Source organism: Beta vulgaris, chromosome 9, assembly GCF_026745355.1.
Source record: "Beta vulgaris subsp. vulgaris cultivar EL10 chromosome 9, EL10.2, whole genome shotgun sequence".
In the NCBI taxonomy this organism is placed as follows: Eukaryota; Viridiplantae; Streptophyta; class Magnoliopsida; order Caryophyllales; family Amaranthaceae; genus Beta; species Beta vulgaris.
Genome location: NC_079210.1, coordinates 9,164,570 through 9,233,687, shown reverse-complemented (window position 1 = coordinate 9,233,687; position 69,118 = coordinate 9,164,570). Strand labels below are relative to the sequence as shown.

Below are 69,118 nucleotides of genomic sequence, written 5' to 3'. Positions count from 1 at the left end.
ACATTTGGTGAAATAAGAAAGGTAACATAGTTGCATGGGTAAGGTCGTAAGTCACCACTACACTCCATTGAAAATGTATTTTTAGTTGAAGGTCTAAAACATAATCTATTAAGCTTTCTCAATTCTGTGACAAAGGAAATACTGTAAAATTTGATAAAGAAAAATGCTTGATCATCAACATTAAAACTAAGAAGGTTATCTTGGAAGGAACAAGGAAAGGGAACACATACATTGTGGATCTAGACCTTGTTCCTCAAATCAATTTAACTTGTCTTAGTGTTATTGAAGATGATTCACTTCTTGGCACAAGCGTCTAGGACATGCTAGTTTTCATTACTTGAGAAACTTAGATCAAAAGATCTTGTTTTAGGATTACCATCCATAAAATTTCATATTGATCAAGTTTGTGATGCATGTGCACGAGGTAAGCAAGTAAGATCCTCTTTCAAATCTAAAACGATTGTAAGTACCACTAAACCATTAGAATTAATTCATATGGACTTATGTGGACCCATGAGAATTCAAAGCAGAAGTGGAAAGAGGTATGTACTTGTGATTGTAGATGACTACTCTAGGTACACTTGGGTTATTTTTCTCTCTAGTAAAGATGAAACTTATGATGAGTTCCTTGTCTTTGCTAAAAGAGTTCAACAACTAGGTCATAAAATAATGCACATTAGATCAGATCATGGCAAGAATTCGAAAATTATAAATTTGATGACTTAAGCAGAGATAATGGCCTAGATCATAATTTTTCTGCCCCTAGAACACCACAACAAAATGGTGTTGTAGAAAGGAAAAATAGAACTTTGGAGGAAATGTCTAGAACCATGTTAATTGCTAGTGAACTTCCAAGGAACTTTTGGGCTGAAGCTGTTAATACTGCTTGTCACATAATTAATCGTGCCATGATGAGACCTATCATTAATAAAACTCCTTATGAACTTTATTTGGAAAGAAACCAACAATCACCTATTTTAGAACATTTGGTGCAAATGTTATGTGCATAATAATGGAAAAGATAATCTTGGAAAATTTGATGCAAGGAGTGATGAAGCAACATTTTTAGGATACTCCTCACATAGTAAAGCTTATAGAGTATATAACAAGAAACTATGTGTGTTGAAGAAAGCATTCATGTAATCTTTGATGAATCTGACAAATACAATCCAAGCATACAGGTTGATGACTATGAGATGGGTTGTACAACCAAGTAGAAAGAACCAGATTCACAAGAAGAAGAAGAAGTGAAAGAGGAAAGGAACGAGGAATTGAAAAATAACATCGATGAGTTCCTGTTCCTCAAGGAGGAGAAGATGTTCCTGTTCCTCAAATGAAGGAACTGAGTCCACCGAGGCTAACAGAGGAACAACTGACAGAGTTCCTCATCTACTCAAGGAACTCATGAGGAACAACATGTTCCTATAAGAGAGTTTCAACCAAAACCTTGGAGAATACAAAAGTCACATCCATGGAACTCATAATCAGCGACATATCCAAAGGTACGCAAACTAGATCTCAGTTAAGGAACTTTTGTGCATTTCATGCGTTCCTATCAATGATGGAACCAAGAAATCATGAAGAAGCCTTAACTGACTCTGATTGGATTACTGCAATGCAAGCTGAATTAAATGAGTTTGAAAGAAACAAGGTATGGCATCTAGTTCCTCATCTAAACAACAAAAAGTAATTGGCTTAAAATGGGTGTTTAGAAACAAACTAGATGAATATGGAACCATTGTAAGAAACAAAGCTAGACTTGTAGTAAAAGGTTATAATCAACAAGAAGGAATAGATTATGAAGAAACCTTTGCTCCTGTAGCTAGATTAGAAGCCATTAGAATTTTAATTGCATTTGCTGCTTACATGGGATTTAAATATATCAAATGGATGTTAAGTGTGCATTTTTAAATGGCTATCTAAACGAAGATGTATATGTTGAACAACCCCCTGGTTTGAAAATAATAATCTCCCAAATCATGTCTACAAGCTTGATAAAGCTCTTTATGGGTTAAAACAAGCACCTAGATCATGGTATGAGAGATTATCAAAGTTCCTTTTAGAAAACAATTTTAAAAGAGGAAAGGTTGATAAAACCTTGTTCCTAAAATCTAAAGGAACTGATATTTTGCTTGTTCAAATATATGTTGATGACATCATATTCGGAGCTACTAATGAAACATTGTGCAAAGAATTCTCAAGTCTCATGAGCAATGAATTTGAAATGAGTATGATGGGTGAGTTAAATTTCTTTCTTGGACTACAAATCAAACAAACTGAAAAGGAATAATTGTTCACCAACAAAAATACATAAAGGAACTATTAAAGAAATATGGCCTCGAAAATTCAAAGATAAATCACACTCCTATGGGAACTTCAACTAGATTAGATGAAGACTCCATAGGAACAAGTGTTGATCAAACAAAATATAGAGGAATGATTGGTTCACTTTTGTATCTAACTGCTAGTCGTCCAGACATAGCTTTCAGTGTTGGTTTGTGTGCTAGATTTCAAGCAAATCCAAAGGAGTCTCACCTCACTCTGTGAAGAGAATTCTTAGATATCTTAAAGGAACAGATGATCTTGGACTCTACTATCCAAGAAGTGATACATTCGAACTAAAAGGATATGCAGATGCAGATTATGCTGGAGATCTTGTAAATAGGAAAAGCACCTCAGGTATGGCACAATTCCTTGGTCATAGTTTAGTTTCTTGGAGTACCAAGAAACAAAACACAGTTGCTTTATCCACTGCTGAAGCAGAATATGTAGTTCTGCTGCATGTTGCTCTCAAATGCTTTGGATAAAACAACAACTTAGTGACTATGGAATAAACTTTGAATGTGTTCCTATTTATTGTGACAATACAAGTGCTATAGTATTCTAAAGATCCAGTGCATCATTCTAGAGTAAAGCATATACATATCAGACATCACTTTTTAAGAGAAAATGTTGAAAAAGGTTTGATTAAACTTGAGTTTTGTCAAACTGAATCAGATTGCTGATATCTAACTAAGCCTTTGCAAAGAGATAGATATGAAAAATTAAGGCTTGAGTTAGGTTAATAAAAATTAAGTGATTGTTCCTATGTCATTCCCCCATGTTTGAATCAATTTGAGTGACTTTGTGTGCTAAAAATAATTGTGTTTAATTGCCTAAGACCATTGCAAATTGGAATGTTGCAAAACATAAACATGAATTCAAAGAAATTAAACAACTCACAAATGTCACATAATACTCCCCTTACTGTTCCTAAGGTAAGAAACATGCATGATATGAAGGACATTGATATGTAGCATTAGTTGTTCCTATAGCACAAGTTCCTTAGCATTTATTTTCTTTCAAAAATTAAAATCATAAAAATCCGAAAAATCCGAAAAATCCCAAAATAAGGGAATCAGTTTAATTAAATCTTGTTCTTATTTATCTCTTTTCGTTTCTTTTTCTTTTTATTTGTTTTATTTTTTCCCGCGTGTCAAAACACTATTACATGCAAAACTTCCTCTTAATTCATCATTAAGAAACCGTGTTCCTCAACCTTTCATCTTCCCATGCCGAAACTCTCACACTCTTACATCCATAAAAACCTCAACTCTTCTCAAATCATGGCAAAAACCTCACGCAACTCTCCTTTTCCAACATCCAAAAATTCCAACTCCTCAAAAATGGAAAATTCTCCTTTCCTACAAAACCCTTGAAATCGACCAATTCAAGAAACCCCCATAAATGAACAACAATTAGAATCTCCAAGAAGGAGCATGCGTAGAAGAAAATTAATTGGGGAAGATGATGAACACTAGTGGAAAAATGAAGAAGGGCTGCGCTAAAAAAGGCATGTAGGGCTGCGCTTTTTGACAGCAGCCCTTTCAGTAGCAGCCCTTCACTTTTTAAGTAGGGCTGCGCTAGAAAAGCGCAGCCCTTAAGCTAGAAGGGTTGCGCTAGTTAGGAAAAAGCGCAGCCCTTTTAGCCCAGAAGGGCTGCGCTAGTTAAGAAAAAGCGCAGCCCTTCTGGGCTAAAGGGCTGCGCTTTTTCCTAACTAGCGCAGCCCTTCCTACCAAAAAAAAAAAAAAAAAATAAAAAAAAATTTTTTGTCATTTTTTTACTCATAATCTCACATTTTCTGAAATTAAACAGAAGAGAAGAGAAACGAAACGAAAATACTAAACCCAAAACAATAAAAGAATGAAACGAAAATGAAAAAAGGAACAAAAACTAATATACAAAGAGAAGTATACAATAAGTATACAAGAACATTAATCAAAACAAAGATGAAAATACAAGAAATTATATAGAAAGAGAAGTATACAAGAACATTAATCAAAATAAACAAAGAGAAGCATACAAGAAAAACATTAATCAAAATAAACAAAGAGAAGTATACAAGAACATTAATCAAAACAAAGAGAAGTATACAAGAACATTAATCAAAACATATAAACAAAGAGAAGTATACAAGAACATTAATCAAAACATATAAACAAAGAGAAGTATACAAGAACATTATAGATCTGAAAATACAAGAACTACAACCTAATAATGTTTAAATACATAAAACAAAACCCAAATACATAATTTAAGGAAAAAAAAAAATTTCGGAAAAACTTAAAATGGCTATTTGGAGGCTTAAACGAACTCGGATGGCTTAAAAAGCCTAAACGTCACAGCATAGCGGTGTGTTTGACTCGTTGGCTCGTTCCGCTTCCGAAAAGGTATCACAATAGGCAATCGGACTCCATCGCCATGTTTAGTGCAAATCATTTCAAGGTTTTTGTCGCAAATGTTTATGGGAGATTTTGAGAGAGAATAGAGGATAAGAGAGAAGAGAGGATGAGAGAGAAGGAGGAAAGGAATAATGAGGGACGTGAGAGAGGAGAGAGATAATATATTTGACGAATCCCCGCTCAATATTTCAAAGCCCGCGATTCCGAAATTTCAAATTTTTTCAGGAAGGGCTGCGCTTTTTTAAAAAAGCGCAGCCCTTCTGTAGGTAAGAAGGGCTGCGCTTTTAAAAAAGCGCAGCCCTACTAAGTGAAGGGCTGCGCTTTTTAAAAAAGCGCAGCCCTTCACTTAGTAGGGCTGCGCTTTTTTAAAAGCGCAGCCCTTCTTACCTACAGAAGGGCTGCGCTTTTTTAAAAAAGCGCAGCCCTACTAGTGAAGGGCTGCGCTTTTTTAAATAAGCGCAGCCCTTCTGCTTAGTAGGGCTGCGCTTTTTTAAATAAGCGCAGCCCTTCACTAGTAGGGCTGCGCTTTTACGAAAAGCGCAGCCCTTCCTGCGCAGCCCTTTATGTTTTTTCCCCTAGTGGAAGAAGAAACCCCGGAACAAACTCAAGGGGAAGAAGATGTTACGCCTGTTCCTTCCAAAGGAACTGTTCCTTCTTCTTCCAAGAAACGGGTTGAAAGAAGCGAATCTAGGTATGTATTGGATTTTTGTGTAGATCTAGAATGGGCAAATAAAGTAGAATTTCATGAATTAACAACTATTCTAAAGGAACAGGGTATGGAATTCTTATTTGAATTCGCATTTAATAATGCACTTGTTCCTTTAGCAATGGATGAATTTTGTGCGAATTTTACTAATGTTGATGGACTTTGCACAACTGAGGTTAGGGGAAAGAAAATTAAGTTTAATCAAGCCACATTGGGAAAAGTTTGGGAAGTTCCTTGCAAAGAACCGATTTTATATTTTAAACGGAACGGAACTGTTTTTTTTCCGAATTTTCCTCAGGACAAAATTGTGGAATTCTTTGGAGGAACTGCTGGTGAAAACAAGATAAATCATAACCTACTCTCTCCTCTTCACAAAATTTTGTTCAACCTAGTATGGAGAGCACTCATTCCTCGCACTGAAAAGAGGAATGAAGTGGGTCTCTTAGACATGTATTACATGTTTTGTTTAGACCACCACATTCAAATCAACTTCCCTTCTCTCTTTATCCAACATCTTACCCACTGTATTGAGAATCATTGTGTCATTGGGTATGGAGCCTTGATAACCTCTCTCCTTCATCACTTTGAAGTGAGACTCACCGGATGGCCTATGTAACACCCCCAAATTTCTCTCTTTGGAAAAGATATTTTAATATAAAACTCCTTGAGAAACTTGAGAGTATTACCGCCACGTGATAACGTTAAAGGCTTTAATACTAACTACTAACTGAACTTAAACTAATGCAGCGGAAATAACTTAAATAACTTCTCTTTATTAATATAAACTTTATTGTACAACTATATAACAATACAAATAAATAAAATAAAATAACAACTCCTTGACTAATTATGATTCCTCACTAGCTCCCCCATATGAAGTATGCATCAATCAACCTGTAAATTCTGCTCACCAAAAGGGTTCATCACAGGACAAAGCATGAAACAAAACAAAACGCGTGTCAGTAAAAATACTGAGTACATGTATATGCGGAGTATTAAACACTTTATTTAATTAAACTTTTGAAATATTTAATTTCAAAAAACCTTTCTGGATACTTGATAATACTTGTATAATATAAAGTATATAACTTCAATAAAAACTCCTTTTTCCTTGCCTAGGTACCTTGCCTAAAGTGTGCACACCCCCCAAGTTTAGTATTCCTTACTGAGTCTATTACGAGGGGAACTACCTTGTCCACATGACTTATACAAAAAGTACATGGGTAAATAATATAATAGCTACCGTTCTTGCTAATAAATAACAAGCCGTGGCCTCTTTATAAATGTGATCATAAAAGATCATATAACTAAGAAAAATCTTTCGGAAATAATCCTCCTTTATAAGAATAGTAATTCTTTTAAAACGTTAGCCATATAAAGGCATAATAAATAACTTGCTCATAAAATAATTCCGAAAACACTTGATAATAAACCTGAAACCATAAAAAGTTGGTTTTGCCAATCAGGTTGCTCAGGAGTATTCTTCTGCTATTGTATGATATGAAAGTGTGAAACTTTAAACATAGTATTTGATAACGTTTCTCAAAACAATCCTACAACTAATAACATCGTCTATGCTAATATTATTTTCGAACATATTATGAAACATAGATTTTCGCTTATGGTCAACTAAAAAAACATGTTCTTTTTAACCAAAAAAACGCATTTCAATCTTAAAATATTTTCTTAAAAACATCATACTACGTTTACCAAAATAAATATTAAAGATCTATAAATACACGCACCTTGAATAATAATAATTACTAGGGAGAAAGAGAAAGGTAGGCTAAGAGGGAGAGAAAGTTTAAACTTGAGGAAAGAGATTTATTTCTCAAATTTGGTGTGAAGAATATGATGGGTGGAGACCCCTAGTTATACTAGTTGGGTAAATAGGATAAGAATAGGAATTGGAACTAAAAGATAGATTTTTGAGAAAAGATAATTATTTTAGCTAGGATAAACTATCTTTTATGATAATATAGCTAGAATAAAGGAATATTCCATAAGATAAATAATCTAGATGCTAATTAACCAAAAAATAAAACCAACAATTAACCAAAAGATAAAGGAAAACAAGGTAACCATCTTTTGGTCAAGAAAAGATTAGCTCCCTGCGTGAGCTGCGTTGCTTTTAATTTTTTTTTTTTTTCTTTTTTTTTTTTCTCTGTTTATAAAATCCTTTTTTCTTTAAACCTTTTTTTTTCTTTTCTTTTTGCAAACCTTTTTGGAATAGTTTTTTAAAATATTTTTAATTTATTTTGAACAACCTACATGAATATAAAACTCAGGAAAGTTAGGTTCAAAATTCATTTGGGCTAAAATTTATTTTAAATACCCAAAATCTTTCTTATAAAAGCCTTTTTAATAAATAATAAGCCTTTTTAGTAAATTAAACTTTTTTTAAAAAAAAACTAAAACTTTTATAAAAATATAAATAATAACTTACTAAAAATACGGAGTATTACAGACTACTTTAGGAGTTAAGCAAGGGAACATCTTGAATGAGAAGACTCTTAATGGACTTGATCTTTCTGTCCAAGAAGGAGTACTCATTCAAGGGAGAATAGCTCCTAGTTCCTCAAGCAAGAGGAAAATGTCTAAGGTTGGAATTGAGGAACAAGATGATGATGTCATTTTGGAGGAACAAGTTCCTAAGCCAGAGGAACCTAAACCAAAGAGGCGCAAACACATAGCCAAAAAAACCTACCCCTCCTGTTCCTAAGAAAGTGAGGAAGAGCAATCGTTTGAAAATTGCTCATTCTGTCTCTGTTCCTTCCAACAAGGACTCCCCTTTAGTCATTTCTGATGCGGAGGAACATGAACACTCTACTCTCAAGGAACCCACTCCACCAACATCACCAAAGCTCTCTGTTCCTTTCACAAAACTAACCTCTATTTCTCCCTCATCCTTTTCTGTTCCTTCCAGTTTTGAGCAGATTAAGGATGAAATAACAGGACCTAACCCTTTTGCTTCCACCTCCACAAATCTTCCACCAACACCACCATTTCTTCATCCTATCTACAACCCTTCTCCATCTGTTTCCACTCCCGGAACTGATGAGCCTTCCATTCAACCTCCTCCAGTTCCTCCACCAAACCCTACTTCTGCCTCTGGTTCCAAGGGTAAGGAACAAGTTGCTTCGGATGACTGTAGCTAGGTTAATGATGTTTGTCTTCCTGCACAACATATGATAAAATTCTATAACCTACACTGGACTTTGGATGCTAAAACTGACAACATGCTAAGTCTTATGAAGATTCTAAGTGATACGATGATTGCGCAACAAAAGAAGATGGATACTATGGCCCTAGCTTTGGAGGAGTTGAAGGAACGAGTTGGACACTATCATGGGGAGGTAATGAAGAAGCTGGAGGATGTGGTTGAAGAAGAGATTGTAGAGGAATACCATTGCCCTTCCCTTTCTTAGTTTTTAGTTCCTGTTTCCTTTTCAAGGAACAAGACTTTTGTTTAGTCCTTTTCTTTTCCTTTCTTTGTTTTTATTTTGGAACAAGTGCTATATATAAACAATGACTTTTGCTATTATGTCTGGGTTTGTGAATACTTATGCATAATTTCTTCCTTGGAATGGCTAGTATTATGTGATTGATGTTTGAGCAAGTTTACTCTTTGAAATTCTAACTTAACCACCAATGGTGCTTGCATATGGTCTTAAGGTGTTAAACCAATACATCAATACACGCAGAGTCTATTCTTTTTGAGGATGACAAAGGGGGAAAGGATTTAAGGAACAAACTGTACATAATCTACATAAAAAATCTGAAAAATTAAAAATTAGGATAAGGTAAATGAAAAATCAAAAATAGGTTAAAGTAAATGAAAAATCAAAATTCAAACATTAAGTAACTTACTTAATTGTGTTTTATTTTTCATTTTCTTCTTTATTGTTTTATCGTCTTCATTCACTTATATTATTTGTTATTGCCTTAGTTTGTACCTTTGTTGTCATCATCAAAAAGGGAAAAATTGTTGAACCCTAGTTTTGATGATGACAAAGAAACAAAGATGCAAACTAAGTAGTGAACTAATGAGTTATTTAAGTGTATGATTTTTAAGGTATCAATGAAAGGAACTAGGAGAATACGAAGTCAAGGAAGAAGTCAAGAGAGGATTTCAAAGGCTAAGTAAAGAAGTTTCTATAAGTTGATACTGGAGCAAGCATTGGATCAAGAAGAATAAAAGCAAGGCGTTTTATTTTCTAGTTCCATTGTAAAGAACAAAGTAAGGATGGTAAGGAACATTGGCAGTTTTATTTGAGAATGCGAGTTTGTTCCTTTCTAAGGAACAAACTAAGTGGCACTAAACGAATCTGTTAAAGGAACTTGGTTTATAAAAGGAACTAGACTTAGGCGTGCAGTAATATAACGGTACAATTATGTAATTGAGTAAGTCATGCCTAAGTAATAGGAAATCAGTTTTTCCTAAGTGAAAATCAGTTTTAATAGAAAATCTTTTTAAAGAAAAGATTTTGTTTTTCGAAAAAGTTAAGAAAATATTTATCCGGTTTTATAAAGAGTTTGTTTAAAAGATAATATTTTCTTAAAGATTAAAAATTCAGTTTTAATAATAAATCTGTTTTTATGTTTAACTGATTTTCGGATAAAACTCAAGAAATCCTAATCTTTAGGAGTTGTGGCTAAAATATATCCACGTTCAAAATGAGATCATGGTCATGGGACATTATGAGGAACGTGTTCCTTAGGGGAAGGAACATCATGGGTTAATGGACTTAACATGAACTCGATTTTAACTCCCATGTTCTTTGTGTTTGTCACTATAATATTGAAGTCTAAATAAGTTCCAAAGTGTGTCTGACTAAGTAATTAAGTGAGTTTAACTAATTAAGTGTCAGTGCCTTCATTCTCTCATAATAGTCATTTGTTCTTTGCTTTCTTCCTCTAATTCCACAAAGCTTATTTCGATCAATTGTATTTTGGTTTTTGGGGTAAGGGAACTTTGAGTGAAGTTCTGTAAGAGAGAAGCTTTGAGTAAAGCTTGTAAGAGTGAGAAAACTTCGAGAGAAGTTGAGAGGAACTACTGTTAAGGGAACAGTGGCTCAGGAACTTGAGTTTAGGAACTCAAGGTGTGGCTCGAGTTAGAATTAGGTTGTAACAAAGTTGTTTGGCCTAATTAGTGAAAGAGTTGAGTTTAAAATCCCTAGTGGTCGAGGTTGTTTCTTCTTGTTGGGCCAAGAAGTTTTTCCTCGTAAAAATCCCTTGTGTTCCTCTAGCTTGTTTATTCGTTTAAGTTTAAATTTTCGCAAAAAGTTACGTTTATTTCTACACCTACAATTCAACCCCCCCCCTCTTGTAGTGTTCCTAGGAAAATAACAGAACCCGACCTTATTTAACCAAACTTGACTCAAAAATCATAGACCCAACAATATAATAATGTACCCATCCTAATTAAGGCCTCGTTTGGTTCACATGGGAGGTAATTTCCCATGGGAATTTACATTTCATGTTCTTTCTCTTGTTAATTTCCTAGGAATTAAACAAAATTGTTTGGTTGACACCATAGAAAATTGAATTTCCTAGGAAATTACTCACCAAGGGGGGGCTTGGTGAGTGATTTCCCATGTTTCATGGGAAATTCTATTTTCCTTGGAATTTGTATTTCCTATGCTTCTACCGTTTCCCTCCAACCAAACACAACACCCATAATGTATTTCCTAGGAATTTGTATTTTCAAGGGAAATAGCTTCCAACCAAACAACACCTAAAAGTTAGGTAAATTGAAGACATAGCTCGGTTGCCACCACTACTTGGTTCATTATTTCTCTCTCATATTCCCTTGCTCCATCATACATTAAACATGATTAGTTAGATAAATAAAAGAAATAATTTAATTTGCATTAATATTGATCCTTATTATTGACCATTGTACACGTTTTCAGATCAAACTAGTTATTAGGCCCGGACTATGCCCCAGGTAAGAAAAAATTTCATTTATTAATATTGTACTTTGATATGATAACACTAAACACAACTTGGTCTAGTGGTTAAAACTTTAGTACATGAACTTGAGGTCACAGGATCAAAACCTATATTATGCAATTTTTTTTTTTTTTTTATTGTACATGGATTACATGAACTAAAACTCCTTAGGGAGAGCGCCACGTGGCACCGTTCTTGGTTTATGCACGCCTTTTAATATATTAGTATAGATAATATTCTTTAATGATAAATAAAGCTTCTTCTTAGTTTTGTTAATTAATATTGGTTTATTTTAGATTAAAAACGATTTTTTTATCAAAAAATTACAAAAAATAAAAGTATAAACTTCTTTTTTGTACTTTTGCAACTCTACTTAATTATTCTGAACTTTTTTGTGGTACTTTCTTAAGTTTAATTAACTATATTAGACTTTCTTGGACTTTTTCCAATTTTTCCAATATTTCTTAATAAAAGTCTGAATAAGCTAAAATTAAGTTTAATCAAAATAATCGACGAATATGTAAATTTGGCTTCACTTTAACTAATCCAATGACCTTTTCTAGAGGTGCCTAAGAATTATACGTAATTAATAACTTGAATATATTCATACTATTGAAATGATAAATTGGTTTCTAGACATAATTGCATAATTTAAATCAAGAGCACCACTCTCTTTTTCTTTTAAGATATCTTTTAAGATTATATTATTTACTTTTGTAGAATGTATTCATAATATACAAGCTAAAAACCAAGTTCATTTAATTATGAATCAATTGAGTGCTAAAAAAATAGAAAAAAAAATCATTTTTATTTATTTATATTTAAAATAATTATTACTAAAATCGCCTTCAAGTGAGATACTTATTTTCTAAATCACCAAGAATCAAAATCCTTCAAAAAAGGACCAACAAAAACAATCAATTGTTTTCCTACAATCGTTGAACAACCACTTCGAGCATATAACATGTGCAATAGCTTTTGTTGGTATTTGTATTTTCTTTCCATTCCTTCTACTTTGTCTTTTCCTCCTTCTACACATCACATCCCACTAACTCTTCACCAACTCATTTTTTTTCCAAAATGGGTGGGCTAGTCTTAGAGCACCTCCAATGGGAAAAAAGACCCTCCCCATATGGAGTCTCTCTCCTCAAATGGGGCTCCACATGAGTGGGGTTGGTTCCCCATTTAATGAGCATGCTGAAGTTTTAGGGGAGGTGCCCAAATGAAACGCTTACACGTGGCGGCAGAGAGAGAAAAAAAAAACTGAACAGCTGCCCCTGCCAGCCTGACGCGCGCGCCCAGCACCACAATGGCTGCCAAATGTCAACTTTCCCTTTAAAAGCAACGGTTATTTTTTAAAATAGCCGTTGCATAATTTTGCCATTTTAAAAAAAATCTGCTAATTAAAAAAAAAAAATTATACCAACGTTCATATTTTTAATTGTCTATAAATAGAGACCAATTATGCCATATTTTAGATACATTCAAATTTCTCTACCTTTTCCAATCTTTAATTTCTCTAATTTTTCTCATCTTAATTATATATTTTATTCCTATACTCTTTAAATACTTCCAAACAAATTATCCATAATTATGAATCCTAATAATTCTAATTATGGAAATAGGCCTCAAAGAACCCCAAATTATCAATTTAATCTCAACCACCACAAAATCCAAATTTCCCACAAAATTCTAACTCCCCACAAAATTCTAATTTCCAACGTAATCCAAATTTCCAACAAAATTCAAATTCCCCACAAAATCCAAATTTCCATCAAAATTTCGAACAAAACCCAAATCGTCAAAATACTAATATTGCTTTTGATCCAAATATGCTCAATAACCCTCAAATCCAAGCCTTATTCCAAGCATTTGTACTCCAAAGTCAACAACCTTCTAATTTCGAAACCTCGCCCCATACTCCGGTGAATCTCTCATCTCCAATGTCTCAATATATGGATCAAAATCCTACAACTCCAGGGGGAGACGGGAGCAATAACCGAATACCGATTGGAGATTATTACCAAACTCAACAACTCGGAGACGATGATGATGCTTATGATGATGATGATGATGAAGATGAAGCGAACCAAGGTGGAAAAGGTAAAGATAAGATACTAAAAGAAAGGTGGGGACATGATGAGGATATAGCATTGGTCTCCGGATACCTTAATTGTGGTGGTGATCCATTAGTGGGAACATACCAGTCAAAGGCAAAGCTTTGGAAAGAAATCAAGCGCATCTACGATGTTGAAGTGGTAAAAAAACCATCACTCATCCACCCAAGGACCATGAAGTCAATTAAAGCGCATTGGAGAACCATCAACCGACTCGTGACTTTGTGGGTATCGCAACTCGGTGAAGCCGAGCGAATGAAATCAAGTGGAATGGCTATTACGGATGTAGAGGCTAAAGCTCATGAACTATACCAACAAAAACAAAATAATAAAGCTTTCAAATTGTACCATTGTTGGATGGGAATGAGACACCTTTCAAGATGGCAACCCGGATACGATTCAACTGTTGTGAGTCAATCAAGTTCAAAAAGGTCAAGTGATGAAGTTGTATCAGTCCGCCCGGATGGTGCGAAGAAGGCTAAGGCACAAAGAAAAATGAAAGGAGTAGCTACAAGTTTAGATGATTTCAACAACACTTTAAGTGAAATGCAAGGTGAGCGAATTACAATAAGGAAAAATATAGAAGAAATGATGGATTACCAAAAACAGCGAGATGAAAAGAAAATGAGGTTCAAGATGTATCAATTGTTGATGACCAAACCATCTCTTGATGCGGTTGAGTTCGAATACTATGAGAAGCTAAGAGAAGAGTTTATGAAGTAGTTTAGTGATAAGGTTGTTTTATTTAGTATCCTTCATTCTTTCGTAATTCTAGTATTTACTATCCTAGTTTGTATTGTTTTAATATTTTTATCTATTGAGAATCTTATCTTCTGAAAAGTGGATTACAATCTTATCTTTTGAAAATCTTTTTTTTTTGGGATTGTGTAGTCCTTTCTTATCTTCAGAGATTGCACTCTTATCATCAAATGTCTATAAAAGATGAATTGGTTGAATGATAACATCACACCATAACACCATCCTTCTTTCTACAAAAAATATCATTCTTCTTCCTTCAAACCACTTCATTCTTCTTCTCTTCTTGCAACAAAAGGAAACATGAACTTGGATTACAATTCTTCAAGTTCAAGTGATGACCAGTTTGATGATATGGTCAATAACATGATTTTATACAACGCGTATCTTGAAGAACAAGAAGACTACGTAATTCAACAAGTTGTTCAAACAATTGTTGCTCCAATCATAGAAGCCACTCAAAGAAGATCTCCCAAAAAAAAAATATTATTCCAAGAGATCGTGCTGATGCAAATCAAAGGTTAATGAACGATTACTTTGTTGATCGTCCTCTATATACCGAAGACATGTTCCGACGCAGATTTCGTATGCATCGTCCTCTTTTCTTTCGAATAATGAACACAGTCGCTGCGAAAGACAAATTTTTTCAACAACTACCATACGCAACTGGGAAGCTAGGTGCCTCCACTCATCAGAAATGCACAGCAGCATTGAGGTGTCTAGCATATGGATCAGCATCTGACGCAGTCGACGAGTACATCAAAATTGCTGAATCAACAGCAAAGGAGTGCCTTGTGCACTTTGTGCAAGGAATTCGAAAAGCTTTTACGATCGAGTACCTAAGGAGGCCTACAATAACCGACTTGCAACGCCTCTTACGTGACGGGGAAAGGCGGGGTTTTCCTGGAATGATGGGCAGCATAGATTGCATGCATTGGCAATGGAAAAATTGCCCACGAGCATGGAAAGGGTTGTATCAAGGTAGGTCCAAATCTGCAACGGTAATTCTAGAAGCCGTGGCCTCCGGAGACTTGCGGATATGGCATGCATTTTTCGGAACACCGGGAACTTGCAATGATATCAATGTATTGGCACGCTCTCCGGTGTTTGATGATCTTTATCAAGGAAGAGCTCCTGAGGTCACATTTAATGGATATATAAGGGATATACCTAAAGATGGGAATACATACAAAATGGCAGTGTTCATGCCAGCAATGATCCCACTATCTCCCGTCGATGAGTTGTTCACCAAACGTCAAGAATCAGTTCGGAAAGACGTCGAACGTGCGTTTGGGGTTTTACAAGCACGCTTTGCAATAATACAAAGGCCATCACTCATTTGGGATGAACACTTAATGTGGGAAATAATGCTGGCGTGTATCATTCTTCACAATATGATTGTCGAGGATGAACGGGTAATCATCTAAATTATCAAGACGCATCAGACTTCGAGCAAGAAAATGCTCATTGCTAGTACTTCGTCTAGCCATAGGCTTGAAACATATTCTGTTCAACCTGGTCGCTACAATGATATAGGGATGCAACAATATTTGCAAAGAATAGTGTGCGTGGGATAGAGATGTTCACAACTCCTTACAAAAGGACTTGGCTCAACACATTTGACACAATTGTCGCCAATCAACCAATGATGAGTGAATTATTGTTTGTAATATTAAGTTTAGCCATTGTTGTAAGAAATCTCAATTAAGTAGCTTAATTAAAAGATGAGCATAAATTAACGATTTATCATTTTAATAGCATGATTAGCAATTTACATAGCGTAATTAGCAACTACCGAATTTAATTAGTGTGTCAATTATTTATTGATTAATTATGAAATTAATGAGGATAATTACGATTTTTTTATTTAATTACAAAGAAATCATTTAAATATGGAATATAAATCAATAGAATAAAATATTAGTGGGGTATGGGAAGTAGGAGAGAGAAAATGTGGTGGGTATAGGAAATAAGAGAGAGAAGATAATGGGGAGGTAGATGAGTGGAGGTATGTGTTTCAAATTTGAGTAAGGTAAAATGGGGAGGTAGTGGAAAATGAGGTGGACAAATAAGGTGAGGAGAGAGAAGAAATGGGGTGCCCCATGAATGGAGATGCTCTTAGTTGTGTTTTCTATTTCTCTCATGTTTTTGCTATACCCCACCATATACTCTACCTCTTACCCAAAATATTTTTATTTAAAGAAACCCTCCATGTGGCTAGTATTCATTCGCTTGTCAATTTGCAACATTAAATAGCTCTTAGTTCACTGACATTAAAGCCTTTTGACATTGTACGTGTTGCATTTCAGCCAAACACAGGACCATTTCAGCCTATTACTCTTCTCCTTTTCCGAATGCAACGTTTGAAATAAAAAAATAATCAAATGGGGCAGTTTACATGGTGGGATATTACTCGTGAATGGAACACCATCCGAGGCTCGATTGGTCTGGCAGCAAGAACAAACCAAACTCCGAGACCAACTTGTTCCAATGAGCACGCTAAGTAAGACTAGCTCTTGACTCTCTTGGACCAGCTAAAACTCAACCATTGCACATGCTCTTAAGCCCTTGACATATCCCATCTGAGAATCCATTAATATTAATTTATAAAAGTACTTTAAAGTTTAATAGATGATCCTTCATTAACTTCTAAAATTATTCAAAAAATCTTGAACTCAACAGATTGGCTTTAGTTAATTTGTAAAATATCCTAAAAACTAGACAATAAACCCTTAAACCCTTGTAATTAGGGTTTGGCTTGAGTTCATTACTCAAACCAACATATTTAAGGGGGAAAGATCGGTAAGAGATGGTTACGACTTCACGAGAATATAATTGCATAGTTATACATACGAACACAATTTGATAAGCAGAAGTAATACACTTGTGGCAATTATAAGATGGACAAAATTATACATACATGAACCTATATAATCATAGGTACTTATATAACAAATTGCACGGGGTACTAATTACCGTTATGATTAGAGTAACAAAATATAAAAGCACACAATATAAGATGTAACTTGTACATCGCATATGCTTTATAACTAATTTGTCTCTAAAGAGGAATGCCATCCTCAATAACAATAACATAAAGAGTTTAACTAAAAATAATTAAGATCCTACAACTTCTAATTCTCTCAAAGACAACCACAGTCCCAAAGTCCAAAAGAATTTTCCACCTGCAAAAACAATCCAACAATGCACAATCAGTAAAGATTAGCTAGCAAATTTCCAAGCTAAAGGCTAATACAAATTAAGATAGCACCCCAAAAAAAACCAAACATAAAAATAAAAACTAAACATAGTATCGAGCATAGAAATATAAAGCAGCAACTGCATAGGTCAATTCCCCATATGAACCATAAATTATAAGGTAGGGGAAAGCCAAATGAATCGCAAGCCACGCCTCCTCGGCTAATCTAATTTAATAAATTCATATCATAGATTAATAAATTTTCACTGGATAAGTAGGCAATTCCAAAACTCAGATAATTCAATGAACCATGGAAACAGTTTTAAGAGAAGTTATTTGACAAGTCATTCCATAACTTTACAAGATTAGAACAATAACACACGTTTAAGTATTCATGATTCACACATAGCAAGAATCAAACAGTAGCCTGCATTAAAACATTGCAGTGAAGAGTTTTCATCAACCTACAGCCACCTGCACATGCACAATACCAGTACACACTCACACGCAAGTCCAAATACACACCAGTAAATCTCCAACGCCAACAGAATCATCACCTGACCCAATCCAACAACCCAGCAGATAGCAGCAGCCGTTGGCAACCTGCAACACCCACCAACATCAGGTACTACAGCATCCCCTCGCATCTATTAGACCTAAAGCACATTTGCTTAGCATGCACATCTCAGTACACCAGCACACATCCACAGTACACCACAACCTCTGCCCAGCTGTCACATTGCTATTACTAATGCTGTAATGCATCACTTAATACTGGTGCCTATGGCCAACACAAGCCGTCAAGCCCCCCAACAGATCACCCCAGATATGAGAAGGTTTGCTACAAGGCTATAAGCAGTTTGAATATTGATCCTAGATATGAAAAAGGCAAGTAGAGAAGGTTTAATCTGGGTCAAAAGACTAGAGGTGCTCCTATATATTAGGAAGAATCCGATGTTCCACCTACACACCAGTAAAAAACAAAATCCTAGCTAACTAAAATTGACAAGTTTGCTGATTGCAGATCAGAGTTGTCTTAGTTTAGACTGGGAATAAGAGCTTAATGTTGAGTTCAACTGTAACTACATAAGATAATCCCGTTCACAAAAGTTTTGCGTAGTCCATGTTAAAGCTTTGGTAGAATTTTATATTAAACACGGAACCTTACTGCCCAAAGTTGCTTTACACAAGAATCTTCTCAAACTGACACAAATCTGGACAGATCCATGTAAAATGATCAACCCGTGGTGAAAATGCAATCTTACCTTCCAACCATGAGCAATTACATATTATAGAAAAAAAAACAAATCCGTTGGTGCACTATGCATTAGATAGAAGGGACAAATGAAACAAGTAATACTTGACTTTTAGGTGTATGGTTTTAATTCAGACAGTATGAAAAATGACAACCTGATATCCGAATCAAATATCTAGAAGAAGAAGAAATGTAGGCATCTACCCTGTTATGGTAGTCAAAACTCAGCTACTTCAATAAAGTAAAATGAATCAACTACAGAAACACGAACAACAGGGGAATAAGGAAACTGTGCTTACAGACCATACACATCTTATACTGGACATACTCATCCAAATCCACACACATAAAATCTATTGCAGCATATTTTGTTGACTTTGTCCCTTTTATCAAACAATTTTAGTTTTGTAATGTTAATACAATTTTGCTAGTGTTATTTCAAAGAAAAGGAACTTTCATACGATAAATACCTTTCATAAATTTACACGCCAATACACAATAATGTTTTCCAAAATACAATGAGATACACAAACAAGTTCATATAGTCACCATAAGTCAAAGTGTGTCATACAGGTCACATTGATTCATCACTACATTTTGCTGAAGTGGAAAACAATGATTCACAAGTTTCCCTTTTATACCAATCATCATTCAAAGACATACCAATTCACATAACAGCAACACCCAAATCATGAAAGTAAAGCATTTGAAAATATTATCTCAAAGACATATCCGTAGATCAACAATACTCCTAATTGAAACCCTAATATGAAGTATTAACTATGTTACCTCAAAACCCGGGTGTCGTGTCTGACACGATACTTCACTTACATACTTTATTTTAAACAAAAAACTTGACTTTTTCTACAAAATAGCCGAGTTGGATGCTTAGACACCCGTATCCGAGTGACACTTAATCCGTGTTTGAGTAACATAGAGTATTAGTGAGAGGTTCAAAAATAAGAAACTTTATTCAGAGTTCCATCTTTTTGTTGAATGTTTATGTACATTTGATAATGGACCTGGAATGAGAAGATAGTAATTGGTTAAAATCTTAGATGTATAGAAATGAACCACTGACTTTGCAGTTCACCCTATGCTTTTATAAAAATTCCAGGCCCTTGTTGATTTACTTTTGAGACTTCGTCTAATCTACAATAACTTACCCATATATTCTACTACTAATTTCCTCACGATCTCAAGGCCCTTCTCCACTTCTATATTGAAACTTTTGCTGGCTTCTTATATTAGAAATTAAGCTTCATCAAGAATTGTTACTAAATACAAAATTACCAAACTAAACGGAAAGTAAAGACTACAAAGACAGTAACATTTAGACAGTAGAATATGAAGTCTGGTACTATGGTCTATCGTACTCAACACCTCAAAATTTCTTGGAGAAAATACATATTTTCATACAAAGCCCTAGAGCTTTAGTTCTCAATCTGAATTTTTTGTACCCTGTAGCAATGAATTGGAATGCAAATAGAAATTCCAGATTGGTAATATTGGAAACAAACCAACTGCTGTCATTCTTCTAGCCCAAAGCAGATAACATTACTCTAACCAAGGTCATCTAATGAAGAATAAACAACATACTTCCTCCGTTTCAATTTAGTTGTGACACTTTCTATTATAGGAAGTTTCAACTTAGTTATGACACGTTAGCTTTGGATAATAACTTCTCTCTATCTCTCTCCTATCACATGGGACCCATTTATTTTCTTTCTCTATCTCTCTCCTCTCCAAAAATTGTCTAGTAGTACGTGATTTTAAAAGCGTCACAACTAAATTGAAAAGGAGGAAGTACTTATTTTTTTAGGATGCAAACCACGAAAACCAAAAAGGAATATGAGACTTGGGAATTGGGAAACATCAAATGAATTCAACTTTATTAGCAAATAAATCAAGCTTAGATTAGAATCAACTACTCAAAGCTCTAGTTAATTTCAACCCACGAGAAAAAAATCTTGAATACCATATCAACCGCTTATCAGCCATCAATTCATCAACTAAGCAAGTATAAGAATCAGTAGGAACTCCTAAGAATTGAAGCAAATGATTTGGAAAGAATATAACCCACTCAACATGAACAAAAAAGTTCATGACTTTTGGTGCAAAATCAACAACATCAGTTAAAGTATAGACCCTAAGAAATTTAAAAAATACATTAATTAACTAGAGAAGTTGAGAATATGATCAAATACTTCCTCAATCATTAACACCTTCACTCAACATGAAGGTGCAACACTGGGGCCTATATGGTGTAAGAACAATGTCAGGATTCATCTTAACCTTATTAAACTATACCCAAAACCAATATAAACATATTGAACATCTACCCTAGCCAATGAAAATCCAATCTTGCAACCTAAAACACCCACAACAACCATTACACAATAGACAAAGCTGAAATCTTTAAAGCTACACCAAATTTCAAAGAACAATTAGGATACTGATTCATAAATATTCATAAAATCAAACCACATATACCATATGAATTGCATATCCTCCAGCTAAAAAAGCCAAAATCACCATTCAATAAGAATCTCATACCTCAAATAACAACTACATACACACACACACTCTACCAAAGAGCAGCAATAGAAATAATACAAAATAAACTTCTCCATACCCTGAAAACATAGCAGCAGTCTCATTTGTACTCAAAATTGGGCATAGGAGTAGGCGAATCAAAGCTCTCCAACACCTTAGCTTCACTACCTCCACCACTCGAACTTGTCTTACCCTCCTTCTTCCCATCACCACCACCACCAAACCACCCACCAAAAAACCCGGAACCAGCACCACCAGCACTACCACCATGATTAACCTCCTCAGACCCACCACCAATATTCGAAGGCGCTTTCATCTGACCAGGAATACCAAAGCCAGCATTACCCATCGGCGCGTGTTGTCCACCCATACCCACACCAGCCATATTAGGATCCTCATACATTATCTGAGGCGGTGGCGACATAACCCGATTAAGCATGATCCCAGCTCCCTCAATAAGAGCAAGAAGAATACCACCAAAAGCAGCGGACCTGCTGGAGGCTTTAAGACCCTGACGCATCTGGAGGAACCCACCTGTTGCAGCACCGGCGAAGATGGAGTTCCAAGGGTCCTCTTTTTGACGAGCGTAGACCATGGCGCAGTCGAAGGTTGAGAATAAACCTCCCCAAACGGCAAACCCCCCACCAGTTCGAGGTGCGTTCATGCGCATCGTCTGAGCCCCACCTAAGAGGCGCTCCCCTTTTGGGGAGTTGGCTGAGCCTTTGATGAAGTGGAAGATTGAACCTCCGACAGCTCCCATGGCGAAGGCACCACCTAAATCGTCGAGGATACGGTCTGGACACGGTTCTCGAGAAGTCTCCGGTGTTCCCATGGCGGCTGTGGAGGAGAGAGAAAGTCGGTGAAACTATGGAAAAATGACCTCTCTCAGAAAAGAGGGTTTACGAGGACTAGGAAGGAACAACCGAACAAGTTTTGTGATTCTCTCAAGTCTCAAGTAATAGAAGAAGGAATTATTTTCGCTAGGTTTTGGTTATGCGAATAAGGTATTAATCGGTCATATTTCACCCTCTCTTATTAATTGTTATCCTTGATTTATAGAAATAGAGATCGTATGAGATAATTAGAGATGATTATTCTAAGAAAAATAAACCAATCTGTATATATATATTTTTTTTTATGTTTCTTAGTGAACTTAAAATAATTATCGTATTTTAAAAAAATATGAAGCTCGTTTAATGAAATAGGTCTAAATTTATTTTAGATATTTGTTAAGAGTTGCGACTAGGTCAAGAAACTCGTATGCCTCAACTTGATTTGTTAAAAAGAATTTAGCTCTCGTAACTTCAACTAGCGATTGTATGTGCAGTGCGCTCAATAATACTTCCTTCATCAAGCCCGGTTCCAGGATAGGGTAAGAGGGGCAACTGTTTCGGGCCTAGCTTCAAAGGGACAAAATAGAATTTGTTGAATATGGGTTGCAGTATAAAAAATTTAGCATTCTAAAATCATATTATCATAATTTCATGGGTGTTGATTGTTGAATGTATTTAATGCATGGGTCTTTGAACCTTGAATAGGCCCCAATACAAATTTTGTAGCTTGACTTTTTAATTTTTTGAGTTGAATTTCCCTATTCGATGCAATACCAAGTTCCAACAAATATTTTGAGTAGGCCTATGTTCACTCCGTTTCCTAAAGATCTTCTCTCTTTCCGTTTAGGTGCGTTTCCAAAAGATCTTCCCTCTTTTACTTTATTCCTTATTTGAATTTTTTTTTTCCTTTTTACCCTCTCATGTCGCTATCATATAGTCCACTATTACATTATTAATTCAATTTTACTCCATTTTTCTCTCCTACTTTAACCTCTTTTTATTTGTTTATTTATCTTAACCCCTTTCTCTCTCCTACTTTACCCACCCCACACAAATTGATTCTCATTGGTATGTGTAGTAACAGTAACAAGGAAGATCTTTAGAAAATGGATGGAGTATGCTTTAGAATGTAAAAATGCATATTAGCTAATATTTTTTCATTTTCTTTATAATTTATAGTTTCATTATAATTTATAGTTTCATAGTATTTCAATGTATTCCCCTCATAAAAAAAATTCAAATATAGTTGTAGAAATATTTTCGTAGATTTTTTTGGTATATTTTCACATATATACATATCAATTGAAAAAAATAAGGCATAGATCGGATTTTACCTAGTATCTTAATATTTTAATATCTTATATGTGTGAGTATTAGTTTCAAACCAAAATTATTCTAATTTTTATTAAAGGGTCCTTCATTCTTGTTTGCCTTGTTTCAAACGTTTTGACTTTATCCTTATCAATAGACAACTTTGAACAATAATCTCTCTAATAATTTATTAGTAAAAATTATAAAAAGTTGAAATTTATGGAACAACATTTAGCATGCTCAAAGTTTGTATTATAATAGTCACAATTCGAGGTCAAGTAAGCACATGAATAATGGAAAAATCAAAACTTTTTAAGTAAAAAAAGAGGAAGTATGTATGCAGTTATATGCTATTATCACCATCAACAACTATTTACTATTGACTATTTTGTGTTAGATAATACTCCGATGACCTAAGAATAAATCTAAGGAAACATTCTGACCCAATTAATTATTTTAAAATGTATTTTAGGATATTAATGTATCATCATAAAATGATATTTAATATTTTTATTGTATGATAGAAATTAACCAATAGTTGGTGATACTGAGAACAAATAGTCGAGTACGGATTAATGATTTTACCAATTTACCCGAAAATTTGCTCAAGTGAGTTGTTGGACGTAATCGTAATAAACACTTTTCTCATTTGATCAAGCAGTGCGTGGTATGTCTCATTTTGTTGAATTAAATAAAGGTGATATTTGTTGATTGAGAGTATTATAATAAGGATGTTTTATATGAGTTTCAAAAGTTTAATTTGATATCCAAGAATATGTATTATATATCTTTTTAAAAAGTTGGTTTTAACTACCTTTTTTATGTAATTTTTTGAAAATAACTACCTTTATGAATATTTATCTAATCTAACTACATTTCTTGTGCAAATTTATTGGTTTTGCTACTTCTAAACGAATTTCATCCATTTTTCCATTAACAGGGGTCCAAACTTATCGTTTTTCACCCAATCTTCTTATCTATCTCTCTCTAATTTTCAGCATATATCCATTATTTCATCCAACTTCAAATACAATTTATCAATCATTCTTCAAATCAATCTTCACAAATTTAAATTAGGGTTTTGAAATATTATTAATTATAATAATTTAAAGAAAGTTCTACCAATTTCATTAATTCAAAGTAAATAAGTTTAAATTTCACAAATAAGGGTCCCTAACAAATGAGGTTTTACAAAAAATAGGAGTTCTTCAATATTAGGGTTGAACAATTTGAATTAAAGTATGCATTACAATAAAGAAAATTCAAATGAAAGCTTCAATTCTGCTAAACATTCATTGAATCAATTACAACTCATTAACAATTACAAGCTCTAATTATATAGAAATCGCAATTTAACAAAATTTCCAATTTTTGAAGAACTCTAATCCACAAAATGGTAAAATAATATTACTTTGCTAAGTTGAAATAGGTTAATGACCTTCTTTCATCATGTGATGATAATTCCAAACGAATTCTCAATTCAAAATTCTGGAGCTTGATGAAGAAAAATTGAAAGGCAAGTTATAGCTTAATTAGGTCTTGTTATTTTCCCCCTGATTTACTAAACACTGCCTATACGTATTATGTATTATTATTATTTTTACTTTTTCATCTGAAAAATATAAAATTTCAAGATTATTTACGTTAAACCAAACCAAGTTTCATTTTCAACATGGTAGAACCGAAAATATTGGTTCTGTTCCATATGAACAATGAAAAAAATTGGAAGAAAATGCTGGACGGTGAGAAGGAAACAGGAAAATAGCATGGAGAAAAAGACGAGAAGGGAGGTGATGCAGTTGTGTGAACTAATTTAATCGTATTTTAAAATCAATTTTTAGATCTAATGTCATTTTTCTAGGGTGTTGATTTGGGGCGAGGCGAAGAAGGGGCAACGATGGTGTTAGGCTCCAGCAGAGGAGGAAGGAGAAAAAGGGAGGAGAAGGAAGAAGAAGAAAGGAAGGCTTGTTGTGGTATTGGGCTCTAAGGAAGACAGTGAAGGAGGAAAGAGAAGAAGGGAAGAGGAGGAAGAAGAAGAAAGGAAGGGTTGTATGGGGTGTTGTGGAGGTAGGGACGGTTGGCGGGGGGTTAGAGATACGGGAATGGGGGTGGTTGGAGCTACGAGGATGGGGGTGGCTGGACATATGAGGATGGGGGTGGCTGGAGTCGGATGGTGGTGGTGGCAGCCCGATGATGGTTATGGTAGGTTAGAAAAGAGGAAGAAGAAGTAGAGGAGAGAGAAAAAAAAAAGAAAAATAATATAGTTTAAATATGGGTTGTGTTAAGTAAATTCAGGCAACAAATAGCGTGAAATAATTGTTTTCATAATATAAATAAGGAAGAATTAAGTTATGAGAGCAATACAATTGAGGATGAGCTCCAAGAGAAAGGGGAAAATACCATAAGTGGAGCCTCACTAACTTAATGGACTATTGGATGGAATCTCTTAAAGGGTAACAAAACCAATAATTTTTAAAAACATAGAATGTAGTTAAGTTAGAGAAAAAATAAGAAAGGTAATTATTTTAATAAAATGATATAAGAAAGGTAGTTAAGATCAAAAATCTTAATTTTAATAAGAGTTATTATCTTTGTTAGAAAGTTGGTTTTACTGGTACATTTATATGATTGTTGTAGTTTTCAAAGAGATTTTCTACTCTCCATTCTCAACTTCAGCTTTTCCTCAACAACATGCCTAATATCTTTCTTTGTGATTGACATGTTATCTAGCCCAGTTTTCTCATGTGCTAAAAAGCCTAAAATACCATGTATTTGTGGTACCCGCACTCCAACCTCAAAATAATTGAACAACTTTCTCCTCACATTCATTGTCAATTTTGCAATCATATACTCTTTCCCAGGCATTGCCTTACTAGGAGTAGGGTTGTGGTTAAGATTTTCAAGCAACATCTTCTTAATCTCCCACCATTTGCCCCTATTTAAATGGGTATATAAAAGCAATCCCCCACGAGGCCATGACACGGAATTTCCATTGTAGGATCCCCTCCGACTTTCATTGCCTCAACCTCTTGTTTAACTCTCTCCTAGCCCCCGTATCAAGTTTTCCATGACACTCACAAAGCCATATGATTTCCCTTTTTTTTTTCTTTTTGGAAAATTCTTTTTGGTAGCTCCCAAGATTTAACTTTTCTCTTCGGTTTTTTCACCAAATACCCCCGACAAATCAAAAAATTCACAATATACCCTCAATGTTTCAGAAATGCACCGTATACCCTTGAGTTTTCGAAAACGTGCACCAGATACCCTTTTGCCTAACTGCCGTTAACCCACAGTTAGCTTTATTTACAATTTTGCCATCATTAACCCTAAACCCTAATCTAACCTAACCCTAACCCTAATTCAATCCTAACCCTTACTCTAATCCTACCCCTAAACCCTAACCCTAACTCTTTGGCAGCCCCCACCCCCTCCCCTCCACCCCACCCCAGCCCCTACCCCCCCTCCCCCACCCCACCGCCGGCCTCCCCCACTCCCTACGCCTCTACCGCTCACCGCTGATTTCCCAGCCGCCGATTTCCCAGCCGCCGACTTCCCAGCCCCGCCGAATTCCTAGCCCCGACTTCACAACCCTTCGAACACCAAACCCCAACCCTTCCTCCTCAAACGCCAAACCCCCACCCCTCCCCCTCGAACGCGAAACCCATTCCACTCCCCTTCGAACGCCGGCGACCTTCGAAAAATCGAACTTGTTTCATGGGCGACGAACCTTTGAACCCTCCGTTTTATTGTACGACGCCATTGAGCAGGAGCGAAAGTGAGAGACGAATCAGCGGCAAATTTCCGACAGCGATGGAGACATCGGTGCGCAGGAGAGAGAACAAACGAAAAAAACTTAAAAAGTTCGTAAAAAATGAAGAAAGAGAACATGTGAGAGAGTGTCTGAAGTTGCGAGGGGGAGGGGGTGGGAGATTGCGACGGGAGGAGGGGGGGTGGGAGATTGCGATGGGAGGAGGGGGAGGGGTGGGAGTTGCGACGGAGGGAGGGGAGGGGTTGGGGGCTGCAGTTGGGCTGGGTTGGGAGATTGCGACGGCAGAGGGAGGGAGGGGGAGGGGGAGGGGGTGGGAGATTGCGACGGCAGAGGGAGGGTGGGTGGGGGGATGGTGGAGGGGGAGGGGGCTGGGTTGGGCTTAGGATTAAGGGTTAGGGTTTAGATTTTAGGGTTAGTAATTAGATTAAGGTTAGGGATTAGGTTTAGATTTTAGGGTTAGGAGTTAATTGTGGCAAAATGGTAAATAAAGTTAACGGGGAGTTAACGGCAGTTAAAAAAAGGGTATTTGGTGCACAAAAATGAAAAGTCAGGGGTATATGGTGAATTGTTGAACCATGTATTTGTGGTACCCGCACTCCAACCTCAAAATAATTGAACAACTTTCTCCTCACATTCATTGTCAATTTTGCAATCATATACTCTTTCCCAGGCATTGCCTTACTAGGAGTAGGGTTGTGGTTAAGATTTTCAAGCAACATCTTCTTAATCTCCCACCATTTGCCCCTATTTAAATGGGTATATAAAAGCAATCCCCACGAGGCCATGACACGGAATTTCCATTGTAGGATCCCCTCCGACTTTCATTGCCTCAACCTATTGTTTAACTCTCTCCTAGCCCCCGTATCAAGTTTTCCATGACACTCACAAAGCCATATGATTTCCCTTTTTTTTTTCTTTTTGGAAAATTCTTTTTGGTAGCTCCCAAGATTTGACTTTTCTCTTTGATAGTTTTTTTTTTTTTTGATTTTTTTTCTTTAGTAGCCCCCGGTTATTTTATCTGTTAATTTAGTAAGTTTAGTTAGTTTTTTTTTCCTTTTAACGTCCATTAGTTGTGTAAATTAGGTTAGTTAATTTTTGGGTATGAGTTTTGAGGCAATCTTAAACGGACAATTTTAACCTTTTAAACTACCTTTTTGTAAAAACGAATGCCACTAAGCACCCTTAATGGGCATCAATTTTGACAAGCCGGTCAAGCTTTTGAGGCAATCTCAAATAGACGATTTTGAACTTCAAAACAACTTTTTTTTTTGAAAAAACGGACATCACCGAGCGTCCTTTGTGGGCACGAATTCACCAACACGGTAATTTTTTAAACACGACTTTCGAGGCAATCTCATACGAGTAATTTTGACATTCGAGACGATTTCTTTTGAAAAAAATGGACGCCACCGAACGTACATTTTTCTCCGAAAAAATGTCTGTTTTGTAGGTCAAAATCTACATAGAAGATCACTTGAAATTTGTTTTCAAATTAGACAAACTCAAGACTACATTATCTTAACAGGTCCATTACATCTCACTCTAACCCAACACTATTCTCAAACATTTCGCACCAACCTAGTCGTCATTTCTCTTCTCCTCCTTTAAATTTCGAACTACGACATAAAATCTATCTATACTAATATATTAAAAGACGTTCCTAAGCAATGAACTACGCCGCGTGGTGCTTTTCCGCATAGTGTTTATTTTATGTAAACACACATACAATAAAAAAAATAGAACTTGCATATTATAAGATTTGATCTCATGAACTCTAGGTTATACACTAAAAAGTAAAAACCTTAACTACCCAACCAAGTAGTGCTTGGTATTACATATATAAAGTAAAATGTTAATAAATGAATACTATATTACTCGGAAAATAGCCCGAGTCTAAAAACTAGTTTTAGAAATAACTCGACAATCTTACTGAATAGAAGCTAGTTACTAAATTGATTAAACTAGTCATTAAATGTACTAAATAAATTGCGAGAATTCAATGAATTAAACCAGTCACTGAATAGATCAAACTAGTCACTATATTACTAAAAAAAGATGGTCCATCCTCTTTTCTATATTGAGCCTGAGCCGTCGCCTAATTTTAAACTAGAAGTAGGTGTTCTCTTACAAGACCAATTGTTTATTCTATTTTACCTGTATTGGGATGAAATTTGCGCAATCCCAAGTTTGACCTTCTTGACGGTCCGTTTGGTAGTCGTCAATAAATTGCGGTAATGAGAATGAATTTTAAGTGTAATTTTTATTAGGAAAACACCCTTAAAATCTCCATGGGGAGATATTTTTGCTCCACGGCCAAGCAATCTCACCCCTAAACTTGTGTTTTTGTCTCCAAGGGGAAAATTCAAGAAGGAAAGTGGACACTTTAGAGCATCTCCATTCATGGGGCACCCCATTTCTTCTCTCTCCTCACCTTATTTGTCCACCTCATTTTCCACTACCTCCCCATTTTACCTTACTCAAATTTGAAACACATACCTCCACTCATCTACCTCCCTATTTATCTTCTCTCTCTTATTTCTATACCACACCCCACTTTTCTCTCTCCTACTTTCCCATACCCCACCAATATTTTATCTATTGATTATATATTCCATATTAACATGATTTCTTTGTAATTAAATAAAAAAATCGTAATTATCCTCATTAATTTCATAATTAATCAATAAATAATTGACACACTAATTAAATTCGGTAGTTGCTAATTACGCTATGTAAATTGCTAATCACGCTATTAAAACGATAAATCGTTAATTTATGCTCATCTTTTAATTAAGCTACTTAATTGAGATTTCTTACAACAATGGCTAAACTTAATATTACAAACAATAATTCACTCATCATTGGTTGATTGGCGACAATTGTGCCAAATGTGTTGAGCCAAGTCCTTTTGTAAGGAGTTGTGAACATCTCTATCCCACGCATCAGCTCTTCTTTGCAAATATTGTTGCATCCCTATATCATTGTAGCGACCAGGTTGAACAGAAATATGTTTCAAGCCTATGGCTAGACGAAGTACTAGCAATCGAGGCATTTTCTTGCTCGAAGTCTGATGCGTCTTGATAATTTAGATATGTATCCCGTTCATCCTCGACAATCATATTGTGAAGAATGATACACGCCAGCATTATTTCCCACATTAAGTGTTCATCCCAAATGAGTGATGCCTTTGTATTATTGCAAAGCGTGCTTGTAAAACCCCAAACGCACGTTCGACGTCTTTCCGAACTGATTCTTGACGTTTGGTGAACAACTCATCGACGGGAGATAGTGGGAGTCGAATTGCTGGCATGAACACTGCCCATTTAGGGTAGATCCCATCTGTTAGGTAATATCCCCTATTATAGGTATTACCATTCACATTAAATGTGACCTCAGGAGCTCTTCCTTGATAAAGATCATCAAACACCGGAGAGCGTGCCAATACATTGATATCATTGCAAGTTCCGGTGTTCCGAAAAATGCATGCCATATCCACAAGTCTCCGGAGGCCACGGCTTCTAGAATTACCGTTGCAGATTTGGACCTACCTTGATACAACCCTTTCCATGCTCGTGGGCAATTTTTCCATTGCCAATGCATGCAATCTATGCGCCCATCATTTCCAGGAAAACCCCGCCTTTCCCCGTCACGTAAGAGGCGTTGCAAGTCGGTTACTGTAGGCCTCCTTAAGTACTCGGTCGTAAAAGCTTTTCGAATTCCTTGCACAAAGTGCACAAGGCACTCCTTTGCTGTTGATTCAGCAATTTTGATGTACTCGTCGACTGCGTCAGATGCTGATCCATATGCTAGACACCTCAATGCTGCTGTGCATTTCTGATGAGTGGAGGCACCTAGCTTCCCAGTTGCGTCTGGTAGTTGTTGAAAAAATTTGTCTTTCGCAGCGACTGCGTTCATAATTCGAAAGAAAAGAGGACGATGCATACAAATCTGCGTCGGAACATGTCTTCGGTATATAGAGGACGATCAACAAAGTAATCGTTCATTAACCTTTGATTTGCATCAGCACGGTCTCTTGGAATAATATTTTTTTTTTTTGGGAGATCTTCTTTGAGTGGCTTCTATGATTGGAGCAACAATTGTTTGAACAGCTTGTTGAATTACGTAGTCTTCTTGTTCTTCAAGATACGCGTTGTATAAAATCATGTTATTGACCATATCATCAAACTGGTCATCACTTGAACTTGAAGAATTGTAATCCAAGTTCATGTTTCCTTTTGTTGCAAGAAGAGAAGAAGAATGAAGTGGTTTGAAGGAAGAAGAATGATATTTTTTGTAGAAAGAAGGATGGTGTTATGGTGTGATGTTATCATTCAACCAATTCATCTTTTATAGACATTTGATGATAAGAGTGCAATCTCTGAAGATAAGAAAGGACTACACAATCCCAAAAAAAAAGATTTTCAAAAGATAAGATTGTAATCCACTTTTCAGAAGATAAGATTCTCAATAGATAAAAAATATTAAAACAATACAAACTAGGATAGTAAATACTAGAATTACGAAAGAATTAAGGATACTAAATAAAACAACCTTATAACTAAACTACTTCAAAACTCTTCTCTTAGCTTCTCATAGTATTCGAACTCAACCGCATCAAGAGATGGTTTGGTCATCAACAATTGATACATCTTGAACCTCATTTTCTTTTCATCTCGCTGCTTTTGGTAATCCATCATTTCTTCTATATTTTTCCTTATTGTAATTCGTTCACCTTGCATTTCACTTAAAGTGTTGTTGAAATCATCTAAACTTGTAGCTACTCCTTTCATTTTTCTTTGTGCCTTAGCCTTCTTCGCACCATCCGGGCGAACTGATACAACTTCATCACTTGACCTTTTTGAACTTGATTGACTCACAACAGTTGAATCGTATCCGGGTTGCCATCTTGAAAGGTGTCTCATTCCCATCCAACAATGGTACAATTTGAAAGCTTTATTATTTTGTTTTTGTTGGTATAGTTCATGAGCTTTAGCCTCTACATCCGTAATAGCCATTCCACTTGATTTCATTCGCTCGCTTCACCGAGTTGCGATACCCACAAAGTCACGAGTCGGTTGATGGTTCTCCAATGCGCTTTAATTGACTTCATGGTCCTTGGGTGGATGAGTGATGGTTTTTTTACCACTTCAACATCGTAGATGCGCTTGATTTCTTTCCAAAGCTTTGCCTTTGACTGTCTGTTCCCACTAATGGATCACCACCACAATTAAGGTATCCGGAGACCAATGCTATATCCTCATCATGTCCCCACCTTTCTTTTAGTATCTTATCTTTACCTTTTCCACCTTGGTCCGCTTCATCTTCATCATCATCATCATAAGCATCATCATCGTCTCCGAGTTGTTGAGTTTGGTAATAATCTCCAATCGGTATTCGGTTATTGCTCCCGTCTCCCCCTGGAGTTGTAGGATTTTGATCCATATATTGAGACATTGGAGATGAGAGATTCACCGGAGTATGGGGCGAGGTTTCGAAATTAGAAGGTTGTTGACTTTGGAGTACAAATGCTTGGAATAAGGCTTGGATTTGAGGGTTATTGAGCATATTTGGATCAAAAGCAATATTAGTATTTTGACGATTTGGGTTTTGTTCGAAATTTTGATGGAAATTTGGATTTTGTGGGGAATTTGAATTTTGTTGGAAATTTGGATTACGTTGGAAATTAGAATTTTGTGGGGAGTTAGAATTTTGTGGGAAATTTGGATTTCGTGGGTGGTTGAGATTAAATTGATAATTTGGGGTTCTTTGAGGCCTATTTCCATAATTAGAATTATTAGGATTCATAATTATGGATAATTTGTTTGGAAGTATTTAAAGAATAGAGGAATAAAATATATAATTAAGATTAGAAAAATTAGAGAAATTAAAGATTGGAAAAGGTAGAGAAATTTGAATGTATCTAAAATATGGCATAATTGGTCTCTATTTATAGACAATTAAAAAATATGAACGTTGGTATAATTTTTTTTTTTTTAATTAGCAGATTTTTTTTAAAATGGCAAAATTATGCAACGGCTATTTTAAAAAATAACCGTTGCTTTTAAAGGGAAAGTTGACATTTGGCAGCCATTGATTGGTGCTGGGCGCGCGCGTCAGGCTGGCAGGTAGGGATGGCAAATGGGCGGGGCGGATGCGGATACCCCTAAATCCACACCCACCTCCACCTAAATTTTCCATACCCACCACCTACCCGCCAACCATGACGGGTACAAGTTTCCATATCCACCTCCGCCCACGTGGGTATAAGGTTATACCCACACCCGCTCCACCACCCAAGTGGATATCCATTACCCACTTATACCCGCCCATCACCTAGGTGGATTTTCCACCCGCCCACCTGATTTATTTTCTATATATAATCTATTATATAAATTAGTTATTACAAACATCCATTTCAAAGAAAACAAAATACACATTCTTAGTATTCATATTTCTTAATTATATTTTACAATTTTTTAGATTTATGAACATAATTCTTTATTTTATAAAGGGTAAATTAGTAAATATTATACGGGGTGGATGGATATGGGGCGGGGCGGGCGGATATTGGGCGGGGCGGGTGGATTTGGGGCGGATGTGACCTCATATCCACCACCTACCCACCACCCATGGCGGATTTGACTTTTCGTATCCATACCCACCCACTACCCACCAAAGTCATATCCATACCCGCCCCAACTGGGGCGGATGCGGTGCGAAACCCGCCAAATTATACCCACCTGCCATCCCTACTGGCAGGGGCAGCTGTTCATTTTTTTTTTCTCTCTCTGCCGCCACGTGTAAGCGTTTCATTTGTTCTTCATTTGGGCACCTCCCCTAAAACTTCAGCATGCTCATTAAATGGGGAACCAACCCCACTCATGTGGAGCCCCATTTGAGGAGAGAGACTCCATATGGGGAGGGTCTTTTTTCCCATTGGAGGTGCTCTTAGGATAGATTAACATTAACATGGGAATGAACAATGATATTTTTCACAAATTTACACACATATCCATTTCCATTATCACCTTTATGACCAACTACCAAACGAGCGGTCATTCTTTTCCATTAACAGTCCAATTACGCAAATGTCCCTCTTAGATACAAAATGAACTTTTGAGGATGTGGGCTTTGATGATAGGAAGTACCGAAGTAGCTCTCTTTCTCTATCTGAGAAGACATTGAAGGGTGAGAGAGAATCCAGTCAATTTCACTGAATTTATTCTGTGATCCTCATCTTCTGTTATCCAATTTCACGTATACTTACCCCACTCCTGCTCATATATAACTAATACTTCGTAGAAATGTGTCATGTGTGAGAGAGTTTCAATGGAGGAAGAAAGACATGGGTGCATAAACAAACAAATTTATCAGTAACTTTCCTTTTTAAACCTTTCACCTTAAACCCTTTATAAATCTCCTGGGTTTAACGCAAAAATGGCTGCCACCTCATCTTCTTGCAAGGTATTATCAGTCCCCTATAATTTCTCCTATATGTTTCCAAGATTTCTTATTTCTTGCCTTGTTAATTAACTTTTGATATCATACTTATAAGTTGATGGACCATCATAGGAACTGAACTAGGATACACGCAGTTTTTTTTTGGTTAGTTAGTGTTGTTGGGTTATTAACTTTTAGTATTTTTTGTGGTATGAATTTGGTGTTCTTCATTGAATGGATTTGATTGTAGTTGAAATGGATTTGATTTGAATAAGATTGGGCGCTGTTATATGAATTGGTGGCAAGCAGTTTTGTGGTTTGTTAATGTAGTTGTAATTTGTATTAGTGGGATATCAATGTGGTCATTTTCAATCTGCAAGTCTTTTGTTAAAATTGAAATTTGATTTTGTTTTAAAGCTTTTTCATATGGATGCACACTGATGGGCAACCAAAATTATTGGGCATTTCGTATATTTTTATGTGTGATAGAAATGACATTGATTTTAAGAGAAAATGAATTGAGTTCCACTTTATTTAGGTTTTTAGTTGTTTAATCTGATATAGTTACTTTGTGCAGGTTTTGTCTCAAAGAAATTGCTTGCACATTAGAGGGGCAGCTTGTGTGGGCTTGTTCAATTTCAGAGGTAGCTCCTCTGCTAGAATTGTAAATAGATTGCACTATCGTACGCATACAAGTGGTGTGCAGGATCTGCCTTCTTCAAAGCGAAGGGCACGTGGACCAGTCATGGCAGCAAAGAAAGGGTCTGGTAGTATGAATCCTCAAATTGGAAGTGTTATTGGCATTTTTAATTAGAAGACATTTTGTCAGTTGATTATCCATAACTGTGAACTTAAATAAGTTCTATTCTGACCAGCTCTGAATGCTATTGAAGTTTATTGGCATTCTGATGAGGTGTCTGGCTGGACTCTGGAGGTCATTTAGGATGTTGTATATGATGTTTGAGTTATCCTACGCCTGTTGCAAAAGTTTGTGATTGATTATCAGCCTCTAGCTGCTATCGGCTTTTGAATTTATGATGTGTTGCCCGTACAGTGTACATCATGTTTAGATTGAGGGTATTAAAAAGAGGCTAGAGGAGTTCAACTCCTCCACTTGTAGTTGGTCATCTTTCCTGGGATAGGAAAGGTTTGCTAAATTACTCCTCTCTAAAGAGGCAATGATTCTTTCTTTGAACATTATTTAGTGTTATTGATGCTCTCTACAACTTGGACTTTCAATGAAAATGTGAATAGTCTTCTATTGGCTTCATTTAAAGGAAATCTGATAGTAGTATCCTTCTTCTAAATGCCTTCCACTACTTGGACATGTAAACACCATGGAGAGTGAGTCCCCTTTGTTATCCACCACTTCTATGTGTTCCTCTCCTCTTAGATCCTCAATATAGCTGGTAACATATATTTCCGTGTGTTCATCTTATGAAAAGTAGGTTCCTCTCATTTCTTCAGCTCAAGGGCATTTTTCATACTTTTTGGTACTATAGGTTCATATATATATATTGGGTTGTTTGTGGAAGTGTCTCAATTCTCAAGTTAGATGGTCATGTCTGCTATTTGATGCGTTTCTTGAGGTTTTTTACTTTGTCCATGTACAAAAACTGGGTCTTCTTAATTTTTCTTTATTTACTCAATGGAATTTGGGAAATGATTTATTGTTTTTCTTTTTGTACCCTCCCTTTGTATTTACTTAGGACATTCGTGCATTTATTCAGGGACAGAACAAGATGGAAAGTACAAAGACACCGTAAATTTGCCCAAGACAACATTTGGAATGCGGGCTAATTCTGTAGTGAGGGAACCCGAACTTCAGAAATTGTGGGAAGACAATCAAGTATTCAAGAGAGTCGCAGAGAGAAATGATGGGGCAAGTTCTATACACTTTCTCTTTTGCTGTCAATTGACACTATTTAACTGATTTTCTCATAAATTGACAGGGAACTTTCATTCTTCATGATGGTCCACCATATGCTAATGGTGATTTACACATTGGGCATGCATTAAATAAGATTTTGAAGGATATAATCAACAGATATAAGGTATTGTTCCTTTTCCTGATATGTATTGGCATACTTGGGATGCTCGCAATGATTGATTCATTAATATCACAACCTCTTCTCTTGATAATTTTTAATTGGCAGTTAATTTATCAAACCCTTTCTTTTATGTTGATGTTTATGTTTTGTGTTACTTATGGTCCTGCTTGGTTTTAATGAACACTCACGTTTCTTTCATTTCTTTAAATCTCGAAGTTAATGCACTTGCCTGGAAAGTCTGTGCACCTGATATATGTTGGGGTTCATATGTTTTGCCATTTAGGGACAAGAAGGCTGAAAAGTTTCCAACAAATTGTATGGAATCTGTGGCTGTAGTGCAGCTTTAGTATTGTAAGGGGCCAAGCTCTGTGATCATAATTTAGGGAAAAGGAAGGAGATTTATATCTATAGGAATAGATAGAAGTTAGAAGGGGTTAGATAACATAGGAGAGGTGAGAGAAAGCAATATAGAGGAAAATAAAAAATCTGGATAGGGGATAGAAAAATTTGAAGGAAAATGGTCTGGGAAACTTGTCATCAGTACTGATGGTATATTTAAAAATAAAAGAGGCTATGATCAATTGTCAAACCATGAAAAATGGAAGATAGGGAAGGAGTAATCTGTGGAAACAATTTCAATGATTTCATAAATCCATTAACTTTACCTGAACTTTAAAATTGGTCTGATATTTTATAGGCGAAAACCTAAAACATTGATTCAGGTACTGTAAATATTTTGACTTTCAATTTGATGTTGTCGATTGGAGCGCAATCTACGAAGAAAAAGGGTTGGTTGCTTTTGAATAATGTTTGAGTAACTTCTCTTAAGATAAGAATGTGTTTTTGCCTTCGCTTCTTATACCTGATTCTCTTTCTCAAATGGCATATGAAGCAAACATATTTAAAACATGTATGGGATGCTATTCTAGGTCTTAATGCTTTATATGCAGTCTATATGAGTTATCTTGAATTAGAAATTTAAAAGACAGTCTATTTGCGGAAATATATCTGGACAGGAGATGCGTTCATTTACGTTTCTTAATCTTTACCCTTCCTCTTCACCATAGTGCATCCAACTTTTTTTTTCTATTGCAGTGAGCCGAGAGCATTTTACTTCTAGGACCTTTTATTTGTGAGGAGTGAGGACATATGTGTGGATTCTTGCCAATTCTCTATACATTTTGTAGAAGGGTTTGGATTTTGATGTTGTTATGTTTCATATCATGTCTTGTTTCATATCATGTCTAATTATATGCTGAATATGACTCCGGTTATTAGATCTAACTTACCCCTTTATTTGTAAACTCTTATCTTTTCTGAAAAGAATAATCACTGAATATTGCACAAAGCAGTGTTTACTAATGAATTTATCATGTTTAAGAGAGTATTGTTTTTGAAAATTATATTTTTCTTGCATGCTGAGATTCTGATGTATGTTGAGTCTGTAGTGTGAGGTGAGTTGAGACCAGTGGATTTCTCAGCGACCCTTAGTGTTTCCAACTTAAACATGTGTAATTTGGGAGAAGTAGGAGAAACATTGTCACAAATGGTGTCCTTGCTATGTTATGGTCTATGACTGGAAAGAGATTATATGAGTTTCCAGGAGGTTCTTTGTCTAGTTTACATTGAATTGCTAATCGGCCTACATTTCTATGTAGAATATTATCCTGCTTTGGTTATGTTAATACTCTTCCAGAGCGATACCTGACTGTTCTTGATTTTGTGATAAGTTGCTTCATATTAGTTCAAGGCCACGAATGTTTTGTCTGTTGCCCTGCCTTTTAGACATGGGTTACAGCCCTTGGTGTCTTGCTAATATATCTCTCCACTAAAGAATAAAAAAAAGACTTCCACATGGATAACTTTCTGATTATACAATATTCTCTTTTGCAGCTTCTTCAAAATTACAAGGTTCATTATATCCCTGGTTGGGATTGTCATGGCCTTCCAATTGAGTTAAAAGTTCTGCAATCTATGGATCAAGAATTAAGGAAAGAGCTCACTCCAATTAAACTGCGAGCTAAGGCAGCCAAATTTGCTAAAGAGACTGTTAAAACTCAGATGGCTTCATTTAAACGCTATGGAGTCTGGGCCTCCTGGGAGAAGCCTTATCTCACGTTGGATCCTGATTACGAAGCTGCCCAGATTGAAGTCTTTGGCCAGATGGCCCTTAAGAAGTATATTTATAGGGGCAGAAAACCAGTTCACTGGAGCCCCTCTTCACGAACAGCTCTGGCAGAGGCTGAATTGGAGTACCCTGAGGGACATGTTTCAAAGAGCATATATGCCAGTTTTAGAGTGCTTGAGCTGTCTTCAACTTCCCGTGGCTTATTGGAGGAATTTCTTCCAGACTTGTGCTTGGCTATATGGACCACAACTCCATGGACTATTCCAGCCAATGCAGGTGCGTTTTTTTCTTTCTTTTTCTTTTTCTTGCAATAACTAATTAGGTTATGGGTCCAAAGGCATCCAGTGGAAGTCACCCTTTTACAGATAGAGGAGCTAGGGACAAAAACACATCAATTTCTTAGATTCATTGATTTAACCTAAGCATAAAGGATGTAAAATATATTGCAAATCTTAACAAGGGCCCCAGGGGTGTGATTCTTCAAATTAGTAGAAAAGGAAAGAAAACTAGATGTATTCGAGTCAACACTTTTGGCAACTATAAGTAACATTGTCATTAATGCATTATTATAATCCCACTGGAATATTGATAAGTACTTGTCAGTTTTGAATTCCAAAGAACAACCAGCATATTCTTAACTCATGTGCATCAACTTTAAATGACACTTTGTAGGGAAAAGAGGGAGTATACTTAGGAAAGGTCGTCAGGAAATGAGTTCTGCACTCAAAAAGCTAGTTGGAAGATCTATATGAATTCCCATGACCACTTGCTCTATACTCCCTGCTGGCCTGCTTTATAGCTTTGCTAATACAGTAATACACTCATGTGATGCAGTTGATGCATATACTTTTTTATTACTATTTTTTGTTCATTGATCTGTGGCGATGTTCCTATGTTTTCTCCGTGCACAGCTGTGGCGGTAAATGCAAAACTCAATTATGCTGTGGTTGAACTACAGTCACCTGAAGAAGTCATTCCAGTGTCTACTGCAAATGGAAAGAGAAGGTTCGGTAATATTCTGGGAGAACAGAAGAAACCTAATCTTATCGTAGCCTCAGATCTTGTGGAAACCTTGGAAGCAAAATGGGGAGTGAAGCTTGTTGTCAAGAGAACGTTTTTGGGTTCAGATCTCGAGAATTGCAAATATTCTCATCCAATTGATAAACGAGAATGCCCAGTGGTGGTAGGAGGTGACTACATCACAACAGAGTCAGGAACTGGACTCGTACACACAGCTCCTGGTCATGGCCAGGAGGATTATATAACTGGCTTGAAATATAAATTGCCTATTTTATCACCCGTGGACGATGATGGAAAGTTCACAGCTGAAGCTGGACAGTTCAGTGGTTTAGATGTACTCGGGGATGGCAATGTGGCAGTTGTAAATTACTTGGATGAGTGCTCAGCACTTATTATAGAAGAACCTTACAGGCACAAGTATCCCTATGATTGGCGAACCAAAAAGCCTACTATTTTCAGAGCCACTGAGCAGTGGTTTGCATCAGTAGAAGGGTTCCGGCAGATTGCCATGGATGCAATCAACAAGGTGATGTGGGTCCCAGCTCAGGCTGAAAAGAGGATATGTACTATGACTGCAAGCCGCTCCGACTGGTGTATATCTCGGCAGAGGACTTGGGGAGTCCCAATTCCTGTTTTTTATCATAAAGTGTCAAAGGAACCTTTGATGAATCAGGAGACTATTAGTCATATCAAGTCTATTGTATCTGAGAAAGGAAGTGATGCTTGGTGGTACATGACTGTCGAACAATTACTTCCTGAAAAATATCGTGATAAAGCATTGGACTACGAGAAGGGAACTGATACAATGGATGTTTGGTTTGACTCTGGCTCGTCTTGGGCTGCTGTTGTGCAGAAAAGAGAAGGCCTCAGCCTTCCGGCAGATTTGTATCTTGAAGGTTCAGATCAGCATCGTGGGTGGTTTCAAAGTTCTTTGTTGACTTGTGTTGCAACTAGTGGAATAGCTCCATATTCTAGTGTTGTAACACATGGATTTGTACTTGATGAAAAGGGTTTAAAGATGAGTAAGTCAATTGGTAATGTTGTAGATCCTCGTATTGTGATTGAAGGTGGTAAAAACCAAAAGGAATCACCAAGCTATGGAGCAGATGTCCTCAGACTTTGGGTTTCCAGTGTAGACTATACAGGTGATGTTATGATTGGAGGGCAGATTCTTCGTCAGATGTCTGATATATATCGAAAGCTTCGAGGAACTTTGCGCTATCTTTTGGGAAACCTTTATGATTGGAAGGTATCTTTAGTAATGTGTTCAACTTAGGATCTAGTCATAGAAAATTTATACACACATAATTCCTCTATTTCTATATACTTGCATCACTTTCCCTTTTAGGAACAATACTTGCAACCAAGCCCAAAATGGCAACTATAACTTAGTGTCCTAATAACCCGTCACCAACTAATTTTAACATCTAAACACCACCCCCTCCTTGTTTTTCCTGTTCCTCTCCTCACCCCTTCTAATCTCCCTGCCAACCCCATTTGAATTAAGGTTGGATTGTGCATGGGTGGTGCACTGGGTGGACTAGGTGGCAATTAAGGTTGTCTTGGATTGTTTTGGCTACACTGTTGCAGTATGGAGGGCGGAAGAGGGTTGGGTATATCATTTAGCCTGGTGCATATTGATCCGAAAACAATGTTACCTAATTTGCTAAACCCCTGCTGATTGTGATCTGAAAAAGACTAACTATTGCATCAAGTTGTATACTTATAGGTTAATTTAATAAAGTCAGGTAGTGAATTGCATTCCCGTATCCATGTTTGTACGATGAATTAGGTAAAACTAGTTTGAAAGCTAGTTTTCCGTATCTTAGAGTCTATTGATCCTCTTGACATCATTTACAAAATTTTGAAGTGAAGTTAATATTTCTTTTATGGCACAGTCCCCGTGTCATTATTTAACATAGTTTATATTGCATTTTATATTCTTGTTCTGTTTGTTCATGTCAGCATGTATATGATGGTTTTGTGAGTTGCTTGAGGGATAGGATGGCTGTTTGTGTGTATAACAGCCTGACAGGTAGATAGTGGAACTCAGTGGGTGTATGCTTTGCGCTCGCTCGCGCGCGCGCGCATGTGTGTGTTGCGTGCATACGTGCGTGTGTGTGCGTGTACATGTGTGTGTGTGCGCACGCACACGCATCAGTATGTTATCTGCCAGTTTTAGTTTCTTTTTCATTTCCTTTTTCAGATCCTTGTCTAGCATTATTATTTCCATATTTTTAATGAAATAATTATTTCTTACTAACGGTAATTGTTTTATTTGTATTTTCTGTAAGCAGGCGGAGAGTTCTGTTTCGTATGATGATCTGCCCATGATTGATCAGCATGCATTATTCCAGCTGGAAAATATTGTCAAGAACATTACTGAGGGTTATGACAAGTATCAGTTTTTCAAAATATTCCAGGTAACTAATCTCCTCATACCAAAATATAGTTTCCGTTTCTTTTTTTCATGGTCAAACTTAAAACCTTTGACCAAATATTCTTATTGGTATATACAAAAAAAACATACTCATGTAAGATCTTGTTAGATTCATCTCAATGCGTAATTTTATAATATCAATGTTTTATAATTTTTTATTAATACATAACTAAAGATATTGATGGTCAAATATATGTGTTGGAGACCATGCAAAAAGAAATGGGAACCACATTTTGGGACAGAGGGAGTAATATCCTTTTGAAACCATGAGTTAAACAGTAATTTTGTTCACGATAAATTGGTGGTTTACTTTATTAAAGTACATCTTGATTCTTGAAGAACTGCTTTTGAAAGACTGCTCTGGAAACCCATAGTTTTAAGTTTATAGCCACAATTTGAACTAGGCATAGATTCATTATGAACAGATTTGTGCTGTCCGCTGAATTCAATGGACATTAAATGGTCAATCTGAAGGCCAATGAAGTTCTTTGATGAAATTTAGATCGTTCACTTGTCTGTATTTACTGGAAAGAATTTTTTAACAAGGCATGTATACTTGAAGTTATATGTTCCTGGAACTAAAGGATTAGATGGTCTAGAAGCACATTTTTTTCTTTTTTTTCTGGGACTGTAAACCAGAATTCATTCCACTGGATTTGCATGTTAGAAGGTTTTTTCCTGCCCCTCCCTTTCCATTGAAGCAGGAATGAATACCAATCAATTAGGAGGTCAACTTATGTTTTTGCTTCCATAATTCTTTTATGATTTGGCTTATCTTGGCATATAGATTAAAACAGTGTATGTAAAACTCCCAGCCTGATAGGGATGGAAGAGCATTCAAGTGGATATAGATGGAGATGATCGAATGCCAGAACCTGAGATTGCAATCTTGCACCCTGTTGAGAAAGCAAAAATATAAGTTGTCATTTTAAGGTGACAAACAATTGAATGATATAGAAAAACTTGACAATTACAGTGGTTAACAAGACAGATCATTATAATTTAAATACTTTGGGCTTAGTGGGATACAATGTACAACAACATTAAGACTAAGCTGGCTGTCTTTCCCGATTCTGGGATATCACATCACAATGCTTACAGGTGGTCATGTTGGGTTCTTACTGTTTCTAACTGGAGACAGTGAGCTATTTCTGTGGGTACAAGCATTGGGGCTTGCTTTTGCTCATAAAGGAACCAGTAAGAAGAACCAACATAATATAATTAGCTGCATTTTGATTAAAATGCAATGAGGCTCTTGCTTCTGAATTGTTTCATTCTACTTTATGATTCTTACCTGTGAGTCTGTAACTCAGGTACAGTCTGTCAACATTGAGGCAACTTCCTTTACCTATGTGCTTCTAATTGGACATATGACCTACTGGTCCTTGAATGTTACTTTTTTGCTTTCATATATTACTGCTGCTGCCTCTTTACTGTGGTGTCTAATGTAGAAAGATCTTGCTTTGCCGGTGAGCTTTGATGATGATCATTGTCTTACCTATTTCAGATTATCCAACGGTTTGTGATTGTTGATTTGTCAAATTTCTATTTTGATGTTGCTAAAGATCGTCTGTATGTTGGGTAAGCATTCTTCGCCTATCATTTTTCTTTTTTCGCTACTGTTTGAATCTATTTGTCTCACTGCTGTGGTGGAACCTCTTGTTTCATTTTCTTGACACGAGGCCTACGAGAAACATATTATGGTTTTTATTTGCCTTTTCTTTTGGGGCGGGGGAGGGGGGATGGTCCAGTGTATTACTTCAATGACAGTATACTTGCGCCGAGCTGTTACCTATGCCTAGCTGTTTCCATTGATTCTCTGCTTCTGTTTTGTTATGGAAATTGCTTCGTACCTGTTTATAATTGTGCTCATAAGATTTTTGTAAAATGTTATAGCCTTCTGTCCTATGATGTCTTGTTTTGACTCTTACCCTGTAAATCAGTAATCCCTCCAGCAAAATTGAAGGTCCCAAGTTGTTGCATTCATCAAGAAAAAGTAGTAGATTTAGCATGATGGTGCTTGGAGAAAATGATAAAATATAAGGTCAATATTAAACTTCATTTTGAATTTGATGTTGATATGTTAAAATGTTACTGGAACTTCTTTCTTTGCCCCCCTGGTTACTTATCTTTCTTTCTTTTTTGACTTTTGCTATATTCACATACACCACTTTGGCCATAAGTTAATATTACTATAAAAAACAAATGTTGGTAAGTATATTGCTATTAACTTTTGCTCAATTTATATTTTTGAAACATTAATCTTATTAGTAATAGTTGATCAAAGATATCAATAGTCAAAGTTGTGCATTGGCAAACGTGAAAGTCAAAGTGATGCAACTATCTAAAAACAGAGGAAGCATTATATAGTGGTCTAAGCTTACAGTGCTGCATTTGGTGGCGCTGCTGCATAGTTGCATTGTCCATATGTCAGATTTAAGATGTTGGTAAAGAGTGTATAAATCTGGATTACTTTCAGGGGACTGACAAGCTTTACTAGAAGAAGTTGCCAGACTGTTCTGGCAGCACATCTCCTTTCAATCACGAGGGTTATTGCTCCAATATTACCACATTTAGCTGAGGATGTGTGGCAGAACCTGCCATTCGAGATGGCCAATGATGATGGCTCCACTGCAAAATTTGTTTTCGAGTCAAGATGGCCAGCTCTAAACGAGCAGTGGCTTGATTTTCCTGAAGATGAAGTTCATTTTTGGTCTAAAATTCTTGAGGTAATTTCCTTAGCAGAATTTGCAAGACCAGTTTAAGTGGCTTTCTACATACTTGCCAAAGTTCCTTTTTAAATTGTGTATTCAATTCTTATAACTTGTAAATAGTGCAATATTGCTCTCCTTGCATCGTTTTACTTAAATGTTGGACTTGTGCTATTTTCTAGCTGTGAAGTTTGCCATTCTTTTTTTTCCTCGTGGAAATTGTTTTCCCTTTTTCAAGAAAAAAGGAAAAAGATTTGACTTATTAGCGGATAAATTTATGGGGTCTCTGCTCTATGATTTGGTTATTAGAAAAACAAGGGATTGCATTAATTATAAAAGCTCACATGCTTGGAGGAAGGTTTGAGATCTATAAGCAGTTCTATGTGTTCTATGCTTGTGACATTGTGATTGCGGTAATTTCTGTGTGTGTCAGTGTGTATGTTTCACTCCTCATTTTACTTGTCCTCCACTTTAAAATCTAATTCTTGGAATGAACACCAATATTGCAGTTGAGAACTGAGGTAAATAAAATACTGGAAGTTGCTCGAACTGAGAAGTTAATTGGGTCCAGCTTAGAAGCAAAGGTTTACATTCACACTCCAGATTCGAGACTTGCGAACAGATTACATCAGATGTGTGAAGCTGAGAACGATGCTGATCTGCTTCATCGCATCTTTATTACCTCCCAGGTAACTTAGATCTTTTGCCACCTAGCTAAATCTTTTCAGGATAAAAATTTGTTTTTGGTTGCTGAAAGATCTAATGTTCTATGTTCATTAATTGCGTTTATGCAGGCCGAAATAATTTCTTCTTTAGAGAACATACCTAGCGAGAAAATATCCTACAGTGGGGAGTATATGATTCAAGGAAGTGATCATAAGGCGTGGATTGGTGTATCCAGAGCAGAAGGTTCAAAATGTGAAAGATGCTGGAATTACTCAACCCAAGTTGGTTCCTTCACCGATCATCCGACTCTTTGTCCTCGCTGCTATAACGTTGTTGGCACGCAGCCGATTCCTGAATTAGCAGCTGCTGTCAGTTGAAATCTGAAGAGAATGCACTCTGTGTAATTCATTGTTTCTTGGGTGTATTAAGCCTCAAACAAGCCTTTATAGCTGCTACTTAATCGGTATTTGATTTAACCTCACTACGTTTAAGTGATTATAGTTGGATTCATCATCAAGCAGCAGCCAGCTGGTATCGAAGATGATGTACAGGATTATTCATAGAACTGTAAATTAATATTTGAGTTTTTGTCCTCAATTTTGTAGCAAAATAATGATACTGGGGAGAATTTTTGTTTTACTTCTTTATCTTCTGAGATTAGCAATATAAGAGAATTTTATTTGTTACATTTTTTTTTGGAAGGGAAATTTATTTGTTACTCCTTTATATGGTTTGTAACATATTTTGTTCCTTTATTTAGCAATTGCATTTATCTTTTGTAAAAAAACTAATATGAACCCGTAACTTAGTGTGCACCCGATCCATCTCATGTGAGTTGTAATAATGATTACAACTTTTAGTTTTTCCTGTGTTTAGTCTTTCACTCTTTCTTCTATCTCCTCTGATAACATCTCTCTTTCCTTTGATAAGTGATAACTTCTTCTAACTTCGTTTTTTTATATAATTTTTGCATTTTCTCTCATAAACTAACATCTTCATTTTCTGTCTCGTAATTTCTTCATTTTCTCTCTCGTATTGTGTTTTTTTTAGTTTTTTCGTCCAATTCTGTTTAATTTATTCGTTTGAATTCTTCAATAGGAAGGAAGAGGAGCGCTAGTTGCAATTTCTCAAAACATAGTGGTTTTTGTTCGTCTCTTGGTGTTCATTCAAAGGAAAAGGAATTGAAGTCGACTGGTGTTCCTGAAACTACTCAACCTGATGTAATTATGTCGTTGATTTTTCGTTTTTACTTTAATTTCTTATAATTATGTCGTTGATCTTTACTTCACTAATTTTTGTGCGATTTTTATTGTTCTCATATTGAATTTATATTGATTTATTAGTATTTTGATGTTGATGTACGTGTTTTATAGTTAATTTTCGTTTGACCTAATTGTCGACTTTGTTATTGTTACTTGTTTTTTTGTACTTTATTTAGTTTTCCTGTTTGTTATGGTTGATTTTGTGTTGTATATAGTGGTTGTTTTACTCTTATTCTGTCTCATAGTGTTTTTTAGGTTAACTATTTTTTTTTGTGATAAATAATAATTGTTTATAGTTGTGATGATACAATATATTTTGATTTGATATAGTGTGTTTTGTATATATATAGTGTATTTGTAATTATAGTGTACTTTTGTTATACAATTCGTGTATTTTGTAATTATATGATACAGTGCATTTTGAAATGATATAGTATAGGTTGAAATTATATAGTGTATTTTGAAATGATATAGTGTATATGATCATAGTCAGGCCCGTCTGAGGCCCTGTGCAAAATGAGCAACTGCACAGGGCCCAAAAATATAAGGGTCCAATTATGTTTTGTTTGCCAAAAAAAATATTCAACTATTAATTGTTTTCATCTCACGTGTGACATATTTCTTCCAATTTCCAAAACTCCAACTCCTCATTTTCGTCCGTCTTCCTGTTTTCAGGCTCTTAAGAAGTTCAATCTTTCCAGTTTCCAAATCCCATTACAGCTATAATCCCCAATTTCTGGAGAGAAAAAAAACCATTTGTAAGTTTAATTGAACTTTATGTTCCTTAGTTCAATTGAATCCAAAACCTGCATACCTTTGTTTTCACGGGGACAAAAAGTGGAGTAAGGAGAACTCAAATGAAGATGTCCATGGACTATATAGAGAAGAAGAAAATAGAGGAAGAAGCTTCACTGGTTTTATTGTTTTACAAGAACAAAGTGGAGGAAAGAATCGGGATAACTTTCACATATATTCTTCAATATTTTTTTGTAAGGCAACTTCTCATTCTTCTCCAACTTAGTATCTTAATTAATGTCCAAGTTTACACCTTTTCTAATGTCTGCAACTTATACCCATAATGTGGCATAAAGCAATTTTTTTTAATAGGTAGATGATATTTTTAGTGTCATTTTATAATATAATATTTAAATTGTTGGATGTAATGTTGATTTCATATTTTAATTATGAATTTGTCTGTGCTATTGTTTTTCAGTGAAGCTTCGCTGGTTTTATTGTTTTTTGAGTGTCTTCTAATTTTTATGTGGTATACGTTGAATTTTCAAGTAGAATTTGTTTGTAGTATATGTTGAATTTTGTTTGGAAAAAAATAACTTTTGTTAGTTGTATGAAATTTGACTTGTGATATGTATGGCGTCATTTTTTTACTTTTTAGGGCCTCATAATTTTATTTAGCACATGTCCCCAAATTATACGAGACAACCCTGATCATAGTGTTGCTGTTTTTTGGTAGTGTTTTGCATGATATAATGTATATTGACATGATATAGTGTGTTTTGACATGATATAATGTATTTTGAAATGATATATTGTGTTTTGACATAATGTTGTTTTTTTTGGCATGATAGTGTTGCATGACAGTATATATGGACATGATATAGTGTGTTTTGACATGATATAGTGTATTTTGAAATGATATAGTGTGTTTTGACATGATATAGTGTATTTTAAAATGATATAGTGTGTTTTGACATGATAGTATTTTGCTGTGTTTTCTGGCATATTTTTGCATGATATAGTGTATATTGACATCATATATAGTGTAGTTTATTTGTGTAGTACACAGAATTATCATGATAGTGTATTTGACATGATTAGTATGTTTTGACATGATATAGTGTATGTTTGTTCTCAACAATTGTTTTTTGTTGTAAAGCACACTGGACATGATTCTGGTAATCCATCTACTGAACATCAGGATGGAAGAAGTGATGCTGCTAATCGTCCTGGTAATGAAGGAACTGATTATGCTAATCATCCTGGTAATGAAGGAACTGATGCTGCTAATGTAACACCCCCAAAATCCATACACGTCTAATGCTACGTCGCATCGACTTTGGGAGTGTTACCGCCGCGATGGAACGCAAGGCATAATTAGAAATACGGTAACTCAAATTCATTGTCTCAAAACCAAATTGCAGCGGAATAGAAAATGTAAATACAACTCGGGAATCATAGTTGACCCCTCTTTATTCAAACTCAAACCATGTAATAATGTTCTATAAAATTCAGTAATAATCAAACCAAAAGTTAACTTCAAACTACAGTCTAGCCCCCTTATGCTTGATGTCATGCAGCAGCACCAGCTCACCTAGTCTGCTCCCCATTGAAGTGTCAATAGTTCATCACAGGACAACAAACACATAATAACACACAGAGTCAGCTATGCTGAGTACGTAATGAACCATGAAACTATATGAACATAAATGAGCATCATTACAACTGTTATATGAACCTACGTTATCTCACATCCTTTAATCTTTCATTATTTGGCATCGAACGGGCACCGTCATCTTACTAGAATCATACGGGCTACTGAATCCTTAATAGACAACTTGGTCTATTAGATGAAATGCAAATACGGTTTTGTTCCGTCTCACACCCATCACCTTAGTATGCATACCCCCAAGATCGAACGGAACCTTCCGCCTACTTGAGTTATCAAAATATAAGGACACTACTGTCGTCACAGTAGGCCTGCGTAGGAGTGTAGGACAAGTCCCACACTCCCCCCATTGTTCTATACTTGTAGGGAATCCAACTACAAGTATCGCCATAATCTTCTTTTACTACCAATCATTCTTTTATAACTTTAAGGAGTCATTTACATGCTCTCTTAATTACCAAACTCAATCTTATCTCTGTAACACTCTTGTTACTCTATAGATCAGATTAATAATGCTGATGTTACACTACGATAGAACTTCGCATTTCAATGCAACATATTTCAATGCATCATATTGATTTCACGTTATAAACGTCTAACCAAACAATCACAATCAAATGTTCCCTATCATGGTACTAGGTTCCAATAACTACATCAACCTAAACATGATACTAAGCTTTGAAAGTAAACTGGTACGCGTACGTACCTTGTAGCGGAGAATTTTCGCTGACTTAATAGAACGAGCCGCTTATGAAATTGGGACCTAAATCGTTAAAACAAAGCTTTAGTGTTACGTCCTTGATAACACTAACAACTACTACGTACTAAGACCATAACGATCTAACGATTCGAATTACGCAATAGTTAAAACCTTATTCCAGAACTTTCGTTATAATTCTAATCTAGTGAATTTAACGTCTTTTAGAAGTCAGAGTTAGTGAGTAACTAAGTTAGTTAGTAACATTAGTCCACTATTTTACCAATCCAAAATGTCATAAGTCCAACCTGTCTTATGTCCAGAAGTTAAGTCATATGTCCAAAAGTAAGTCATATGTCCAAAAGGTAAGTCATATGTCCAAAAGGTAAGTTCCATGTCCAAAGTAAGTTCCATGTCCAAAAGTAAGTCATAAGTCCCAAAGTTAGGTTCCGTGAAACAGAGTCACCCATGAAACGATAATAATTGTAACTAATAATAATACACACGTCTCCTACTTTTATCTTATTCCAATTACAAACCTAACCAAGTTTTAACTTAAAACAGAATAAATAACTTAACTAGTTAAACAATCTCTAATTTACTAACCATTCCAATTATTAATTATTAATTACAAACCTTACTTAACTACGAAAACAGTAAATATAAGTAATAAAACTGATATAATACTTTAGGTACATAATAGGGTATACCGCTAAATTTGCCGGCGAAAGAACTCCGGCGACCGAATTCCGGCGACCCTTGCTGCCACGCACACGCGCGCTACTGTTTCGCACGACACACCCGTGCGGTCTCTGTCGCCCAAACTCACACACGCGACCCCGGTATGTCGCGTCACCACTCGCACCACTGAACCACTCGCACAACCTCCTCGCAACGTCGCACAACACTGCACTCGCACGCCCCGATTCCTCGCGCACAACCCTCGAACACCGCGACCCTCGTCGCAGCACTCGAACCACACACACGCCGCACGAAACCCGCGGACGAAAGCCTCGACACACCCGCGCGAACCTTCGACACACCCGCACCGAACCCTCGCCTGAAATCGCACAAACCTCGAGCAAAACTTCGACGAATCCTCGCACGTCTCAGCCCTCTTCGCCTGCGCACCCTCCGCGCGCTCGAGTCACCACCCCTCGACGATTTTCGAGAAGACACGGCGAGGGAGACGAAGAATCTGAGGGAGAGAGAGAGATCCGAGAGAGAGAGAAAATTCTGAGAGAGAGAAGGAAAGGAAGATCGGCCAAGGAGAGAGAGGAGAAGAAGAAGTCGGCTGAGGAGAGGGAGAAGAAGAGGTTTAGGGTTTTCTGAAATTCCCTCTCCTTTTCTTTTTATACTCCCTTCAAAAGATAGACCCTAGGTCAAGTGAAGATTAGGTTATCTTTTAAAACTCCGAAAATTCCTAACAAATTCATACTAACAATAATATTATTCCTATTAATTTGTAAATAAATTAAAATACCTTTTTATTAATTTTTTATATTTTCTTAATTAGTACGAAATTGTATTAAAAATACGGAGTATTACAGGCTTCCCCCCTTAAAAGAAGTTTCGTCCCGAAACTTTGAGGTAGCCCGTCTTAACGACGATCTTTTGCACTTCTAAGTCCCAAATTTCACAAGCGTTTTCTAACGTTCACACAATAGATAAGCAGTTTTCACACATAACTAGCATATAACTAACATAATCAACATAATTAACATACTTTAGGGTGAAAGCGCGAAATTCTATCGCATTCTTCCCCCCTTAAAAGAAAAGTTACGTCCCCGTAACTCACGTACCTCTTGGAAAAGCTCAGGGTACTTCAGACGCATTGCATCTTCGGCTTCCCATGTGGCTTCCTCGGTAGTTTGATTTCTCCACAACACCTTGACAATTCTGACGTCCTTATTCCTCGTACTTCGCACTTTGCGGTCTAGGATCTGGACAGGTTTCTCCTCATAGGACAAAGTTTCGTCTATCTCTACGTTTTCAGGTTCAAGGACATGTGACGCATCAGGTACGTATCTCCGGAGTTGGGATACGTGAAACACGTTATGGACCCTTTCTAGGTCGTTGGGTAAATCCAGGCGATAAGCAACTTTCCCTACCCTCGCCAGTATCTCATAGGGTCCTATGAACTTAGGGCTTAGCTTCCCCTTTTTCCCGAATCGCATCACTCCTTTCATTGGGGACACCTTAAGCAACACTTTTTCCCCAACTTCGAAATTTTCGTCCCTTCGCTTCTGGTCCGCATAGGATTTTTGCCTGTCCTGTGCAGTCTTAATCTTTTCTTGAATGACTCGCACTTGATCCATCGTCTCTTGAATCATATCAGGTCCTAACACTACAGTCTCACTGATGTCGTTCCAACACAAAGGGCTACGACACTTTCTCCCGTACAACGCTTCAAATGGTGCCATCTTAATACTAGCATGGTAGCTGTTGTTGTATGAGAATTCTATGAGGTCCAAATGGTCTTCCCATGACCCTTGGTATTCTAAAGCACATGCTCGCAACATGTCCTCTAAGGTCTGAATAGTTCGTTCCGTTTGACCATCGGTAGCTGGGTGAAAGGCTGTACTCATTAATAGCTCACTACCAAATGCTTCCTGGACCTTTTTCCAGAAATTCGACAGGAATCGAGAGTCTCGATCTGATACTATACTTGTGGGTACTCCATGCAATCGAATGACATTTTTCACATAAGCCTTGGCTAAGGCTTCCATACTCCACGTATCTTTCATAGGTATGAACCTTGCTGTCTTGGTTAGTCTATCCACTATCACCCAAATGGTATTATTGCCTCCCCGACTCCTAGGTAAGGCGACAACGAAGTCCATGGATATCGAGTCCCATTTCCATGTCGGAATGTCTAAGGGTTGAATCTTTCCCTGAGGTCTCTTGTGTTCACTTTTGACTTTCTGGCATGTTAAGCATTTGGAAACAAACTCAGCTACTGCTCTCTTCATACCAGGCCACCAAAACATCTTCTTGAGGTCCTTATACAACTTATCTCCCCCTGGGTGGACAGAATACGTCGTGTTATGACCCTCGCTCATTATCTTTTGTTTCAGCTCTTCACACTTTTGTGGCACGCACCACCTACCCTTATATCGTATGCTTCCATCCTCATGGATCGCAAACCCCTCTGCTTTGCCCTCCTTAAGCTTTGCCTTGACTCGCTCAAGTTTCACATCCCCAGGTTGACTCGCCTTATCTCTCCAGGAAGTTAGGTTCGATGGTTAGGGCACTCAGCAATCTTTCTACCTCCCCTTCATGAACAACTTCTATCTGAAGTCTAGAGAATTCCTCACAAAGTTTGTCGGCAACGACTAATGTATTCAGGCTATGGCTAGACTTGCGACTTAACGCATCAGCAACAACGTTGGCTTTACCCTCATGGTATTGGATGTCTAAGTCATAGTCCTTGATGAGCTCTAACCATCTGCGCTGCCTCATGTTGAGGTCTTTCTGGGTGAAGATATATTTAAGGCTTTTGTGATCGGTGAAGATACGGCAGGTTACCCCATAGAGGTAGTGTCTCCAGATTTTGAGTGCAAATACTATGGCGGCCTTCTAGGTCATGTGTTGGGTAATTGACTTCATATGGCTTCAACTGTCGGGACGCATAAGCTATAACTTTCCCGTTTTGCATCAGAACACAACCCAACCCTTTTTGGATGCATCACTATACACATCATATCCTTCGTTCCCATTAGGCAAGGTTAGGACAGGGGCTGAGGTTAACTCTCTTTAACGTTTGGAAGGCCTTCTCACTGTCCTCATTCCAGGTAAACCTACAATCCTTCTTCATCAGGTTTGTCATAGGTTTTGCTATTTTGGAGAAGTCTTTCACAAATCTCCTATAGTAACCGGCTAAACCCAAGAAACTTCTGATATCCGTGACATTCTTTGGGGTAGGCCATTCACTCACGGCTTTGATTTTCGCAGGATCGACTGATACACCCTCCTTAGAGATAAAATGACCCAAAAATGACACTCTTTCCAACCAAAATTCACATTTCGAAAACTTTGCATAAAGTTGGTTGTCCCTAAGTGTCTGCAAAATGACCCTCAAATGATCCTCATGTTCCTCCTTGTTCTTAGAATAGATCAGGATATCGTCTATGAATACTACGACGAATTTGTCTAGGTAGGGTCGGAAAATTCTATTCATAAGGTCCATGAAAACTGCAGGTGCATTGGTTAACCCAAAAGGCATAACCGTAAACTATAGTGGCCATATCTGGTTCGAAAGGCAGTCTTAGGTATATCATGATCAACAATCCTCAACTGATGGTAACCAGACCTTAAGTCGATTTTGGAGAACATCCCCGCACCCTGAAGTTGGTCGAACAAATCATCAATCCTAGGTAATGGATACTTGTTTTTCACGGTGACATTGTTCAACTCCCGGTAGTCTATACATAACCTCAAGCTACCATCCTTCTTTTTCACAATAAGACGGGTGCTCCCCATGGCGACATGCTAGGTCTAATATACCCTTTGTCTAGTAGTTCCTCTAACTGGTTCTTTAACTCATTCATTTCTGCCGGAGCCATCCGATATGGGGCTTTCGAAATGGGTCCAGTCCCAGGTACTAGGTCAACGGTGAACTCTACATCTCTCCTTGGAGGCATACCAGGTATTTCCTCAGGAAAGACATCCTGGAATTCTCGGACTATGGGCACATCTTCAGGCCTTAACGGATCATCCTCCACTCTTCTCACTGAACACATAAATAGGGGCCAACCCTTGTCTACGTAGTTCTTAAGTTGTAACGCATTGATAACTTTAATTCCTGGTTCTCGAGGTATTCTCCTATATGACACTCTTTTCCCCGAAGGGTCCTTTAGTTCCACTTTTTCGCATCGCAATCTATCTTAGCCATGTACTTCCCAAGCCAATCCATCCCCAGAATGATATCTAGGTTGATAAGTTAAACTCTATCAGATCAGAGGGAAAGTATCCCTCACCTATCTTTAATGGCACTTTTAGGAATCTTTTAGAACAATTAACAGTCTCCCCAGATGGAATGACTATAGGCATAGAAATCGACTCAGACTCGACCAATGTTAAATTTCTAACAGTTGCATGGGCAATAAATGACAAGGATGCTCCAGAATCAAATAAAACTTTAACAGGAGTGGAGTTGATAGAAAATGTACCCGTGACAACGTCTCTACGAGCCTCTTCTTCTCTAGCCGTCATCATGTACAGCTTCCCTTTGCCCTTATCTTGGGAACTAGTTGCATTGTTCACATTAGAGACTTGGTTGCTGGTGTTGGTAGCGGGCTTGGAATAGTTAGAATTCCCATTGTAATTACCTCCCCCGTTACCATTCCCGTTACCATTTCCGTTTCGGGGCTTGTCCCCATAGTTCCCCTTCCTTTGGCCATTGGGGTTTAGCTTGTTTTTCGAATAGCATTCATAGGCTCTATGCCCCATCTTCCCACATTCCCGGCATTCAACCTTGTTACCCTCACAATCCTTACCAGGATGGTTGTTAGGGCACTTTCTACACCGATATACACGCTCAGGTCTGCGGTTATTGGTGTTGTTGTTGGGATTAGGGTTATTATTGGGTCCCTTACCAAAATTTCTCTGAGGGTTTTGATTATTCTGGTTCCCGTTGTGCTTTTTCTCAAACTTTTGCCCTCAGGGTTTGGGTTATCCTTACGTTTCTCGCCAAGCTTACCCCCTTCCTCCCCTTTCCTGATAGCATAAAGGTGGGCAGCTTTGCCAAACACATGGTCCAGAGAGGTGAATGTATCTCCCCCCAGTCTACCCTGCAGGTCAAGGGTAAGTCCCAATTCAAAACGTGAGGCTTTAGCCTCCTCAGTAGGGGCAATCTCTGGGGCAAACCTCATAGTTCATAAATTTTCGGTAATATCCTCACGACATGGTCCCTTGCTCCAGCATCATAAACTCTGGGCTTTTTGTTTCTTAAGATACGGAGGTAGTACTTGTCTCTTAGGGCCTTTTTAAAAGTTTCCACCCGAAACCCGGTTGGCTTAGAAGGTTGTCCTTAGCCTGGGTCCACCAGAAATGGGCATCCCCCTGCAGATAGTAACTAGCTAAGGGCACGTTTTCTCGTCAGGACAGGATGGGTGAAGAAAAGCTTATCAAATTCCCCAACCCAGTTTTCCAACTCTTCAGGTCCCCCTTTTCCATTTAGTATAGGTGGGTTCCTACGGGCCACTTTTTCAGATAGGTCCCCATCCCGGCTGTGACCTTGGGCTAAGTTGGCGTAATCTGTATGGTCACGTATCGATTGCTCGATGTTAAGAGAGGTGTCAGGGGCGCCTCCCGATCGAACCATTCTGCGCTGAAATTAACATAGTAGCTATTTCAGTGACTTACACATAATTTTGTTTTAACTTATTCAACGAATACACATTTAACATATAAACATATATTGCGAACACCTTTAAGTCTGTACTGACTTGCATTACAATCATCCAAAATAAGATGCCACAATTAACAATAAAAGATAACACTATGCACTATTATTGAAAATGGGAATGTAATTTTGTAAAGAAATACATATAATATATATATATCAAATAATGTTACTCCCTAATCGGCATGCAAGCCTTATTATCCTAACATAACAAATGAACAAAAACGATCAAAATAAAACAAAAATCCTAATCCTACATATATGTCAAAAGAACTATGGGCTAAGCGGTGAGCTTCATCCTCTGATCCAGAATCCTCCATCCCTCCATCAAGGTCAATCTCATCTGCTCAGGCTCGCCGTCCTCAAAGAATATATCCTCTAGTATGGGTCCTTGGTCTTCCTCGGGGTCTTCTTCCTCGATGGGATCCTCCTCCTCAATGGGATCCTCCTCCTCAATGGGATCCTCCGCCTCAATGGGATCCTCTTCCTGAACAGGATTCTCATCCTCAACAGGGTCTTCATTCTCAGCAGGGTCCTCTTCCTCAACTGGTACATCCTCTAGTGGGGTGGCTCTCATCATCTCCCCCATGTAACCCTGGTACAACCTGGACCCCACCCAACACTATAATGAAGGTCCTATTGTTCCTTTCATCATCGGAGACGTAAGTGACTGTCCTAAGATTCTGAAAGTCATCGGCTAATAACTCATCCTCAAATGGCTGGTATCTTGGCCTCTTTGCCACAGGTGCTGATGGCGGTTCAGGTATGACCCCTGGGTTCTCAGAATTCCCATCTATGGCCCTATTGCTCGAACTTTCCCTTTCAGATGAAGTAGAAGGGTTTTGACCCCTGGTCTCACGAACCCTCCACTCATTCTCGCAGTATTTAAGGTCAGTGAGGAAGTGCTTTTCGGAAGGAAGTTCTGGTATCCGTAGGTATGCTTATTCCTATTGAAATACCCTCTGTAGTCCACATATCCCCATACCTACGATGAACAAATCTATATGGCTCTATGTTCTGGAACATAACGAAGCATGAAGTGTATCCTAGAGCCCTCAGATCGTAACCACTGCTCCCCTTGCATAATTCTGTAATCCATAGCAGACTTCATTTTAAAGAACCACATATCCCAGTCTCCCCTACTTGTTTCATCAAAAGTCTTACAACCTATGTCGTGAACCATCTGCGAAAGTAAAAACAAAATAGAATAGTCTAAGTTTTTGTAAAGAGGTAAATGCTCATTTCGATCAATAAAATAGTTTTTATACTTAAATAAGTTTTGAGTCTAATCAATTTAGACCTATCTTTGTACACTCTCTTAATCTAGTCACATTTGAAGATTTCAAGAATCTTTCACCATTTCAATTACACAGAGAGCACATACAAGTTCGAGATACAACAAAATGCAATGATAACATTCCTATGACTTAATGCACATGACATGATCTATATGCTCCTAGCCCATACTACCCGTTTTGAAATCGTTTCGAAAACGTCTTTGAAAATAGGAGCTTCTGGCTCTGATACCAGTTTTGTAACACCCCCAAAATCCATACACGTCTAATGCTACGTCGCATCGACTTTGGGAGTGTTACCGCCGCGATGGAACGCAAGGCATAATTAGAAATACGGTAACTCAAATTCATTGTCTCAAAACCAAATTGCAGCGGAATAGAAAATGTAATACAACTCGGGAATCATAGTGACCCCTCTTTATTCAAACTCAAACCATGTAATAATGTTCTATAAAATTCAGTAATAATCAAACCAAAAGTTAACTTCAAACTACAGTCTAGCCCCCTTATGCTTGATGTCATGCAGCAGCACCAGCTCACCTAGTCTGCTCCCCATTGAAGTTCAATAGTTCATCACAGGACAACAAACACATAATAACACACAGAGTCAGCTATGCTGAGTACGTAATGAACCATTGAAACTATATGAACATAAATGATGCATACATTACAACTGTTATATGAACCTACGTTATCTCACATCCTTTAATCTTTCATTATTTGGCATCGAACGGGCACCGTCATCTTACTAGAATCATACGGGCTACTGAATCCTTAATAGACAACTTGGTCTATTAGATGAAATGCAAATACGGTTTTGTTCCGTCTCACACCCATCACCTTAGTATGCATACCCCCAAGATCGAACGGAACCTTCCGCCTACTTGAGTTATCAAAATATAAGGACACTACTGTCGTCACAGTAGGCCTGCGTAGGAGTGTAGGACAAGTCCACACTCCCCCCATTGTTCTATACTTGTAGGGATCCAACTACAAGTATCGCCATAATCTTCTTTTATTACCAATCATTCTTTTATAACTTTAAGGAGTCATTTACATCTCTCTTAATTACCAAACTCAATCTTATCTCTGTAACACTCTTGTTACTCTATAGATCAGATTAATAATGCTGATGTTACAATACGATAGAACTTCGCATTTCAATGCAACATATTTCAATGCATCATATTGATTTCACGTTATAAACGTCTAACCAAACAATCACAATCAAATGTTCCCTATCATGGTACTAGGTTCCAATAACATGAACTGCAACCTAAACATGATACTAAGCTTTGAAAGTAAACTGGTACGCGTACGTACCTTGTAGCGGAGAATTTTCGCTGACTTAATAGAACGAGCCGCTTATGAAATTGGGACCTAAATCGTTAAAACAAAGCTTTAGTGTTACGTCCTTGATAACACTAACAACTACTACGTACTAAGACCATAACGATCTAACGATTCGAATTACGCAATAGTTAAAACCTTATTCCAGAACTTTCGTTATAATTCTAATCTAGTGAATTTAACGTCTTAGAAGTCAGAGTTAGTGAGTAACTAAGTTAGTTAGTAACATTAGTCCACTATTTACCAATCCAAAATGTCATAAGTCCAACCTGTCTTATGTCCAGAAGTTGAGTCACATGTCCAAAAGTAAGTCATATGTCCAAAAGGTAAGTCATATGTCCAAAAGGTAAGTTCCATGTCCAAAGTAAGTTCCATGTCCAAAAGTAAGTCATAAGTCCCAAAGTTAGGTTCGTGAAACAATCACCATGAAACGATAATAATTGTAACTAATAATAATATACACTCTCCTACTTTATCTTATTCCAATTACAAACCTAACCATAGTTTTAACTTAACAACAGAATAATAACTTAACTAGTTAAACAATCTGCTAATTTACTAACCATTCCAATTATTAATTATTAATTACAAACCTTACTTAACTACGAAAACAGTAAATATAAGTAATAAAACTGATATAATACTTTAGGTACATAATAGGGTATACCGCTAAATTTGCCGGCGAAAGAACTCCGGCGACCGAATTCCGGCGACCCTTGCTGCCACGCACACGCGCGCTACTGTTTCGCACGACACACCCGTGCGGTCTCTGTCGCCCAAACTCACACACGCGACCCCGGTATGTCGCGTCACCACTCGCACCACTGAACCACTCGCACAACCTCCTCGCAACGTCGCACAACACTGCACTCGCACGCCCCGATTCCTCGCGCACAACCCTCGAACACCGCGACCCTCGTCGCAGCACTCGAACCACACACACGCCGCACGAAACCCGCGACGAAAGCCTCGACACACCCGCGCAACCTTCGACACACCCGCACCGAACCCTCGCCTGAAATCGCACAAACCTCGAGCAAAACTTCGACGAATCCTCGCACGTCTCAGCCCTCTTCGCCTGCGCACCCTCCGCGCGCTCGAGTCACCACCCCTCGACGATTTTCGAGAAGACATGGCGAGGGAGACGAAGAATCTGAGGGAGAGAGAGAGATCCGAGAGAGAGAGAAAATTCTGAGAGAGAGAAGGAAAGGAAGATCGGCCAAGGAGAGAGAGAGAGAAGAAGAAGGTCGGCTGAGGAGAGGGAGAAGAAGAGGGTTTAGGGTTTTCTGAAATTCCCTCTCCTTTTCTTTTTATACTCCCTTCAAAAGATAGTCACCCTAGGTCAAGTGAAGATTAGGTTATTCTTTTAAAACTCCGAAAATTCCTAACAAATTCATACTAACAATAATTTATTCCTATTAATTTGTAAATAGATTAAAATACCTTTTTATTAATTTTTTTATATTTCTTAATTAGTACGAAATTGCTACTTAAAATACGGAGTATTACAGCTAATCGTTCCTGGTAATGAAGGAACTGATTATGCTAGTCATCCTGGTAATGAAGGAACTGATGCTGTTAATCCTGTTGGTTCAATTGTTACACAAAATGCAGCAAGCAAAAAGAGGGTAAATCCTGTAGCTGAGAAGGATACCTCGGAAGCTCCAAAGAAGAGCAAAATAATGATTGAAGCTGAAGGACAGAAGGTAAACCTCTTCAAAACTACTTGCTGTGGAAAAATGCTTTGTGAGCTGAATGAAGGTTTGAGAGACTTACAGAGAAAAGTTGTGACAAAAATTAGTTCTGGATCTTTGTTGGATTTAAAGGACTAATAATTCTTTGAGTTGATGGTTGGTGGAAAGATTTGATGATGGTTTGGGAATGTCTAGAGTTGGCTATGTCAAATAGTTCAAGGTTAACCAATTTGATTTTTATAAGATGTGTTTCAGTTTCCTCCAGTTGAAGGAAAGGATGCGGTGGATGTGTCTAGGGGACCTAATGCGAAAAATCCACATTTTCAATTGAAAGCAATCTCGAGAGATTACTTTTGAGTTTGTCAGGATAAAAGACAAATTCCCATGTCTTCTGTTTAATTAGAGTGAATTAGGTTAGTTAATGGTGGGGAGGTTTTAAAAAAGTTGTATTACTTGTACGTGTTATTTGCATTTTCTTTTTTTTTAAGTCTTGTTGTAAATAACACACTGGATTTGAGGCTGATTTTTGCTGCCCTCTTTCTCCCTAACCCACCCCAGTCCCTACCCCCAGGCCCACCGGCACCCCTACCCCCAGTGCCACCAGCCCCTCCCCCGCAGCCACAACCGTGCCTCCCCCCCCCCCCCGCAGCCGCAACCAAGTCTTTGTGAAGTCGGCTTCTCCGATTTGAAATTCTAGCTAAGATTTCGACCACGTCTCAACTCCTGCCAATATTTCATAAATTTTTTTAATTGAAATTAATGTATTTGAGAAGGGGAGAAGAGTGAGGAGGCGGTGTAACACCCCCACGACTCCTTTTATAAACTAGGAGAAATTGCGGGAGTTGTTATGCCACGCATGATAATACGTAAGGCTAATCAGAGAATACAGCGGAAGTCTTTTAAAATAATCTGAAAATACTTTAATACAACTGAAACACGAAAGTATAAATGAGTTACAAACTCGGAGACTATCCCATACTAGTCCCATCTTCAAAACAAGTCAAACCTTGACCCCATTGGTCAAGTAAAGTCAAATATAAAATTCAAGATAACTTAAATAAGAAAGTACCCGTGTACTAAAACTCTCATCCGAATGCTTATGATTTCCATGCACATCAAGAACTTGTACCTGCAACTTCTTCTCTAAACTCTGCTCGCCAAATGGGTCATCACAGGGTCATTGAGGAAAAACAACAACCAAAAGAAAACAAGAAACACATACATCAGCAACGCTGAGTACATAACACTACTAAACTGATGCAAATAATAATGCATGCAATTCTTGACAACTTCGGCTTGCTCTTCTTATGACTCTACATGCGCCAAACATATAAGTGTACTTACTAAATACTTTCTTTTATTATTATTTGGCAATGAACGGGCACCGTCCTCCTTTTGGAGTCATACGGGCTACTATTCCTTGTGTAAGAGATCCCACACCTCTTACTAAAGTTCCATGAACTTTAAATAACTTGACTCGAGAATTTTAAGCTTGTTAGTAATGAAAGAGGGTGAGAGTGAGCCTCTAGACTCAACATCTCAGAGATAAATAATACGAGTGACGCCTAGTCCACTCAAAGATCTTGATAATTGGAATTCCATAACTTGCTTGATAAAATAAAAGCATTAGCATCGTCATGCTAAGCTATATGCAGGAGTATAGTTTCACACTAACTCCCCCCTTATGTTCAATACTCATGGGGGATCCATTCCAAGAGTTCTATTGGCAAAGCCCATTATGTGAGACCCAACCACAATAATAATACATCTAGCAAATAAATTAAATTTCTTATCTTTCTTTAACAAGTGAATGCAACAAGCCAACAAACACTATAAATAACTCAATTCTAAATTCTTTGAGACCTTGCTCATCTTATTACTTTAATGACTCCATGAGTCCTTTTCTTACTTTCTTAAGGATCCATGATCCAATCAATTGAGTCCTTGCTCAATGATTCAACTTTAACTTGTGAGTCCTTGCTCAATAACTTTAACTTGTGAGACCTTGCTCAATAACTTGAAAACATGTGAGACCTTGCTCAACAAAATATAACTTCTCATAAGACCTTGCTCAATAATATATAAAACTTCTGATGAGACCATGCCCAATAAAATATATAACCTCAAATGAGACCATGCTCAATAAAATATATAACCTCAAATGAGACCATGCTCAATAAAATATTCTCAGGCAAGCCCTAGCTTCAAGAGTAACTTTAATAACTTTAATCATGCTCAAAAGTAATAATAATCATCAATTACATGCTTTTCAAATATAGGAATAACTTAAAAGTTCCATTCCTAATCTCCTTTCTAAGTTCTCAACATGTACTCATACAATTACAAGGCACAAGCCTCTTCTTACTCCTCATGCTCAATAAATTAAATAACCTTTGAAACTACTAAAGTCAAGGTCAAAGTGTATGTACCTTTATTACAAAAAAATCAACAGTCAAAAGTTTGACTGGCTTTTATTATGCTTGAAACCTACCAACAATAAAATACCATCAATTAGTACTTTCCAACAACAATTCAAGGCTACTAGTAAATAAAAATCAGCATTTTAAAAATAATAGTAAAACTGATTTTTCCTTAAAAAGGCTTTAAAAACTATTTTAAAGTCATAACTTGAAAACCTTTACTAGTAGGCAAAACCCACAACAACCTAATACTTCAAAACTTCATAAAAACTACTATTTTCCTATTAATTTACTGCTCTAAATTAACTAATAATAATAACAGATTTTTTTTTTTTTTTACAAGTGGTTCGAAAAACCACAACCCAAAGCTACACCACCGGCGACCACCACGCACGAGCACCACCCACACCACCACCGGCACAACAATAGCAAGGTGGCAGTCGCCACCACTACCGCACGACGGTGGCCCAGACGACACTTCACCGGTGCCCAGCCGGCGCCCCACCATGAAGGGTGGCCCGAAAACTCAAGCTAAAGGAGGGGCGAAGAGAGAGAGAGAGAGAAAAATAAGGAAGAAAACCCCAAAAATTTCAGAAAAATAATTACCTCTTTGCTTCCCTTTGATATTTGCAAGATCTTCCTATAATTTTCAAAAACAAAACTAGATTAGAACTTGAATCTTTGAAGAGAATTAGTTGAAGAACTTACTTGAGGACGAACAAAGGTTTGAGAGGAAAAAACCCACTTACTCCTTTTTGAGGAAATGGTGGCTAGTGAAGAAGATGGAAAATGATGGGAAACTTTAGGTTTTCCCCCTTTTTATAGTGGTAGTCAATTTGGTCAAAAGACTAAAATACCCTTACTCATCAAATTGCCAAAATACATTTGATGATCAATTTCCAAAATAATCCTCCTACTAATATTAATAAAATACTTTCTTGAAAATACTAAAATACTTCTTTGTGAAAATACTCAAATACTCTTTTGGTAAAATGACCAAAATACATATCTACTCTCAAATACTGAAATTGAATAGCTTTAATAATTCAAAAATGATTAAAACTATTTAATTAAATATCTTAAAAATATGGGGATTACAGGCGGTCAGGCGGGGGAGGGGGAGGATTTCGGGCTGAAATCGGGAGAAGGGGAGCAGAGTGAGGAGGCGGTCAGGTGGGGGGAGTAGGGGAGGATTTCGGGTTGAAATCGGGAGAAGGGGAGGTGGAGCTGTGAGGAAGGGGGAGGGGGAGGGGAGGCGCGGCTGCGGAGAAGGGGAGCTGCGGGGGAGGGGGAGGTGTGATTGCAGAGAAAGGGAGGGGGGAGCTGCATGGGAGGGGGAGGAGTGGCTGGTGGGGCTAGGGTTGTTGGGGGCGGTGTGTTGGGGGTGGTGGGGCTGGGGTTGTTGGGGGGTGGTGGGATGGGGTTGGGTGGGGGCTGGTGGGCTTTTAGGGTTTTTAGGGTTATGGTTTTTGTAACACCCCAAAATCCATACATGTCTACGACTACGTTGCACCGACTTTGGAGGTGTTACCGCCGCGGTGAAACATAAGGCTTATTAAAAAGGAATGTTAAGTCAAATCATTGTCTCGAAAACTGAAATGCAGCGGAAATAGAAATACAACTACAACTCAGGAATCATCAACGACCCCTTTTATTCAAACCACAAACTAATTAAGTAAATCATAATAGTCTTATAATGCTTAATTAAAACGCTTTAAAGTTCCAAGACTCAGGACTATCCCCCGTATGCTCAGCATCATGCAGCAGCACCAGTACACATAGTCTGCTCCCCATTGTAACATCAATGGTTCATCACAGGTCAACAAACACACAATAACACACAATCAGCTATGCTGAGTACATAGTAAACCATTGAACGCATACAAACATAAACAAAGCAATAACGATCAATCCTAGACATGATACTACAATAACATTTCATCCTTTACTTTTTTTTTATTTAGCTGGCAGCGAACGGGCACCGTCATCTTACTAGAATCATACGGACTACTTAATCCTTAATAGACAACTTGGTCTATTTGATGAAATGCAAATACGATTTCGTTCTGTCTCACATCCATCACCTTAATATGCATACCCCAAGATCGTACGGAACCTTCCGCCTGCTTGAGTTATCAAAATTTATAAGGACACTACCGTCGTCACAGTAGGCCTGCGTAGGAGTGTAGAACAAGTCCCACACTCCACCCATTGTTCATCACTTGTAGGGAGTCCAACTACAAGTTTATTGCCATAGTCCATTCTAAGTACTATCCACTCATACCACAATAACATAGAATCATTTAACATACTTTCGTAGATACAATACTCAAACCTTTACTTCTTGTAACATTCTTGTTACACCATGGATCAAATAATACAAATCCAATACTCATGCTCATGGTACGATAGAATTACACATTACAATGCCACATATTGATTTCCAATCATAATCATATTACCAAACAATCTCAGCAATCACCGTTGTTCTCTATCATGATTCTAGGTTCCGATAGAATAAATTACAACCTAACATGATACTAATAATTGCAACCGAACTGGTACGCGTGCGTACCTTGTAATGAAGAATTTTTGCTGCCTAAACAAACGTTCCGCTTATGAAATTGGGACCTAATCGAGCAAGGAAGTACTTCAGTGTTATGTCCTTGATAATATTATCAAATACACGTGACTAACTATATCAACTTAGTATTTCGAAGTATAAACAATAACTAATCTCGATGTTTATTAACTTTCTTTTCTTTCCTAACTCTATTGAACTTGGCGTCTTTTAAGAGCCAATATTAGTGAGCAAAGCTGATTTTAGTTAGTTTCATAACATAATACCTTTACCAATTTCATTTAAGTCCTTATGTCCAATACTACTAAAATCAGATTTGAATAGCAATGCCATTATTACATTCCAACTAATAATCAATAATCTAATTTCTTAGCTTTACACCTTACTTAATTACAAAACCTTAAATCAGATTAACAACTTAAATTAATTATACAAACTTAATTAATTAATAATTTACTCAAATTATAAATTAGTTAACTTACAACTTAATATAATAAAAAAACCAGATTACACAATATTAAAACTAACGTACTATCATATTATACATATTATGTTTTTATACCACTTAATCTCGCCGGCAACCGAACTCCGGCAACCGACTTCCGACAATGACGCAACCACCCCCGTGCCTCGAACCACAACTTCACACAACACGCTCGCACCACTCTCAAACGCACGAACTTCGCTCGCACAACCCCTCGCATAGTTTGTCGCACAACATGCGGCTTCGCAACGCCATGCACAATTTGTCGCACAGCACGCGACTTCGCACCGCCACGCACAATTCGTCGCACACCACGCAACTTCGCACCGCCCAACCACACTCGAACTCGGATCCCCTCGTCGCAGAGTTCGCTTGCTCGCCCACACATCGTCGCAATCACCCGCACGCGTCGCACACCTTCACACCCTCGCTCGCACCACCTTCATCGGTCCGCTTCGAACTGTAATATCCTAAAAATCTTAAACATATTTAAGTGAGTAATTAACGTAATAATGTAGTTAGAATATATTTTATTTTATTCGTTTCACTAATTAAGCAACGTACAATAAAATGATTATAAAATTTTAACATAAAAATTTACCAACTTAAATTATGACGATAATTTATAATTTACAATTTCATGAGTCAAACAAGAAGGCTAATATTGTTGATAATTTACTTAAAGTACAAAATGTCAACATTTCACCCAAGATTTCATTAAGTCACGTTTGAAGGTGTTAGTATGGAAAATTTTCTGATTTTTGGTTGGGAAATAAAAGGAAAAAGAAAAAAAAAGAAAGCTATGGTCAATCCCCATTAATGGTGTCTTCCTCCTCACTCCACCATGTCCATTTGTCATTCATGCAATCACAACTCCCTTCTTCTTCTTCAGTCAAGATATGTCCCCAACCCATCACCATTGCTTCTTCAAGTTAACAAAATCAGATTATTTACTTCACCATCTTCTCCCAACACTGATTTTAACTCCCAAATTTCCACTATAAATAGCCATGGAAATTCAACATCAAGAACACACCAACAATCTTCATCCCCTCTTCTCTCTCTAATCAGAAATTCAGTCAATAATCGCCGGAAAAGTTGTGACTAAAAGAAATAAAAAAAAAAAAGAGAAAACCCCAAATTCATAATCTCTCTCCTCTGTTTCGAACCCCCCACGAGGCAGTGGCGGAGCCAGGATTCTCAAAGTGGGGGGACAAAATTCGACCGTCAAGCATTCAGAATTTTTTTTAAGAAAAAAACGATACAACACAAATTGTTTAATACTTATTTTTTCATTCAAAATTCCAAAATTTGCAAACTAACAATTTCCTATAATATTGATAAACATTAATCAATTATATACAAATATTCCTCTTGAAACCAAACTATTCAATATTTCGATTATAAATCAACTCATATTTATAATTTCCTAATTAGAAATTCTAAATTGCAAACTACCAATTTCCTAAATCTTGAGTTCATGACCAATTACAAACCAATAACAAATCAATTTATCAATCAACAACCATACATCCACAATCACAGATTAACATTTCACAAATCTTAGGGTTAAGAAAACTTACTGACTGACTGGATTGGGCTTCTCAGGAGGTCAGGACGGCGAATGGACGCGGGCGGTGGGGGTGGGGGCGTCGCTTCGTCTCCTGACTCCGTCGTGGCGTCACTTCCTCTTCGTCTCCTTACTCCGTCGCATTCTCGCCACTGCTCGCAGCGTCGCTTCCTCTTCCTGACTTCGCAACCGCTCGTCGGCGGCGGCTCCGACGAATGCGAATGTGCGGTCGACGTCGCCGTTCGTCGTCCCTCCTTCGTATGCGTCGCTTCCTCTTCATCTCCTACTCCGTCGCATTCTCGCCACTGCTCGCAGCGTCACTTTCTCTTGCTGACTTCGCAACCGCTCATTGTCGTCGGCTCCGACGAATGCGAATGTGCGGTCGACGTCGCCGGTCGTCATCCCTCCTTCGCGAGTTTAGGGTTTCTCGCTCTCAATCTTTCTTCCTCAGTCTCTCTCTTCAGCGTTTTTTCAAAATGTTCACGCGTATGACGCGTTTGCTCACTGCAAGGGCTGAGCGTGTTTCTTTTCGATTTTTTTTTTTCTTTTTTTTTTTAAGAAATAATTTTTTAAAAGTGGGGGGACATCTGTCCCCTTGTCCCCCCTGCTGGCTCCGCCACTGCCACGAGGCCACGACCGACCACCGTCGGCCACCGCGCGCGCCACCTGCGCCGCTCCCAGTCCCGCACCCACCTTGTCTTCACTCGCCGGTCACCAGACCCCGCCGGAGCCCCGCCAACCGCCAGCAGCTTCGTTCTCTCACTCTCCTCTTCGCACTCTCTCACTCCTCTTCTCCTTCGCGCATCACTGCCGCGCGCGCAGCACCTGTCGAGACCCAGCCACCACGCCACGCTGTCGTCGTTTCTCGCTGACCGCCGCTGCTGCTCTCCGTCCACCGGAGCCGACGTCCCATCCCTGCCGGAATTTTCGTCTTCCCTGCTCTAGTAGCAGAGTGATGATATTGTTTGTTTAAAATTTTGATTTCAAGTTTTATGTTAATGCAAGCCCAACTACTACCTAGTGTTAATTAGTTAAATTGGGCCTAAAGAAAACTGACTTATATTAGCCAAACCAATTCAATTTAAGTGTTGCATGTTCACTAATCGGGCTCAAATCTGACTTTTAATTGTATTAGCTAAACTATTTAGTATTAGATGGACAATTGAGTTAAACTAGAGCTGATTTAGTGCTTTAACAAGTCATGTTAGTTTAATTTATTAAGTTAAGTATAATGTTGGCTTATAATCTGATTTACTAGTTAGGTAATTTCAAGTTAATCTTGTTGCTTAATATATTGAGCTTTAGTGGGCTGATTTAGTTA

At 37.3% G+C, this 69,118-nt stretch overlaps 4 protein-coding genes and 1 long non-coding RNA gene across 9 annotated transcripts; 2 read left to right on the top strand and 3 right to left on the bottom strand.

Moving 5' to 3' along the window:
* The first annotated feature begins 13,337 nt into the window (after nucleotides 1-13,337).
* On the top strand, nucleotides 13,338-15,682 carry LOC104889163 (uncharacterized). Its single transcript, XM_057392147.1, has 3 exons — nucleotides 13,338-14,218; nucleotides 14,650-14,849; nucleotides 14,892-15,682. Exons 1-3 carry the CDS (start codon nucleotides 13,338-13,340, stop codon nucleotides 15,680-15,682), a joined length of 1,872 nt encoding a protein of 623 aa, XP_057248130.1.
* Nucleotides 15,683-17,156: 1,474 nt separating this feature from the next.
* LOC104902891 (mitochondrial import inner membrane translocase subunit TIM17-2) lies at nucleotides 17,157-22,296 on the bottom strand. Of its 3 annotated transcripts, none has more exons than XR_007269574.2 (3): nucleotides 21,345-22,296; nucleotides 17,980-18,057; nucleotides 17,157-17,440 (listed from the first exon to the last, which is right to left on the bottom strand). XR_007269574.2 is itself a non-coding variant. In XM_010690822.4 (2 exons), exon 1 carries the CDS (start codon nucleotides 22,095-22,097, stop codon nucleotides 21,366-21,368), a length of 732 nt encoding a protein of 243 aa, XP_010689124.1. In that variant the 5' UTR covers nucleotides 22,098-22,294; the 3' UTR covers nucleotides 17,157-17,440; nucleotides 21,345-21,365. The 3 variants fall into 3 exon arrangements, 1 of the variants encoding a protein (XP_010689124.1); XR_008967549.1 differs by having other exon boundaries at nucleotides 18,012-18,057; XM_010690822.4 differs by lacking the exon at nucleotides 17,980-18,057 and having other exon boundaries at nucleotides 21,345-22,294.
* An 8,257-nt stretch (nucleotides 22,297-30,553) lies between these two features.
* Nucleotides 30,554-31,093, bottom strand: LOC125493793 (uncharacterized). The gene has a single exon (XM_048637315.2). The coding sequence runs from the start codon at nucleotides 31,091-31,093 to the stop codon at nucleotides 30,554-30,556; it is 540 nt and encodes a 179-aa protein (XP_048493272.2).
* A 3,212-nt stretch (nucleotides 31,094-34,305) lies between these two features.
* Nucleotides 34,306-46,360, top strand: LOC104902892 (isoleucine--tRNA ligase, chloroplastic/mitochondrial). 3 transcript variants are annotated; one of them, XM_010690824.3, is made up of 11 exons: nucleotides 34,306-34,642; nucleotides 35,196-35,385; nucleotides 36,349-36,500; nucleotides 36,571-36,672; nucleotides 38,563-39,073; nucleotides 39,709-41,066; nucleotides 42,115-42,240; nucleotides 43,765-43,838; nucleotides 44,737-44,986; nucleotides 45,478-45,657; nucleotides 45,763-46,360. In XM_010690824.3, exons 1-11 carry the CDS (start codon nucleotides 34,616-34,618, stop codon nucleotides 46,009-46,011), a joined length of 3,219 nt encoding a protein of 1,072 aa, XP_010689126.2. In that variant the 5' UTR covers nucleotides 34,306-34,615; the 3' UTR covers nucleotides 46,012-46,360. The 3 variants fall into 3 exon arrangements, with proteins under 3 accessions (XP_010689126.2, XP_010689125.2, XP_010689127.2); XM_010690823.3 differs by having other exon boundaries at nucleotides 35,196-35,388; XM_010690825.3 differs by lacking the exon at nucleotides 34,306-34,642 and having other exon boundaries at nucleotides 35,239-35,380.
* A 2,430-nt stretch (nucleotides 46,361-48,790) lies between these two features.
* LOC130590014 (uncharacterized) lies at nucleotides 48,791-50,324 on the bottom strand. The gene is made up of 2 exons (XR_008967596.1): nucleotides 50,007-50,324; nucleotides 48,791-49,230 (listed from the first exon to the last, which is right to left on the bottom strand). It is a non-coding gene; the product is annotated as an uncharacterized LOC130590014 (long non-coding RNA).
* Nucleotides 50,325-69,118: the final 18,794 nt, after the last annotated feature.

What these genes read in the sequence shown, in the direction of transcription:
- LOC104889163 (XM_057392147.1), top strand. Translation starts at nt 13,338, where the DNA reads ATGGATCAAAATCCTACAACTCCAGGGGGAGACGGGAGCAATAACCGA. An exon ending in CTAAGAGAAGAGTTTATGAA is followed by an intron (nt 14,219 to 14,649) that starts GTAGTTTAGTGA and finishes CGTATCTTGAAG; the next exon opens with AACAAGAAGACTACGTAATT. An exon ending in ACGCAGATTTCGTATGCATC is followed by an intron (nt 14,850 to 14,891) that starts GTCCTCTTTTCT and finishes TCGCTGCGAAAG; the next exon opens with ACAAATTTTTTCAACAACTA.
- LOC104902891 (XM_010690822.4), bottom strand. Translation starts at nt 22,097, where the DNA reads ATGGGAACACCGGAGACTTCTCGAGAACCGTGTCCAGACCGTATCCTC.
- LOC125493793 (XM_048637315.2), bottom strand. Translation starts at nt 31,093, where the DNA reads ATGAACGCAGTCGCTGCGAAAGACAAATTTTTTCAACAACTACCAGAC.
- LOC104902892 (XM_010690823.3), top strand. Translation starts at nt 34,616, where the DNA reads ATGGCTGCCACCTCATCTTCTTGCAAG. An exon ending in AGCAAAGAAAGGGTCTGGTA is followed by an intron (nt 35,389 to 36,348) that starts GTATGAATCCTC and finishes GCATTTATTCAG; the next exon opens with GGACAGAACAAGATGGAAAG. An exon ending in GACTATTCCAGCCAATGCAG is followed by an intron (nt 39,074 to 39,708) that starts GTGCGTTTTTTT and finishes CTCCGTGCACAG; the next exon opens with CTGTGGCGGTAAATGCAAAA.